The sequence below is a fragment of the Dermacentor silvarum genome, chromosome 8 (genome assembly GCF_013339745.2).
Source record: "Dermacentor silvarum isolate Dsil-2018 chromosome 8, BIME_Dsil_1.4, whole genome shotgun sequence".
NCBI classification, from domain to species: Eukaryota; Metazoa; Arthropoda; class Arachnida; order Ixodida; family Ixodidae; genus Dermacentor; species Dermacentor silvarum.
This window is the reverse complement of record NC_051161.1, coordinates 184,269,624-184,330,993: the sequence shown is the minus strand read 5'-3', so window position 1 is coordinate 184,330,993 and position 61,370 is coordinate 184,269,624. Positions and strand designations below refer to the sequence as shown.

At 47.3% G+C, this 61,370-nt stretch overlaps 1 protein-coding gene across 1 annotated transcript; it reads right to left on the bottom strand.

Annotated features, from left to right (window-relative positions):
• Positions 1-19,467: 19,467 nt before the first annotated feature.
• LOC125947782 (uncharacterized) lies at positions 19,468-44,882 on the bottom strand. Its single transcript, XM_049673064.1, has 6 exons — positions 44,344-44,882; positions 42,699-43,277; positions 41,937-42,135; positions 34,592-34,625; positions 21,075-21,458; positions 19,468-19,620 (listed from the first exon to the last, which is right to left on the bottom strand). Exons 1-6 carry the CDS (start codon positions 44,771-44,773, stop codon positions 19,468-19,470), a joined length of 1,779 nt encoding a protein of 592 aa, XP_049529021.1. The 5' UTR covers positions 44,774-44,882.
• Between the last annotated feature and the right edge of the window lie 16,488 nt (positions 44,883-61,370).

Here is a 61,370-nt window from a genome sequence, read left to right as displayed (position 1 = left end):
AAAACAAGGAAGGCCTACTTTGTAGATGCACTGTACTCAAACACAATTAGACAGAGTCTAAATTTGCATATATTTCTAAACAAGGATGCCTAAATTGTCGATAAAAAATTGACATAATTATAACGAAGCCGAATAAAGCAATAAAAATGACATGTTCCGTGCGAAAATATGATGAGCGTTAGCCTTGTGGGTCAACAATTTCTGTTTATTGAAAAAAAAGCTTCTAGTGGCCGTGTATTATCGTATTCCTGAAAGCCAGTAACCAGCGTATCTAAATTTACATTCGCGCCAAAATTATTGGCTCGAGTTCCATCACTGTATCCGAATGACGATACGAGATTCAAAAGTGAGATTAAATGGCGGGCCGCGGCGTGTACGGTAGTGTTCACCTATGCCTTCGCTAGAGTAAGTTGCCGCACTCTTTAAAGCACGAGCATGGTGATCAACCGATGTGCTTTCTACAACTTCATCCCTAAATGTGAGCCGGGGTTCTGCCACTCCCGGTGTTGTTAGCCTGATCCATCCCTATTTTCTTACTGTCGATTGTATGGTTTGTTTTCATACCAAATATTCACATAATAATCTGTGCGTGTTCGGCTAGTAATGAAATGTTTATTTCTCTCACAGTAAAATTAACAAGTAACCAGCAAGAAGGGATGCAGGGCGAAAACCTGCTTTCATGCAGCTTGAAGGCCACCCGGCGGCCGTTGATCACATGACAGTATCTTCACAATAATCGAGAACTCGAGCTCGCTTCGTATAGGCAAAAAGGCTAATGGGTCGAACAGAACCGGGCCGGCCGAAGTATGGTACTTTCGGGCTCGGGTCAGGCCCGGACTTGAAAAACCGGCCCGTGCAGTGCTCTACTTCAGATAGATTCCCATACCGTCACGTAGTAGCGACGTTGAAGTAAACAGCTGTAAAACTGTGTATGACGAAACTGATTCTTTATTGCGAACATGTGCCCACAAAAGCAAGCTACACTTGAAGCATAAGGAAAGCGGCGAATACAGTCGGCGATCGTCGAAATCTGATCAGCGGCGAAACGCGTCGGCTTTTATACATGAGTCATTGAAGGCCGCAGAATAATCCCTGGTACCCGCATGTCTTCCAGAAAGTTCTAGATAATTCGCATCGCTCATACAATCAGATTACATGAGCGTCGGTGACAAGAGACAACGGATAGAAGCATCGATAACGTTCGAGAGACTTCCGATAACATGCAGGCGCGTCCTGTGCCTAGCGATTACGTTTAACGTTTTTAGCCGGTGAAAAGCGGTCACCGGTGAAAGATAAACATGTGTACGTGTCAAATATGATTATGAGAGATTAAGTAAAGCTGCTTAAGACGTAACCTGCTTCCCTGTTCAAGCAAAAGGATCCAGTCAAGTTATTTTTTCCTCTTGCACTTAGAAAGCGGTTGTATATCCCCAGGGCGAACAGTGTCGCGACGGATTGGACTTTTTCTAAAGCATTATTATGCAAAAAAATTGTTTTATTGTTGGGCTTTACGTGCCAAAACCACGATCTGATTATGAGGCACGCCGGGGTGGGGAACTCCGGATTAATTTAGTCCACCTGGGGTTCTTTAACGTTCACCCAATGGCGCACTGATATGCACATCAGAAACCACATTCAACACACAGCATGCCTACACCAACATTGGTAAAACTTGTTTTTTACGCTGCTCTTTTACGTTAATACTTATGTGTTTTTAACTTTGTTGCAAGAAGTGAAGGGCATGCCCTGCATTTCTAACTACGGTACTAACATGTTATGACCAAGAGCCATCCTCTGACAGCATAAGACCTAAATATTTCATTGGTGAATTATTTTTTTATTTCAACTGGCCACTTAACAAGTACTTATATATGATTTTGTTACATTTTTCTAGTGAAGCTGCTACATAATTATTTATGTTTAGGGACATGCTATTAGTGACACACCATTTTTATACTCGCTTCAAGTCGGCCGCCAATAAAAACAATGACTCATTAGATGCCCTTGCACACAGTACACAATCATCCACAAAAATTGTATCCCGGTTCGATAATATCACACATATTGCTAATAAAAAACCTTGCACTCGGCCGCGCAACGCTTGAAACTGCGAAGCTGTGTGATCGTAGCCCAGCGTTTCCCGGAAGTGCACGCGAACTTTTCATCTTATCACTCATGTAGATGATAATTTCTTTTCGTGCGTCTCGGACTTACGGCCGACACTGCGCGTTGCACAGCGCAGCTTGCAACACCGACACCGCGTTCCAATGCCGACATCGCGTTCCAGGAGACCCGCTTCGTGAATGCGTCGCTCTCTCTCTCTCGCTCTCATAGCACGCAAAACCTCTTCACCTCGCAGAGCACGACCATACAAACGCGTCAGCTGTGGACGAATACGACGACGCTCGAACGCAATGCAGCCGTCGTGCAGCACGAACATGCGGCACGGGCCGTCGGTGCTGCCAGATTGCACTCCGGCGATGATGGCCTGCAAGGACTCGTCGCGATGTTGTTCAGCGCGCATGTCGCACATGTCAGTGAAAGCCAACACGCAGGTCTCCAGATCATGTGCAACAGGATCAGGAGGATCCACGGGATGACGAGAGAGGCAGTCAGCGTCCTTGTGCAGACGTCCAGACTTGTAGATGACAATAAAAGAAAATTCCTGGAGCCGCAAAGCCCAGCGACCAAGCCGTCCTGTCGGGTCCCGGAGGGAAGACAGCCAGCAGAGGGCATGGTGGTCTGTAATGACCGAAAACGTGCGGCCGTACAAATATGGCCGGAACATGGCGACAGCCCACACTAAAGCCAAGCACTCACGCTTCGGTGATGGAGTAATTCCTCTCAGAAGGTGACAGCAGGCGGCTGGCGTAAGGTATCACGCACTCAGGTACCATTCTGCTGCTGGGCGAGAACAGCACCGATGCCGTGGCTGCTGGCATCAGTGTGGACTTCGGTCGGTGCAGATGGGTCAAAGTGGGCAAGTATGGGAGGGGTGGTCAGAAAGCCGATGAGAGCGGCGAACGCGTGAGCCTGCTCCGGGCCCCATGAGAAAGGCGTGTTCTTCTTTAGAAGATCTGTCAAAGGGCGAGCAACGTCGGCGAAGTTTTTGACGAAACGGCGAAAGTAAGAACACAGGCCGACAAAGCAGCGCACGTCAGAAGCAGAACGAGGCACAGGGAAACTGCGAACGGCGCGAACTTTATCCGGATCTGGTTGTACACCGGTTGCGTTAACGAGATCCCAACACGGTAATCTGACGGCGCCCGAATTGACATTTCGTAGGTAGCTGATCGGAAGACCGCAAGAATTGCAGCGAGTCGCGCCTGAACGTGGGAGAAAAAAAGGTGTCGCAGTTTCACCTGAAAGGTGAAGACATAGCAAACTGGTTTCAGAGTAGATATTAGCTTTTCAGCACTTGGACATGCAGCAGCACCGGCAACACGCAGAAACGCCGTCGGCGTTTTGCCTGCGTTCGGCCGGCTGACTGTTTCTGATATAAATAGGCACTTGGTGCCGCAGCTAAAGACGCGCATCGGAAGAATTGCTCTACATATATGGTGATTGTAAAGGAGGAAAGAGACGACTTCTGCAGCCCTTAAGGGAGCACGGCGCACGCGCGTTTGTTCTCCGCCGTGCGTTCACTCCCCGTGAAAGCCCCTCGCCCTTTCACTCGCACATAAGCGTTCGGCGCGCGGCGACGATTTAATCTCCATTGACGCTACGGAACCTCACGGCGACGGCGACGCCGACGGCAGAACGCTTTTGGTCCATATAATTGCTATCGAAAAAACAATAACGTCGTCAAGATAACAAAGACAGGTGGTCCATTTGTAGCCTCGCAGAAGAGAGTCCATCATTCGTTCAAATGTCGCAGGAGCATTGCATAGGCCAAAGGGCATTACTTTGAACTGATATAAACCATCAGGTGTTATGAAGGCAGTCTTCTCACGGTCCATTTAATCAACAGAAATCTGCCAGTAGTGGGATCGAAGATCAATGGACGAGAAGTATGTAGCTCCGTGCAAGCAGTCCAAGGCGTCATCGATGCGTGGTAATGGGTAGACGTCCTTTCGCGTGATCTTGTTTAAATGGCGATAGTCGACGCAAAAACGCCAGGTACCATCCTTTTTCTTCACGAGGACGACTGGCAAAGCCCAAGGACTGGCTGATGGTTCGATGACCCCTTTGCGGAGCATTTTGTCCACTTCTGATTGCATTACTCTAAGTTCAGCATGTGATACACGATAGGGACGCCGACGAATAGGATTCATGTCTCCAGTGTTTATACGGTGGTGAACAACAGATGTTTGGCCGAAAGGGCGGTCACCAAAATCAAAGATGTCAGTGTACGATTCGAGCAGGAGACGGAGGTCCTTGGCCTGAGCAGAGGTGAGGTCAGTTGCAATCATTTTGGCGAAGTCATCCATGAAAGAATCAGAGCTGTGAGCTGCAATTGGTGCTAATAATCCACTCTCGGCATCCATACTCTCAATGTCAAATTCGGACGTACAAGAAACGCTGGCCAAGAACATGCCAGCCGGAAGCACTTGAGGGCACAGGCTGAAGTTCAGAAGCGGGAGAACGACGTCATTATTCGTAACCGTGATCAGCCTATGCGGAACCGCAACGTTTCGGTTCAAAAGCACGTCGACGATGGGGCGAAGCACATATTCACCGTCAGGAACCTGCGGCTGTGAGGTCAAAGCAACGTAAGTGACTGCCTCGGGTGACAGACGCACATCTTGCAGTGAGCACAGGCGCGGTGCTTGGAGCATCGGCGAGTTGAGGCAGTTCCAACTGAAGGACGCCGGCTGCGCAGTCGATGAGAACATAATGGTTGGATAAAAAGTCCAACCCTAGGATAACGTCGTGAGGGAAGTTGTCGATCACAGCTAAGAGAACAGAAGTAGGGCGTCCGGCTATACTTAAACGTACAGTACACATTCCGAGAACAACCAGCACGCCACCGTCGGGCACACGAAGCACTTGTGCAGCTTCTGGGGTGAGGACCTTCTTTAAACGTCTACGTAGGCTAGCACTCATCACAGATATGTGGGCTCCAGTGTCGACGAGTGCTTGGACAGGTACGCCGTCTACTTTGACGTCAATTATATTTCTCTTTGTGGGCACAGACAGAGGATTTACTACAGTAGTTGTCAATGCAGCACCACCTCCTAGGGCTGCAATTCTTAGTTTTCCGAAGGAACGCGATCGAACGCCACAAGGTTCGAAAGGCGACGTGGCTGCGGCGAACGGGAAGATGGGCGACGTGTTTGTGGTGAACGAGACTGGTGTCCGCGAGGCGATGGTGAGCGACTGTACCACGTGTTCTTGGCAGAGTTGTCGGCACTGTTAGACTCGGCGGAGGGCAGAACACGGCGGGAATTTCCATGAAAACGGTTCAGGTTGGTCGGCGTGCGAGGTGTTGAGGGCCACCGAGTTGCGACAGTATCGGGCGACATGACCAATACGACTACAGGTGAAACATATCGGCTGGTCGTACGCAGTTCTCCACTCAGTCTGGTTGCGATAACGCGGAGAGAAGCATCGCGGTGGATCAAACAGAGTAGAAGGGCGTTCGTTGGCTCTGGGGTTGGCGACAGCACAGACAGAATGTAAACCAATGCTTTCAAGTTCCTGGCGAACGATGGCTTGAACGAGAGGAACTGAAGGAGGGGTAGCGTCAGGGCGACGCGAACAGAAAGCTGCGGGTGCCATCGCTTCCAGTTCACGTCGAACGATTCGCACCACGTCCTCTGATGGCGACGCATGCTGCTGTGAGGGTTGATCTTCACAAGTCGACGTTGCGGCAGTATTGGGGAGTCTGGCGAATGGTTGCAGGACGCGGCGGCTTTTGGCCTGCTCGAATTGTCGGCACTCTTTCAGGATAGCATCAACTGAAGAACAGCCTTTGCACATCAGCAGATTAAAGGCGTCGTCAGCGATTCCCTTCAGCACGTGCCCGACCTTCTCAGCTTCAGTCATGTCGTGATCGCCTTTACGACAAATCGCCAGCATGTCCTGGATATACGAAACATAGGAGATTGGGCGCGGGAGGCGAGTTCCTGCTTTGCGGCAATCTTACGGCCGGCTGGTTGGCCCAAACAACTCTTTTATGCATTGGTGCCAGCTGGTCAGACTCCCAACATCCCCGTAACACATTGGTGAGAGGTTCGGGGTACCAAGGCTGGAAGCGGAGCTCCGCAGTGGAAGTCGCATCACCGTCCCCACCATGACTGACGGTGAGCACGCGGGATCAACGTCGTTGCCGCCTCCAACGTCAACGGCACCGTCACCAGCTACGTCGTCGTCCCTACGGAACTTTCGGACCGATGGCGCCGACGTTGAAGAGTGACCGGCCATGTACGAACGCGTGAGTGGAGTCAACAGATGGGACCCTACGCCTATGCTAGCTAACGTGTTGTACCTAAGAGGCACGGCAAAGGTTTACGAAACCACGAAGAGGAGCTGACCAGCTGGCACCAATGCAAGCTAAAAGAGTGTTTCGTAAAATTGCCGCAAAGCAGGAACGATATACGAAACATAGGACTCTGTGGGGATTGGGCGTGGGAGGCTAGTTCCTGATTTGCGGCAATCTTACGGCTGGCTGGTTGGCCAAACAACTCTTTTATCTTCTCTTTGCATTGGTGCCAGCTGGTCAGCTCCTGTTCGTGGTTTTCGTACCAGACCTTTGCCGTGCCTCTTAGGTACAACACGTTAGCTAGCATAGGCGTAGGGTCCCATCTGTTGACTCCACTCACGCGTTCGTACATGGCCGGGCACTCTTCAACGTCGGCGCCATTGGTCCCACAGAAAGTTCCGGGATCCTTGGCTTGTACAACCACAACCGATGGGGACGACGACGTAGCTGGTGACGGTGCCGTTGACGTTGGAGGCGGCAACGACGTTGATCCCGCGTGCTCACCGTCAGTCATGGTGGGGACGGTGATGCGACGTCCACTGCGGAGCTCCGTTTCCAGCCTTGGTACCCCGCACCTCTCACCAATGTGTTACGGGGATGTTGGGAGGACTAGTCCTGGATGCATTTACAATATATGCACAAGTAGGGTGAGTGTGGTCAAGATAGCTGACCAGCAACAACACGCAGCAGCCAGTGTCTCTCGATCTTCTTCTTTTCTTTCCTCCTATCCTTCCGTAACAATATGATTCGCATAAATGCATGTTCTGGCAGCGTGGCTGTATAGCCTAGTGGTTACGACGCTCGCTTTGGGACCGGAGGTACGCGGGCTCGAAACCCACCTCGGCAAGAAAGTTTATTTGTTTTCTTTCTTGGTAGTTTCTTGATACGCACCACAAATTACGGCTGTTAAAAAAAGAAGAAATTCGGCAGAGACATTTCAAACTGCTTACGTGTGGGTATGCGAAAGCGATATATTCCCTTTGGTGCAGTGTTGTACGGAACGGCGTTCCAGGAACTAGTTCCTTTTGGGAGGAACGGAGGAATGCCACCATTCCTTTAAGGGCCGGTGGAACTGTAACGGTAACTCGTTATTTTTACGAAGGAACGGCAGAGGGAACGGCGTTCCTTCTGTAAACGTTCCACGGCACTAAACAGGCGCACCGACGCACGCACGTATGCAGCACATCATGCAGGGCGCAAAGAACTACCGCTTGTCTGTCACGTGACTATTGTGCATTTTCTTTCGCGAGTTCTGCATTATATTTTTTATCACTAGGCTTCAAGATTGTCACGTGACGCTCCCTTCTGTAGTTTCTTTCCGCCATGGCGGCCTGTCGGACACTAACATCGAGATGTAACTCTTGCCGAGTTCAAACAAGGGTCTTTACTAAATTGAGAATATCTATTCTGGACATTTCTTTTTCTACTCATACTGCAATATTGAATCAGCAATTAATTAAACGCCTAAGTATTGTTCCTTTCGATGCGGTTTCTTGTGCAACCATTTAATTATATCCTCCTGAGACCCCTTGTACAATACATTGCACATTGCCTTCCACTTTTTTTCGAAATTCACTCAGAAGTGATTACGCAAAATATTCACTCTGGGTTTGAAGTACGGTGCATGTGTAACTACTGTAATGAAGTGGTTTACTCATATTCTTGTCATCCGCTTTCGAGAAATTTGACAATAAATTGGTCTAGACCTCTGTGTCGTCCCACACGGCCGAAAGACGTCGAGGCGTATTTCGAAGTCACCGAGATTTCGGGAAAATACCGGACGCGGCAGCAATATGGCAATGTACTACACGTAGTTCCATCTTCATCTCAGCGTTTAAACAATGAAATGCAGTTTTTACCGCAGCTAACATGAGGAGATGATGGAGAGATTCACGTACACGGAGACGGAGCTTTTGGCATCTATCAGATACCGGCTCAGCCGGGTCTGGAGAACGTGCTCCATAAGCTTGCCCACACAGGACGTAAGGGATATGGGACCGAGATTAGCGGGTCGAAGTGGTTTGCCTGATTTGGGAATGAAAACTACCTTAGCGTCCTTTACTTGGGGTTGGGAGGGCGCCGCGCACCCAGCATTCATTGAAGTAGTCGGTTAGGGCTGTGATGGAGGGGGAATCGAGGTTGCGTAGTGCCTTGTTGTGCACTCCGTCGGGACCGGGAGCTGAGGACGTATTCAGGCGCTGAAGTTCTGCCCTGACTTTGGCCTCTCTGATGGTTTTGTCGAGGAGGATCGTTGGGGGAGCCTGTATAGTGGGTGGTCTCCGGGGGGATATGCGGGGAAGTGTAGACCACGAAGCGTCTGGAGGAGTTCCTGCGGGGAGGCTTCGGATGCGTGTATGAGCTTCGTCATGATCTGTTTCTGGTGTGTCTTGGACTGAGTCGAATCAATGAGATGCGGAATAGGTTCCATGTCTGGGGCAGGCTCATGTTGTGCTCCAGCCTGTTACAGAGGGATCCCCAATTTTAGCGAGAGAGAGTCGCAGCATGCGTCTCAGTCTCCTTGTTGAGCTGGGTCAGCCGGCGTCTGAATGTTGTATTCCAGCGCTGACGCTGCCACCTCCGCTCGAGTCCCGCCTTGGCTTTCCAGAGCTGCAGGAGATGGGAATCCATCGCGTCCGCAGGGCAGTCCTCTGGGAGGGGGCGAGTCGCGGCGCGGATGTCGCACTAGAGCTGGTCGGACCAAGTAGCTATGTCTGAGATGTTGTGTAGAGTGCGGGCTGCTCGGAAAGTGCGGAACGAGTCCCACTTCGTGATGGCAGCACCACGAGCGGGTCTGCGTGCTGGGCCTGCTGTAGGAGAATCTCAATAATGTAGTGATCACTACCCAGATTCTCCCGGGTGTTACACCACCAGCTTGAGGTAGGCGGTGGGTAAATGTGAGGTAGGGAAGTAGTGTCTGCGCAGACACTGTTTGCGGTGCGAGTAGGGGTGGTGGGATTTGTGAGAAGGGAGAAGCCGGCCTGCTGAGCTGCGGGCCATACCCGGCGCCCGTTGGGGGTGCCCGTTTGGTAGCCCCAGGCCGTGTGCGGGGCGTTGAAATCCCCTAGAATTAGGAGGGGGCTCTTGTGAGCGACGCGCTTGGCGAGCGTGAAGAGTCGGTCGAAGTAGTTGCCGCAGGCACTTCGGGTGGCTGTATTGACCCTTTTCGCGGCGATCCCGTGGGCGCTGCCATGTTTGATCACGTGGTGACGCGTCCATTGCTTGCCTCAACTGCCTCCGTTGCCTCCTTGTTTACAATGGAAATGTATGACGCCGGCGCGACCTAGAAAACCTCTGTTTTCAAAGATATCGTAGACGGTGACCAGGTGGACGACACGAAGCTTTGATCACAGCTTCAGAGAACATGCAAAAGCGCTTTCGGAGCTGATTAAGCTATGTCCAAACGGCGCAAGCAGCGTATATGGTGCTTGTTCTAAAAGCGGGGCTAAATATGTATTCCAAGCTATCCAAACATTCCGCTCATAAATTCAGTCAGGATTAGTGTGTTTTGCTCTTTGTTCTTTATTCGGCAAATATTTTGAAGCAATGGCTTGTCAGTTTCTGACTCAGTGAAGTTCGTTGGTGCGGCCACTATCTGATTATTTTCTGCCTAATCGCTCGCGGGTGTGCTCAGTTCCGATAGATTTGTTCTTGCTGCGCACAAGGCTTGAAACGTAGCTGTTTTGTACATTGTAATACCTTGAAGCAAATATATATGGCAGCTAGTAACTTGCTTACTCTTATGGACCGTCACGAAACATTCAGCTTCGACCATTCGTGCGCCATCAGTGTAGTCCGTCATTTATTGTCCGTATACAGTGCGCATATATTCAAGTGTGCGCCCATTCACTTATTCTTGATACGTCGGCGATAGAGTGGGCGTCAGTTTTCCTGCCATTTGGGTCAGATGTGTATAGAAAACGTGCGCGAAACTTACTATGACAGGAAGCGGCGCTACTCCCATTGTCATTGTTTAACGAGTGGTACTCTTGCCGACGTTCTGGGGATGAAGCCCTTTCTTTGAAGGTTAGCGATACAAGGCTGGCGGATAAGCAAATTTCTGTATCCTCGAGGAAAGCCGCACATCCCGAAGTGCCGGTAACACGTTCCGACAGTTGCAGAAGTGGTTCGCTAACTTGGCCACACAGATTCATTCCATTCCTTAACATGCCAGTCCACAATGTCTTAGCGAAAACTCAGTTGCATTTCCGACAGCTGATCGCACAGAAGCAAGGTAGAAGCGGTAATGGTTTCGTATTCGTGCGCGGTCGTTGAGGAGACGTATGGCACGCCGTCGTGAGCGCCATCTCGTTTCTGTAAAACAAACTGCTCGGCGAAAAGGGTCAATATGTTAAGGATGAAGAGGGTATCGCGAGTGCACTGCGGCACAAGTTCGATGAAGAGATGATCTATTTCGGGGACGTCTAGCGGGTGGGAGGTGGTAGTGAGCGCACGGCGTACGAGGAATGCGACCCGAGGGGACGTAGGAGAAATGGGGATGATGGGCACGTAGCTTGGTAGGGTGAGAGGATTGGAGGGCTCTTGCAGCGCGAGCACGTCGGGGCCGTCTGCCCGAGCTAGGAACTGGTGAACCAGCCCCCGCTTGGAGCCAAAGCATCGACAGTTCCAGTGCCAGATGGTGAGGCTAGTGCGAGGTCTAGCCATTGCTGAGGGTGTAGTTTGCAGCGGAGGGGTGGAGAGGGTGTGGAGCTTGGCCTTCTTTTTAGGCCGCGCGGCAGCACAGGCTGTCCAGTGGAGGGCCTCTTGCTCCTTAAATCGCTCGTCAATTTGGTGAGCAAATTCGTCTAGACGGCTAGTGAGGTTGGCGAATTGTTGGGTGAAGGCTTGGATGGCCGTCTGTACCGCGGCCTGAATTTTGGCCTCCACGAGTTGTTCGAATTGGGAGGGTAGGGCTGGGGTTGCCGCGGCCGATGTTGGTGTGGCCGAGGAGGTAGTGGGAGTTGCGGCCCTCTTCTTGGCCGGCGGTTCGCGAGTAGGAGGAGAAGGTGGTAGGGGAGGGAGTTTATGAGCGGCCGAGATCATTGTCGCCGGGGTAGGGGTGTGGACCTGCAGGAAGGCATGCAGCTGCGACTGAAGGCGTTGGTTGGTGGTGTGGAGGGAGGCGAGCTGTGCGCGGACATGCACCATTTCCTTATAGAGGGGGTTCGCGGAGTCCTGGAGACTACGCCTGCCCAGCTCACCTCACTGGTGTGGCGGCCGGGTTCCTGTGCAGGTGGTTTTGGGGGGACTGGAAGTGGGGGTTGCCTGAGTCCGGTCCAGGAGTGGGATCAGGCCATGGGCTTGGTACGGTTGGAGGGCTGTTTCAGTGCGGCAGGATGCAGCACCGGGAGGGACTCCAGGGTGAGCTGCAGGGCCTGAGGCTTGCGGGTCATGGAGCAGCTGCTATGTTGGGGTGGAGCTTGATTGGTGAGAGCCTGGTTGGCGGTTGCCTCGGGGGCCCGCCTGGCATCCCAGTACCTCTTCTTGACGAGGTATGGGGTGCGGTAGCGGGCCTTGCAGGTTCCGTCCGCCATCAGGTGTGCTTTGCTGCAGATCTTGCAGAGCGGCGTGCAGGCGTGGTCCTTGGGGGGGGGGGGGGTCTACTTGGTCACAGCCGGAGCAGCGGCGTTGCTTGGGAGCCGGGCACACATCCGCGCGGTGGCCGAGTGCGCCGCGGTTAGGGCAGTGCTCGATATTCTTTTTGAGGAGGGAGCACCTATAGAGTACGGAGGAGAGGTAGATGTGCTTGGGCACCCAGTCTTGTTCGAAAAGGATGATGATGGACTCCGTGGAGCCCATGCGTATAAAGTCGAGGATGGGAGGGTTCTGCTCGCGATTGAGACGATCCTGAATGTCTTCGTAAGAGTGGGCGAGAGGGACCCCGTGAACCACACCGCGGGCGCAGTCTTCCGGGCCGCTTCGTAGGAGTAGTCGTAGGCAGTGTCTTTGATGAGTACGGACTTGATGGCGAGGTAGTGGTGTCGGCGTTGCGGGTCTGGAGTGTTGATGAGGACGACGTGTTGGAGGGTGTTGATGATTACGGTGCCTGGCTTGGCCTCTTGGTGTCCGAGGCGGGCTGCTTGCAGAATGGCATCGCGAAGCGCAACGCTGTTCACGGTCCGAAGGTTGAGGCCGCCACGGGGACGGAGGATGATTTTATGATCGTCGATGGGTAGCTTGGGGTGGCGTAGGGCAGAGAGTTGGGGCGGCCGGGGCCGGTGCCTCGCCAGAGCTTGAGGCGTAGACGGCTGCATACATTTCTCGGCAGCGGCGAAATTCGGAGTAGTGGTGGGGCGGGAGTTGCGAGTCGAGCTAGGATGAGTTTATCCGGCCGTAGGGGACAAAGTCGGGTCTCCTCCGCGCCCCGGAGGCCCGGTTTCGATTCCCGCCCAGATCAAAATTTACCTATTTTTTATTTCAAAGGGATTAGTTTACTTTGTTTACATGAACCTGCCTGATAAATTTGTCATCAATTCGAGCATTTTTACGACGCGTTTTTACTCTTTGCCGTCGGCCATTTTTGGTAGCGTCGCCGACTACAACTACGGGTTTTCGCGTAATGGGGCATATAATGCTTTCGCATTAAAAAATAGAAAAGTAATGGGCCCCAACACGGAGCCTTGCGGCACACCAGACGTAGCAGCAACATCATCTGAGCAACTCCCATTCAAAACAGCTCTTCGACGTACTTACTTAACAACACGGAGTTACAGCCTGTATAGTCATAAAAGCATTCACGTGTTCATAGTACGGATAATCTTACCTGGTATATCGAGATTAGTAACAATGCGGATCGAACGTTGGGTTATTGGCTCCTGTACACTTATAATGCCACCATCCTCTCTCATGTTACTACTATAGAGAACACTAATAGGAACAAAATTTGAGTATACATCCAATGTGTGAAATTCCATTGTATTTATTACCTCATTAGAACTCAAAATTACTCCACTCGTTTTATATGTTCAACTTATGATCGAATAGCTACTCTAACCCCAAATAAAGCTAAACTTGAATTTGTAACCCGTAAACTGATACAGTCGAACCCGGATATATCGAATCTGAAGGACATCACAAAAAGTTCGATGTATAGGTAATTCGATATATAAAATAATAGGCCCTCAGGTAAACGGTGGCTTACCGATTAGTGCATCCGAGAGCCGCTAATTTACTGCACGCAACTCTGGGGAAAAAAGCAAGCACTTTATTTACACGCAAAAAAATTGCTGGTTCACTTTCAACTTCATTGAAAAGTCCAAGCTGATTCTTTTCTTTAAACTTGTAGCGGCCATCGCTTGCGGAAAATAAACTCATGAATAGGCACTCAACCCACACGACGGCGCCTTGAAAATCGGATAGAAGGAATGTTGACGTCCGAGGTAGCATGAGGGCTAGCCGAACAGGCTGACATGGCTCAACTGACTGCACTATCTCTTCTCGACCTCCAGGTGCCAGAATACCTCAAAGTGTACAAAGACGTGCACTATGAGGTCTTCTGCGTGGCGCCGCGTTCGATATATCGAATGTGCTGGTGAAAGAGCGTTCTTTATACGCGTGCACCAGCCCGATACATTTGCATGGAATTTTCAAGGGTATTTTACAGCTGTTCGATATACAGAATAATTAGTTATAAGTTGGCTTGATATATCCGCGTACGACTGTATCTCCGTCACCACATATATGGCATCGTATTGATCAGCTGTACAAAATACGTATCAGATTTAGTCACATTAATTTCCTTCAGCTCTTTCTGGCCTTGCACAGCCCTTGAATGGTATCGCCCCCCCCCCCCCAAATAAATCCTAAAGAGTACTAATAAACGAAAGTTTCATGCAACATCAACTAGCGTACGTTGTGTAATCTGAATTTGTTAATTACTTACTACGTTCCTTTTAAATTCTTTGTAATATCAGGTAATATGGCATAATTGTAACGCTGCCTTCCTGGTGCGCACTGAAGTTTCTTCCACGTACCACCAGGTAAAATTATGTGATTAAAAAGTTACTTTTTAATAGTTGCATTATTTGTTTAGCCTGCTCAACCCACTTCCTTCCGTAATGCCTTCGAGTGCTGACGGCGCAAATAAATATATTATTGAACTGTAAAATATATTACTTGGATGAGGGGTGGTCACCTCCGGCAATGTTTATACATCATCATCAGACTATATTTATCTCCATGGTAGGACGAAGGCCTCACCCAGCGATCTCCAATGATCCTTATCGAGCGATGTATAAACTATGTGCATTATTTAAAGCTACATAGTTTAACGCTACGTAGCTAAACTCAGTTTATCTTCTGGAATGACTAGTCAGCTGTTCTTCTTAGCCGCTTATTTTGTCGGTGCATTCTTGCGAATGGTCGATGTCCGAGGGTCCATCAAGGGTCCATGTATGGTGCCGTGCCAGGTTCCGAGAGGAGGAGATATCCAGGGAGATTAGAAAACTGTTTTATATACACTGTACATGGTATATTACAAGATAGGCTCCATGATCTTGGAGCCGTCTACGTGCTAACATCTTTGCATGTAGTAGCGTTTATATCTCCGAGCGTTCTACATGGTCGAGCGTGCTCTACATCGTCAAGCGTGCTCTCGACATGGTCAAGCGTCTCCCTCACAACACTCAAGTCCCCTGTTTTATCCCTTCCGTTTCCCTCTTTCACTCGACGAGGGAATACACTTTAGTTCTTTTAGCCAATGACAGTCTTTGATCAGGTGGCCATATCCCACACGTGATGTGTCGTCGTTTCCCGCCGGGCTCCGCCTCCAATCTTGCTAGGTCGCCCCCGAACACAGGCAGCGGTTGACACCTAGGGAACCGAACGTTGATGTCGTTCCCCCGGGATTGCCAGACACGGGCCCCTTTCAAGATTCGCCTCTCCATAGCGGTCAGTTCGCGGAACCAGGTAGGGCGGTGGCTATCTCGAAAGGCAGCAGTCGGCATAGCGTCGTCGTGGTTCGGGCGGCGCTGGTAATTCACGGGACCGCACCAAGGGGCGACGCTGCCGTTTAGCCACGCATGAGTAGCCCGGAGACCAACTGCTAATCCCTCAGTCCCAGGTGACAATTCTCGGCCGCGAGAAAGGGGCGCCAGGTTGGCGCGTCTGAGTCGGCGCCGGCCTCCTGTGTCCCGAAGGACCGCCAGACACAACAGCATGCAAGTCTCTCGTCTTATTTGCTCAAATGACAACCTAATTAACGAGCTCTTGAAACTCATATCGCTTTGGTAAATAAGTTGCTATGTGTTTTTGGACTCTCGCTAAAATAAAAAAAAACGTACATTACTTTATAAATGCAGTGGAAGAAATTGCCGCGAAAAGACAAAGCCGTGTAATACATTTTAACTTTTCATTACATGCCTATAGCCAGGAAGTTTATGCAACCAAATGATTGTGTATTATTACATTCTCAAATTCCTACGGCATTTGCCCTATGTGGAGAAGCCAGTTTAACTTTTAAATGATTCACAATTCGACTTTGTGATGTTCCGACCATATATTCGATAGAGAGAAATGTGCATGACCAATAGGAACATATGTTGGAGGCAAAAATTCTTATCAAATTTTGCAAAATAATCTGTGTTTACCAACTGAACAGCATATTTCTACCCTGGAACAGATAGGAAATTGAAATGAATCACATGCATCAAAGTTTGCAGTGCGAGTATTGTGAAGTACAGTTTCAGTTTTGTTTCTTTCAATTTATGATATATTGTAACGGTATTTCGAGGAGTAAAATATAAAAACTGGTTTATTAAGGGCGAACCTGTGCCCTGCAACTATGTACACGAAGAGTTTCAAAGGACGTTCCACACGAGCGTCTCTGCGCCGAACGCACTTCTTTCTCTTCCAGAGATGGTCCGAGCCCCTGTCTCGTGCGCGTGCACGAGCGGCACACATTGCGCCACCCCACGAAACCAAGCAGGCACGCGAGAGGTAGCAGACGCTCTTTTGACACAGTGGCTCGCTGGCTACCGTCGTAGAACACATGTTTAGGAGCAGACTTGCGGCATTACTCCCCCTCCCAATAAGCATCGTCCCGATGCCGGCAGGAGGGTAGCTAAGTTAGTCGGAGGCTTTTCGTTATCGGTCGTAATAGGGCTTCATGCGGACTATGTGGACGACGTCCGCAATGTTAGGGCGTTTAGTGCGCTCGTTTCCACTAGGGATTACTTCGTAAGTCAGGTCGCTTAGTCGACGGATAACCTCATAAGGGCCAAAGTACCGTCGTAGTAGCTTTTCTGAGAGTCCGCGACGTCGCACTGGTGTCCATACCCACACCTTGTCACCCGGCTGGTACTGAACTATTCGGCGGTGCCTGTTGTAAGAACGTGCATCCTTGCATTGTTGATGGCGTAATCGGCATCGTGCCAACTGGCGGGCTTCTTCGGCTCTTTGTAGGAACTCGTCAACGTCGCACGGGTTGCCGTCGTCATTATCTGCTGGCAGCATGGCATCCAGCGTTGTTGTGACGGTGCGCCCATAGACAAGTTCAAACGGAGTGACACGAGTGGACTCCTGTAGAGCCGTGTTGTAGGCGAATGTAGCGTAGGGCAGGATCTCGTCCCAAGTCTTACGTTCGATGTCAACATACATTGACAACATGTCAGCGATGGTGCGGTTCAGGCGTTCCGTCAACCCGTTTGTTTAGGGATGGTATGCAGGGCTTTTTCTATGACTGGTGTTAGTCATCGTCATCAAGCACTGCATAAAATCAGCTGTAAATGCTGCACCTCGATCTGTTATGACAACCATTGGGGCACCATGTCGAAGCACTATGTTGTGAACAAAAAACTTGGCAACTTCGACGGCCGTTCCCCGCTCAAGGCAGCCAGTTTCAGCATATCGTGTCAAATAGTCGGTCGCGATAACGATCCACCTCTTCCCTGATGACGATGTGGGAAATGGTCCAAGAAGATCCATCCCAACTTGTTGAAATGGAGTCTTAGGTGGGTCTATGGGTTGAAGAAGACCAGCTGGCTTTACGGGTGGTGTTTTGCGCCTTTGACATTCGCGACATGTCTTCACGTAGTGCTGTACTGACGCTAATAAATTCGGCCAATAATACTTTGCATGGATTCTGACGAATGTTCGGGTGACACCCAAGTGGCCTGATGATGGGTCATCATGGCAGGCTTCTAATATTTCAGGCCACATAACTGACGGTACGACGAGTAAGAACTTTTCATTGTTTTTTTGGAAGTTTCTCTTGTAGAGTGCGTTATCTCGGAGGCAGAATGAAGATAATCCTCTCTTAAACACTCGTGGAACTTGAACGTTATGCCCTTCGAGATACTTTATGAGTGGGAGCAAATATGCGTCGGCCCGTTGATGCTCGGCGATTTCAGCAGCTCGCATCACACAAAGGAATGGGAAATCGTCGTCTTCAGAAGGAGGAGAGCCGACCGGTGCGCGTGACAAGCAATCAGCGTCGTTATGCTTTCGCCCAGACTTGTACACAACGGTAATATCGTATTCTTGGAGTCTGAGGCTCCACCTCGCAAGTCGTCCGGATGGGTCTTTCAAGCTTGCCAGCCAGCACAGTGAATGGTGATCGCTAACTGCATGAAACGGCCTGCCGTAGAGGTATGGTCTAAACTTGCTGATGGCCCATATGACTGCCAAGCACTCCTTCTCCGTCGCAGAATAGTTTCTTTCAGCTTTTGAAAGAGTGCGGCTAGCGTACGCTATGACCTTCTCTTCTCCATTTTGCCACTGAACTAAAACTGCGCCAAGACCCAGATTGCTGGCATCTGTGTGGACTTCTGTGTCTGCGGTCTCGTCGAAGTGGGCGAGGATTGGCGGGGATTGCAAACGCTTCTTTAATTCTTCGAAAGCAGTGTCTTGTTCGGTATGCCATACGAAGGGTATGTCTTCTTTCGTGAGTCTTGTTAGAGGTTCCGAAATTTTTGAGAAATTTTCTACAAATCGCCTGTAGTAAGCGCATAAGCCCAAAAATCGACGCACCTCTTTCTTATCTCGTGGCTTTGGAAATCCTGCGACGGCTGCAGTCTTCTCGGGGTCCGGCCCAATACCTTGAGCGCTGATGACGTGACCCAAGAAACGAAGCTCTTCAAATCCAAACTGGCACTTTTCTGGTTTGATTGTCAAGCCGGCCGACTGGATAGCCTGGAGCACTGAACGTAGCCTCTCCACGTGCTGGTCGAACGTTGAAGAGAATACCACAACGTCCTCCAAGTAGACTAGGCATGACTGCCATTTGAGACCCGACAGGACACTGTCCATCATGCGCTGGAAGGTCGCTGGCGCGCAACAGAGGCCGAATGGGAGTGCTTTAAACTCATAAAGTCCGTCCGGAGAAACGAATGCTGTTTTTTCACGATCTCTTTCGTCCACTTCACTTTGCCAATATCCGCTTTTTAAATCCAACGAAGAAAAATACTTTCCATCACGCAGCCGGTCCAAGGTGTCATCGATACGTGGCAAGGGGTACACATAACGCTTGGTGACGCTGTTCAGTTTCCGGTAATCAACACAAAATCTCATTGTGTTGTCCTTTTTCCTGACAAGAACTACCGGGGATGTCCATGGGCTGTTGGACGGCTGAATGACATCATCCTGAAGCATCTCTTGCACCTGATTCTTTATGATCTCCCGTTCTTTCGGCAATACTCGGTATGGGTGTTGGTATACAGGTCTGGTTACTTCATCTGTTATTATACGGTGTTTAACAACCTGCGTTCTCCGTACTCTTGAGGAAGTAGAGAAACACTCTGCAAAAGCACCTATGAGGTATGGTTTTCGCCTCGGCTGGCGATAGGTGTGGGCTTATTGCAACTGCTGCTGTGGCCTTATTCGTAGTTTTCGCAGGAGGTGGCTCCGACTCCAGGGTACATAAGCTTGTCACTGTAGTAAAACTGTGCAGGAAGGCGATGGCAGTGTCCTTCGCGACATGCTGAAGTTCATTTCCGAAGTTTGTCAGCAATAGATCGGCAAGCCCATCGCGTAAGCGGATAATGCCCCTAGCAATGCAAATACCTTTCTTCAGCAATAGCTCGACATTGCCGTCCGGTATAGCCTCGGAGTCAACAGTATGCTTGATTTCTGACGCGAACCAGTACACTGCTTCGTGGTGGCACAGTTACGTCTGCGTCAAGAACTCGCAAGGCAGTGTAGTCCGGTTCCTTAGGCTCCTCCATGTCAATGGCCAGCTTCGTAGAGAAGGAAACGCTAGAATTCTGCAGGTCAATTATAGCACCGTTTGCGTGCAGAAAATCCATACCGAGTATAACGTCTCTCGAACAGTCCGGAAGTACTACGAATTCGGTAACGTAAGTTACACCTCGGATCAGAACTCTTGCAGTGCATATTCCTAAAGGATTAATGAGGTGACCCCCAGCTGTACGTACGTGCGGTCCGTTCCACGGCGTCAAAACTTTCTTTAGCTGTTTTGCAAGTGAATAGCTTACGACTGAATAATCAGCACCCGTGTCTACTAAAGCATTCGATTCATGTCCATCCACGGCAATAAGTAAGTCTGAAGAAATTTTCTGCGTACTTATCGTAGTCGTCGCTTTCTGCTTGTCGCTACTGCACTGCAACATTGACGGAGGATCTTCGCTTTGTCGAACGTCAGCGGCCTTGCCTCCCCAGGTCGCTGGCTTTAGTTTTCCGGGCGCGGGTTTTCTGAACGACGCCTTGGGGAACTTGAAAAGGGTCGTGGGCTTGGTGATCGGTAGCGGGCGGGCGCTGGTGACCGTGACTGGTGTTGGTAACGAGCAGCTGCAAGTTGACTTCGCGACAAGTAATCTTCAATATCGATGGGTCTTTCCCCATTGCGGGGGCAAGGTGCATTGACAGCGAATCCACGAAGGCCGACTCGCCGATATGGGCACCATCTGTACATGTGTCCGGCCTCTCCGCAATGGAAGCAGAGCGGCGTCCTGTCGGGTGTACGCCACACGTAGCTTTTCCGTGGTCTGTACTCGTGGATCTTTCTCCCTGGAAAGATGCACTGCGGGGAGCCGGTGGGCGTGCACTGAGGGCTGCGAATGATGCAGTCTGCACGGCAGGCTGACGCACAGCGTAAGCGTATGTTGGTACGCGGCGTTCCTGCAGTGGTTGCCCGAGTGAAACAGGCTGCACCTCCGGTTGCGGTTCTAACATGGCATGCCTAACTTCATCCCGAATGACGGCGGCCAGCAAAGAAACAGTCGACGCGACTTGCGGTTGCTGCAGCTTCCGAAGCTCTTCTTTAACGTTAGTTCGCACCAGCTCTCTCAACGCTTCGGTGTTATTGCCCATGCCTGCCGAAAGAACGTCCACAGGGGCGCTGCTGACATCACGGTTGTAGTGGAGGGCGCGCTGCTGCAGGGCCTTCTCTATCGTCCTCACCTCGGTGCGAAACTCCGCAACAGTACGTGGCGGGTAGCGAACCAACCCGGCAAATAGCTCCTCCTTCACGCCACGCATAAGATGGCGCACTTTCTTCTCCTCGGACATGTTTGCATCGGCACGTTTGAACAGACGAGACATGTCCTCGATGTACATGCCGACACTCTCGTTGGTGCGCTGGTTCCTGGCTTGCAGAGCATTCTCAGCCTTCTCTCGGCGATCGGCGCATGCAAACGCAGCAAGCAGATGTCGCCGAAACTCTTCCCACGACGTTAACACCGCTTCGTGATTCTCGTACCATGTCTTTGCTGAATCCCCCAACGCGAAGTACACGTGGCGACGTTTCCAGTGCCGGGTTCCAGCCGTTGACATCTGCGACCCTCTCGAAGTGCTCCAACCAATCCTCGACGTCTTCGTACGGGTCGCCGTGGAACATCTCGGGCATGCGCGGCGGGTACACGACGACCTCGGGTGATGTCGCCTGGCTAGTCATCGTCGTGGCGTCAGTGGAAGACATCGTCCGTGTGGCCGTAGCAGTGGGAAGCGGTCCGAATTCAGGCGGGTCTCCCCGAAGTCGGCGGCTGGCGCGCTGGTGCACTGGAGTCACCTCTCCAGATTCCAATCGCTGAGGATCGGGGCTCCGGTCTCTGGCACCCAGGGGACTTCCAAACATACCCAGCACCTCCACCAGAATGTAACGGTATTTCGAGGAGTAAAATATAAAAACTGGTTTATTAAGGGCGAACCTGTGCCCTGCAACTATGTACACGAAGAGTTTCAAAGAACGTTCCACACGAGCGTCTCTGCGCCGAACGCACTTCTTTCTCTTCCAGTGATGGTCCGAGCCCCTGTCTCGTGCGCGTGCACGAGCGGCACACATTGCGCCACCCCACGAAACCAAGCAGGCGCGCGAGAGGTAGCAGACGCTCTTTTGACACAGTGGCTTGCTGGCTACCATCGTAGAAGACATGTTTAGGAGCAGACTTGCGGCAATATGATAGTTGATGTGATGACTTCAATTTCCTGTTTTATGTTTAGGCTACACTGACACTGCACAAACTATATTTTTTGTCATAATACGGAATACAGGCCGCACAGTGCGGCTCATAAACACATCGGGATAATGAGGTGTAATTTCTGGATACATTTCTCGCTATGGGTAATATAGGAGCCCCTTTCTCACAATTATGTCTTGTTTGAGAGCGCGTTTGCTGAAAGTGGACTGATTGTCCGCGATTTCCGTATAGCTACCGAAGTGACTGTGACAGCCTTTCGCTGTTTAAAGCTTTAAGCCTTTCGATGCCAAGCGCACCTGAAATATACACAAACAACGCGCTTGTCCGGAACCAGAAAGGTCGCAAGCATCATGCGAAGGGAGGGATTACCCTTCTACGGGTTAGTTGCTCCCTTGAGCAAAAAAGAAAAACCGAGGAGTGACAAGTCATTTTTAACAACGGGCTGTCGCTCTTATCGTTATCACAAATGACGACTTACGCCAACGTACTGCGCTTTGTCGGGAAGCTGTTATGGTTCATTCTTTAGAAAGGGTATTTATTTTTTGCCGCAACGTAACTTACGTCATCGGGGAAGATTTTAAAATAGAAAGGTCATGTGTCAGGCGGTGGTACCTAGGTGACATGAACGCCCGAGAAAGATGGACTTGTACAGTCACTTTCTTTCGGAAGCGCTGATAACGTTGCAATTTAAATCACAATAGAACTTCGTACATGGTATTTTTCCTAACATTTTAACAGAAGGCTAATCAGTCCTGATATTATTAAACTTATTACTTTTTAGCAAAGACACTCTCCGATGACTTCAATATATATACAATAAAGGGCTCTGTAATTTCCACCGTGACCTTACGTAGGTACATTGCAGGCGCACTTCATGTAATAATCCCAGTCAGCCTACTCACACATACCGCATTACTAATCACATCTACCATGGCCTCGGCTTCATCCCAAGAAGCAATCGCCTACCTATTTTGATTACATGAAACTTGGTAGGCTTAAGACAAGCCAAAATTCGAATAGGTATGCGTAGTATAGAATTAGTATGGAACCTGCTGTGATATAGAACGTATGCGTTACACTCGAGTCTTTCCAGAATCGCACAGTAACATTCATTTACTTTGACTATTCATTCATCATCAGTGTTAATAAACAAAACGCATGCTGTGCCGATCTTTCCCCCCACCTCACCCCAAATTCAGTTGGGCGCAGGCTACCACCCTGCGTCTGCTACTAACAAATACGTACTCTTCGCCCGCCTCCACCTTATATTCCCTGAAGTTTACAGTACCCCAAACTGCCGGTGCTGTGGCACTCACCCGGCTACGCTTCCGCATATGCTGTGGGAGTGCCCAGCACAGTACACTCACATTCACACCACGACCCTCTCGTCGAGGTTGCGTGAGGCTCTGCGGAGCTCCGCCCTGGGCGGCACAGCACGCCCGTGAGGCGGCGGTGAGGCAAGTCTCGACGTCTCCTCATCGCTATGTTTGCGTCGTGAAGTAGCCTGAGCTTGCACAAGTTATACAATTCTACGCTCCATTATTCAATCATCAAGAGTTCGCGCTTGTCATCACGAATAAGCTAAAAAGCAACCTTGCCTTCAGAACGTATAGTCAGCGTCAAAAGTTTTCGTACCCGAGAAGGCGAAAAAATATTTATATTTCTACGCCTTAGTCACGCATCGTAGTATTCGGATTTAGAGCGTATACTGGTCTAGAGTAAACAAAACAAAAGTTTTGCATTTTTTTACTGGCTGCGGGCGTAGCAGCGTTGAAAATGAACTTTTGCGCAGAACCTCGGCCGCGTAAACCTTTGGCGGCGACTGTGCGATTGAACACCTGCATTTTCTTTATTCTGCACACAATTTTTTTAATGAATGGCCTTCCAGCCAACGTCATGCAGTGCTTACACCTGGTTAATTTTCACGACAGCCATCTCAGACATGACTTATTACGTAGAAGAACTGAACTATTATGTAGTACGTCATTATTATCACCAATCAGGTGTAATAAATATGTAAAAAAATAAAGGATAATAACATTGCCTATGAAATTTTACTAAAATCTCAGGACTACTTCAAAACTTCGAATGTTCGTCTTGTGTACGTCCCTATACTTTTTAGGAAACTGAAAGGGAGAAATTCAAGGGTGAAATTGACATCTCTTGTGGCACCATGGCAGAAAAGGGAAGGTGTGGCTTAGTGGGCCCATATGAAAGGATCAGCTGCAATTGTGCTACTCACGCACAAGGAACGACACGTTTGTATTTTATTTACAGGCAGTAAAGTGATAAATGGTTGTCAGTGGACGCTGGCGTGATCATGACAATACCACCGTACCGATATGGGCCATAAACGATTCTAATTGGGGAACATTTCTGCAAACCCTCACGGTCCTTTCTCATGTTTCTTCAATTGTTCAAACACGTTAAATTTAGGGTAGGAGAATATTCTTACAGAATTACCGAAGAATTGTACCAGTAATTATATCATGGTGCTGCGATCTGATTCAGCAGTAGAGTTAGTTAAGAACAGAACAGCTTAATGCCGTAGCAACTTTGGTGATTCTAGCCGAAAACAATGTCTTCTTGCAACACTTTGTGGGCATAACTCAAAAAGGGCATGGTCTGTGATTGAAATCGTCCTCTATTTTTACACGACAAACTACATTAGCACGTCCCGGTGTCTTTTCGCATAATTTCCAATACTCCTCAGCGCACGTTGTGGTAAAAGGATATGAAGACCTTTAGTATTTCTGGAATTTCGTGAAGGTATAAGGGAATGGCTCAAATGATAAGACACGTGCGCTGCATATTGAGGATAGAATGTTCATGTTTCGAGGTATCGGTTTGTACTAAGCAAAAAAGCTTGTGAAATAATTCGGACAGCCTTCATTTGCACCGAAGATCCGGTACGGAAAAATTCTGCTTTGATATAATGCGAATATACTCAGTCAAATAGCTTCTGTATTCCTTTGTAAGAATACTACGTCTGGGGCTGCAGCCAAGTTTTGTACTTCTGTGTCTTTTAATTGCGCACACTGGACACAATTTTTTTTTGTGTGGTACGTTTCAAGCTGCAAAATAATCGCACAAACACGCCTCTTCCATAACATAACTGAAGACGCCAAAAATATTTCTTAGTAATGTCTTCATAAATGTTTGCCTTAAGAAAGAAATTAACTTTCAAAACACGTAACCTGGGTTTATTGGCTCAAATACATTACACCTAATGTGCAAAAGAAGTTTGGAAGCACGTTCGCATGTTCACGAAAGCAGCCAGCAATTTTTTTAGGAAGACGTTGGTACAGTAGAAAGAAACGAAACAAGAACCGTAACTAAATGACCTGCACTTGGGAATATGCCATCTGGCGGGAAACCGCCAAAGTAAGCAGCCACAAAGGGATAAAAAAATAGCGGTGCCACTGGCTTCGAACATGCGAACTCACAATTGTGGTATCAGTGATCCTAATCTGTGGTCACGCAGAACGCTCGGCTATCGGTTCGACGTGCTGCCGGAGGCAAAAACTAGGTTTATATACGTACCACAATAAATTCTGCGACCTTGTTATGAAAAATGCGATTTTGAAACGACTTTTTTGCCATTTCAAGAGCTGCTGCTGCAACTAGCTGAAAGCAGAGTCATTGAAGTTGATAAATCCCCGGTAATACGTCGATTGATGCAATAGGCGCATTGCAAATTGCTTTTTACTGGCCAAAAAAGCCTCCAAAATTTGGCCATTTCCATAGACTCCCATACTTCGAACTTCGCCCGCAATTTGGAACGGGTTTTCTGTCGTAAGTAATGGTACCGCTTGCATGAGATGACGGGCTAAGCTTCTGGAGCCTATTTCCACGGTAATGTTTTGAAAGATGGCTTCTATGATTAGTTATTTGGGAAAAACGACGCTCTCCCATAGAAAATGCGCATGTTTTCAGAGGCGGCCGCTAGAGGCGCTGTTCGACGATGTCCCAGATTCCTGGTTCAGTGAACCAGAAGTCCGCACAGTATTCCTCGGCTTAAAGAACAGTCGCAGCTGCGACGCCGATGGCATGCAAATAAAACCAGTGAAATATGTTATCGATCTGATCAGTCCAGCACTAACACAATATTCAATCTCTGTATTTCGACAGGGGTTTTTCCTTCGAAATTGCAAACGGCACGCGTAATAGCTCTCTACAAAAAATTTGGTTGATCCCTCTTATATAGGAATCGGTATAGAACACGAAAGTGAAACGTGTCTTCACAGAAGTAGTGTAATGTTTATTGCACATTGATATATAATGTCTATTGGTGTTTTGTGGCTAAAGCGCCCTTAGGCGTTGATGCACCCACGCTGACGCCTGGTGGCACGTCTCCTCCATCACGACTACCAACGTCGATGACCATGAGCAACCGTCGTGCATATGGAAGCTGCACTACGCTGCACACGCTAGCACAACGCGAAAGACGAAGCACATAACTGACACACTAATACAACGCGCAAGACAAAGCACGTAACTGAATCGTCACCGAGTCAAATCAGCACGTACAGCGCGTCGTAATTGCAGCCTCCGCGATCAACTTCAGAAACATTTTCAGAGCTAATTGCGGAGGCCACGCTCCGCTGTGCTGAGTACGGTGAACGCCACCTAGGTGGCGTTGGTAGTGCTTCTTGATGCCAGCGTCCCTTCGAATGCTGGCATCGAGGCGTCGTAGTGCTGAGACCACCGAAGCGTTCACTGTCGGTGCGCGTTAGTGTCGTAATGCAGTACTTCTCTTTTCTGCTCGTAGGCGGCGGCACCGCCCCGAGCAAGAGCGCGGGTACACGGAGGAGTGTTAGATATATAAGGCGCGTCTGTGTGGCTCTCTGCAAATGCGTTTGTGGCGCAATGGGTTAAACGCTCGGCGATCTATCGTCGCGGACCGAGAGGTCGTGGGTTCGATTTCCAAATTTTGCATGTTTGTGGAACTTTTTCTTCTGGTTTCTTTCTTTGTATTATGTTCGTGTACATTGTAAGAACGTCATTCCGTATTTCCGTATGACGTATTTCCGTGACGGAAATACGTCAGTGAAGTCTTGGTGGACCCCGGCATAAAACACTTTCGTGTTAAAAGGGGAACAAGCATAACGTTGCAAATTATCGACCGATATCTATTCTCCCAGTATTTTCTAAAGGTTTCGAAAAAATATTTTTAGTCGCTTATCCTGTTTTTGCACCAAATATGTCCTGACAAAATCGCAGTATGGCTTCCAAAAACATAAGTCTACAGAACTCGCCCTACTGGATGAAAAAGAATATATTCTACAACAGTTTGAAAAAAAAATAAAGTGGTCGGCATTTTTGTGGATTTCACACAAGCATTTGACTACATTCACCACGGTATTTTATTTGAAAAATTAAACCATTATGGCATTCGCGGGCTCCCACTCATGTTACTTAAAAGCTATCTGGCGCGTAGATGTCAATTTGTTTCTATAAATGATTTAGTATCAGATAAGAAAAATATAATTTCAGGGGTGCCACAAGGGAGCATTCTTGGCCCTTTATTGTTCACTTTATATATTTATGACATAGTCCATATCTCCCAAGAAGTTAAGTTTGTTATCTATGCAGATGACACGAGTATATTTGTCACCTCAGCATCAGATGTTATTCTTTCTAATAAAGATAATGACGTCTTGCAGAAGTTAGACAACTGGACAAGTAACAATAAGTTAAAATTAAATGCAACTAAAACAAAAGCCGTAGTTTTTCATTCGAAAGGTAAACAGGTGACTTTGGAGAAAAACATTGTATTTAGAGGCTCAGATATAGAAATAGTGAAGTCAGTGATAGTACTTGGGGTACATTTCTCCAGTTCTTTGCAAGGGGATGACCACGTCAATAATATTCAAATAAAATTAAGCCGTATAACTGGAATATTAAGCCGTATCCGCTACCTCATCCCCAACTCGGTGAAGTTATTGATATACAAATCGCTGTTTAGTTCTTATCTTAACTATTGCTATTTGGTTTGGGGAACAACTACAGAAACAAACTTAACAACATTACTCAGAATACAGAAGAAAATACTGAGGCTGATAGACAACGCTAAAGTTCTAGCACCTAGGGACCCACTATTTAAAAAATATAAGATAATCAAAGCGAGTGACCTATATCAATACATACTATTACGAGAGTACTGTCTTAGCTGCAAACGCTCAAGCTTTTTGTTTATGGAGATGGCGAATCTTTGCTTAAAGGAAAAGGCTTATGAAACAAGAAATACAGAAATGTGGAACGTTCCTAAATTTCGTGCTAATTATGGTTTTCAGATGCTTCGATGTACTCTTCCGCGAATTCTAAATGATTACATTATCAAAGGCATAGATGTGTCTCATTTAAGTGTCGCAGAATTAGCGGCTCTTTTTGTTGTATAAACTATGTAGCAATTTATTTAAGTGCAGAAGACTGCAGCAGGTTTCTTTGTGGTATAAGCTATGTATTAACCACGTTTTCAGTTTTCCTTTATGACATGATCTTTACGTAAAACAATGTGACAGTTTAAAAAAAAGTGTATATTGTGATGTCCTTCAGCTGCTGCCATTGTTTCACAAAGGGGGCGGAGGATCCCTCAAGCCGTCATTTGAACGGCTTTTCCCTCCGCCTCCTGTTACACTGTACTGTGACGAAGCAAATAAAACAATCAAGTAAGCGCGAAGCTTCACGCACTTCGTGTCTCGGCGCCGTCTTCTCAGCGGAGGTAATCTGACGAAAGCTTAGCCCTGCTGAAGTCATATTACCTTGATTAATTCGCTCATAAGCTAGCAATGGCATTTGCAGCCCGAGTACTAAGCATAACTGCAGTAACAATAAAAGAAAACTTCCGTGCTTGCGGCTGCCTGACCGCTTTCGAGCGCTTTCCGGTGCTCGGTTAGGAGCCGCTGGCGCCACCTGGTAGCGTTAACATCAAGTGCTTCACACGTAGCCTGCCACTCTTTCCACTACTCAAGTATTCTAGTACACTAGGCCAATAGTACGGTGGCCAGAAGGGGGAGGTGAGAGCAACGGCGGCGGCGGAGTGTTGCAAGCAATCATGACAGCAGCGGCGGCGCTGCAGTCGACAGCAAGATCACTCCCCGGGCGCGGAAGCACGGCGGTTGGTGCCGCGGGTTTCGAAGCGGGCGTTTCTGTTCGCAATTAGCGGTCGCATATTTGACATAACTAGCGTTTAAGCTAATGCATATCGTGCCTTGTTAGTAGAGGAGACAATAAATGAATAGCAGATGAGCGGTTAAGTGTTAAAATGCATTAGCATCGGGCACGTCACGGCCGGCACAAATATGTTTCGCTCGTCTCAGTCGCACGCGTTCTAAGTGCTTTCCCGACTTGTCGGGAGTGAAAAAAAGAATGATTTCAGCTAATGCGAAGATTATGCTAGTGGTGTGGGTAAAAAAAGCTGCACCGATTTCGAGGCTCGCAGTGAAGAGCTGCTTAGGTCATATTACTGCGACGCACTGCATCCTGCTCGTCAAATTGGTTAATACCAATATATGATGCTTTAGAAATCATTCCACATACGAGTTAAGTAAACAAACTTATTTTAGTCGCTGATGAACTAGAACGGCGGGGACATGAAGAATACTCAAAAGGACGACATACGGCACTTGATTATATGATCCATTATACAGGGTGTCCCAACTATGATGCAACAAGATTTAAAAATATGCAAATGCCCCGTAGCTGTACAGAACCAAGTCAATGTTGTTTGCCGTCCCTTGTAGATACTCAGATTATCTTTGCATACCGCCTAATTACATAATTAGTCTTCATTAATTAATCAACTTCTGAAATAATATAATTAGATGAAATGTGTCAATGTGAAAATGGTAGATCAACTTGAAAAACTACAGATACAGCTTTCTGAAGCTCAATACGTGCTACATAAAAGTGTTTTTCCAAGCGTGAAAGAAGCCCGCGAATACACGCAAAATTGCCGCGCGACTGGCCGCTCGAGGCACTTTGCGTGTATTCGCTGGCTTCTTTCACGCTCGGAAAAACACTTATGTAGCACGTATTGAGCAAAAGAAAGTTGTATCGGTAGTTTATTAAGTTGTTCTACAATTTTCACATTGACACTTTTCATCTAATTGTAATATTGGAAAGTTGATAAATTAAGACTAATTATGTAATTAAGCGGAATGCAAAAAAATAATCGGAGTATCTACAAGCGACGGCAAACAACATTGCCTTGGTTCTGTCCAGCTACGGGGCATTATGTTATTTTTAAATCTTGTTGCATGATAGTTGGGACACCCTGTAGATGATTCAACTGGGGTTCGAAATGCCGCTCGCAGATCTTCCAAGTCCTGTTTAAGGCCTTATATGCACGGAGCCCGGGCCGCTTCCACGTTTTAAGTGCCTCATCGTCATCAGGCACCGAGAAAAGGGATGTTTTTTTTCTGCTTTTCTAGCAGAAATATAGCCTGTTGTGCAGCCCGGCGCAAAAGAGTCCGTCTGTCGTTTCATGCGACTTGCCATGGCTTCTTACGACATGGCAACGTGTACAACTATTGTCACTACAAGGAGGTACAACTGCACAGCGTGAATACAAACAGAAATGAGCCGTGGAGCTAAAAGAACCGAACAGAACCATGCAAACCGAGCGCACTCGCTAGCTCCGGCAGCAGTCAAACTACAGCGGAGGCATCTTAGTGTCGACGCGCGCGCCACCACTCGGCATCATGAATCACTGCAACACGCGCCGCGCTCTCCGACGGCTGCGTTGCTCCCACCTCCCCCTTCTAGCCACCGTACCAATAGGTTACCCGTAAAAGAGCGAGGGATTCTGGGATGCGCCGTCTCCTAGCTGTTTCCGGTTCGAGTCGGGGCAGCCACCGCCACCGCTTCACCGTTGAAGCCTATTGATGCGCTTGCAGTCCGGCTTTGTCACACACAAAGATTACCCAAGGTCGATCCACATAGGGTCGCGAAGCTTCGGGCGAAAATAGGTTCAGAACCAATTGTCACCGACAACAGCAAGGGTGATTATGGGAGCAGCGATTGAAGCGCGACTATGTTTGGAGGGAATAAACACTGGGAAAGAAAAAAAGCGTTTTTTAACTAAGCGAGACGCTGTTAGATTCATTCAACGAAAATAAAATTCCTAATTAATTTATATACGCATGGCAAGAAAAGAAGATAAAAGTCTATTTTACTTGATCATTATCAATAAATACCTTTTTTTTCAGCACCCACCGTGAGAGCGCCAATCGATAGCGGCGGGCGTTGACGACGCTATCACTTGCAATGCAATGCAGCTCTTGGAGTGCGTGAAAAAAAATTAAATTATGGGGTTTTACGTGCCAAAACTATGAGGCACGCCGTAGTGGGGGACTCCGGAAACTTGGACCACCTGGGGTTCTTTAACGTGCACCTAAATCGAAGTACACGCGTGTTTTCGCATTTCGCCCCCATCGAAGTGCGGCCGCCGTACGTGGCCAGGATTCGATCCCACGACCTCGTGCTCAGCAGTCCAACACCATAGCCACTGAGCAACCACGGCGGGTCGAGTGCGTTGAAAGGTGCGCTCGTAAAGTTCACCTGTTACAATACGGTCCCTCACATATTGTGTTGTTATGCATGTGGACGTTTGTCTGAATTATGCGACACGGGTAGTTTTATTGCTTCTTCCCCGGTGCAGTCAAAAGTAGTGAGTTGCGACCGTCAGATACTTGTTTACTTTAGTTGTTTTCGTGCGACAGCGCTGGCCGACGGGCTTGGTGTCTGACGAAAGGAGGAGCACTCTACGCAATCTACGCCCGAAGCGTTCGTCGGCCTCCAAAGAAAGTATGTTCTGTGCAGTGATGCGATTTCGACACGTGTACGGCTGACCTTTCCCTGCACCGCTTTCCGCGCTGAAAGCTCGGAACGCCCATCAGGTCGAATGGCGGGGCATTTGAATATACAGCTCTTATGGCAGGCCTCCGAAAACAAGTTTCGCGCTATGAGAAGAAAATGACGTCACTTCTGTTTTTAACAGATATGACGTCCAATTATTTTTTCGTTCCGCCGGAAGTGTTCCCTCCTGACACAGATGGTGCTAAGCCCCATAACCGCCGATAAGCCGCCATATTTTGAACGTATGGGCTTCTATGGAAGCTTCGCTACCAGGCGCATTTACCTTGGATTAGCCGGTTGCCGGCGCCTAGCAATACCATCGTCGGCTGTTCAGCCGTTGGCTGCTCAAATGCAAGCGTTAAAGGTAAACGCATGTAACTACTGCCTTGCAGCATCCCTTGCTGAGTCAGCTGAGCACAACAAGGCAGATATCATCAGTGATCAAAATGAAAATGAACGTATACAGTGCCACTTATCAGGCGGCGATGAGCTGTGTAATGGCCGACACAGAATGATTCCTCAAGATATTTCTTTCTCTAACGTTGACTCAAACAACCACAACTATTTCAGTACTCGCATGCACATATAGTGGTATTATGAAACATTGTTTTAAGGCGCAAATTTAAACGGGAAACAGCGAGATAAACCGCCGTGGTTGCTTAATGGCTATGGTGTCGGGCTCTATGGTGTCGGGCTATGGTGTCGGCCGCCATCGCGGGATCGAATCCCGGCGATTGCGGCCGCATTTCGATGGGAGAGAAATGCGAAAACACCCATGTACTTAGATTTAGGTGCACGTTTAAGAACCCCAGGTAGTCAAAATTGTTACGCAGTCTCCCACCACGGTGTGCCTCATAATCAAATCGTGGTTTTGGCACGTAAACCCCCATAAGCTAATTTACCAGCGAGATACATAATACTCGTAACCAACTAGCCCACATTGGTTCCTTGAAAGCAGATAGAGGTAATGTGCAGGCGTAATATTTATTTATTTATTATATTTATTTACAATACTACCAGTCTCTTGCGAGATCATACCAGGCGGGGCACAGGATCAGAATAAATAAAATCGCCATACATAAAACAAGTACTCCGCGTAGGCATTAGTAATACTGGCCCGGTAACACAGATAACATGCTAAGAGATTATTTCTTAGGGGGAAAAAAGTAACAGTAGTTAATGTGACTGAGATGCTAACAGTGCCTTTTCTAATAGGAATACAAAACTGTCTAATGACTCAGGGTTAGTAATTTCTTTGTCTAATTTATTCCATTTCCTAATTACAAGTGGAAAATATGAATATATAAAACAGTTTGAGTTGGCTGAGATTTCGTCCAGCGTTCGGGAGTGCTTATGTCGGGTTGGTCTGGTGGTGGGTAAAGAAATGAACTTATATATATCAATTTTAATGTTGCCATTCAGACATTCGAACAAAAACTAGTTGCTAGTAGCACTCTGTTTTTAATACTTAGTACACCGGCTTTATTTATCATTTATGTTGGCGAATCAGTTCGTGTGTATTTGTTGAATACAAACCTGATTGGCCTTACGTTGAACAGCTTCTAGTTGTGATAAAAGTTTCTTATTGTGAGGAAACCAAGCAATTGTGGCATATTCCAGAATTGGCTGAACCAGCGTAGTATAGGCATGCAGTATCGTTTTAGGTGGCGTTGAGCAGAGTCGGCGTCTAATAAAAAAGAGCTTTTTTTAATGCAGATGTCGATGTTGCCCACGTGAGTTTCAAATCTCCCATGCAAAAATTTCTAGTAACTTCTAATAAACTTTTTAGACAAATGTTACTAGAACCTGCCAACGGTCTATCAAATTTTTGATGGCGTTTTTAAACTTCATAGATACTTCATACCAACATTCTATCGACTATTGGCCACCGATATTCATTTGAAACCTTTTTTACAAACTTTTTTTAAACAATAAATGAACTTGCTTTCGACTTTAAAGCAGAATTTACTGACCACTTGCATACATTTTAGAAACATTCTTCCAACTTTCTGTTCCTTAACCTAGAAACATCCCACCAACTTTCTGTTCCTTAACCTAGAAACATCCTACCAACTTCCTGCTCCTTAACCTAGAAACATCCTACCAACTTTCTGTTCCGTAGCCTAGGAACATCCTACCAACTTTGTTCCATAACCTAGGAACATCCTACCAACTTTGTTCCATAACCTAGAAACATCCTACCAACTTTCTGTTCCTTGACCTAGAAACAGCCTACCAACTTTCTGTCCCTTGACCTAGAAACATCCTACGAACTTTCTGTTCCTTGACCTTGAAACATTCTACCAACTTTCTGTTCCTCGACTTAGCAACTGTATCCCAACTTTCTGTTGCCCACCCTAGAAACATTCTAGCAACTATTTTGTGTTTCAAACATGCTTGCGACATTTAACCAAAATTTTCCGGCATATTTTCGAAATATTTTGGTGCTGTTCTGATGTAACCTTGGACAAAACACACCAATCTTCAAAAAGAAACTGACATTTATTTTTGACCTTCCGATACATTAAAACCCGCGAGCGAGCAAAGAGGACAGCGTGTTTTTATTTCACCGGTCATTGGATCACAGTGTCTTGCCCTGTAGCCTAAGGGAAGAGAAAATTCAAAAATAGTTTAGCCTCATGTATTTGTCAGTGTATCTGGACGAGACAACACACAGGAGTCACTCACAAGATTTTAACTTCAAATGACCAACGAAAGTAAACATTTCAGTTGCCTGTGTTGTCAAACTTACTTAGATTAGTGTTGACACGCCTTGGATCTAAAGCCTCTTTTTGGGCGGCGTCCTTGTGAGCATTGGAACGCCACCCAAAAAGAGACTTATTTTCCAGCTCTTCTGCTGTGAGCAACAGCTTAAGCGGTCCCCGGGCTAAACTGGATCCTGAATTCTTTGCATCCCGTCGCAGTCGTGTCAGCGTACCATCATCGAGGAGAACACCTTCACCAAGGTCCACCTGCAAACAGAAAGCAAACATTAGTTCTGATTTTTATGCTTCCTAACTAAAACATTAGTTTTTTCTCTGCTATAAAGAAGAGTAAAAAAGAAGGACACCGACCACTGAAAGAATACCAAGAAAAGACGTTTCGGCTCCCCTGACGGGAGCCTTAACCTAACCTTCGCCGGGAGTACGGCCAACCAGTCATCACCGAGATTTGTCAGTACGTTTCAGTGACAAGCACAGCTTCTGCATTCAAAAATCATCTTAACTTCAACCTGACCTGCAAGTCCCGAGGACTTATTCCACACTCGCTACATCTCAACGGGCCTGTGTGCTCAAGTTTTGGTTTCAGTGTGGTTGCCAAGGCGGAAAAACTTCTTTTAGAAGCCAGGATCTTAGACTGCAGACAGTCCATGAGGAACCTAAACAATGAAGCTTTCTCTTCGCGCAGTCACCTTGAACATCGGGTCCCAGACGAGTTCGCAAGCATTCAATACACGCTAATTTCAAGGCCAGGCTACAATCCCTTCGTACGCACGAGACTCGAGAAAGAAAACTTGCTAGACTGTCGCCACCCGTTGATGCCTTGCACTGTGGGGTCTCACATGTTCTCTTGGGACAAAGGAACGACACATTGTAGTGCAAACAATCAAAAGGGCATTTATTGCACCTTTCATACACTAATGCACACTAGCCGAATTACAACCAATTGAACATTCACACGGGCGCGCGACAAATCAAGGAAGTCCGACTCACCGCGACCCGATAGCGAGCGAATACGTTCGCCCCATGCTATGACACCATCGCCTAGTCATTCACGTGTACAGTCACGCGAACGGTGGCGCGCTCGAACGATCCGTGTTCGTCCATACCGGTGTCCCGCTCTAAGCCTCGCGCGACGGTCGCGCGAAGCGGGCCGGCGCACGCGCGAAGCGTCCGTGCGTGTTGGTCGCCGATCCCCAGCCAAAGAGAGAGCGCCTCCGACCTTTTTCCCGCAAGTGACCCCGCCGTTCGGTGGCGCCAGCATCGCGACACTACGCAGCATCGCGACACTAGCGCCATCTCTCGCAACACGCCGCAACCACCGCCGGGCTTAGCCACGCAGAGAAGCCGGACTACAGGAGACATGCGGGGAAAACAACATCATGGGACGCGTGAGAATCGCGCATCCCCACATCCCCCCAACCTTAAATCACTACACATACGCCGGCGAAACATGTCACAAGGCCTATCAACGCGCGCGTCGCGAACAAAAGTTAGTACATGCGACAGTGGCGCCGCCGAGTAAATGTCCACGCGTTATCCGCAACGTGCGAGCCGATATTGACTCTGGGGTTCACCGCTGGCGTCCGTTGGTCACAGCACCACGTCTGCAGATTCGATGGCACGACTCCAGCCCAGGACTCCAGAAACGGCGACGCAGAAGTCGGCACGAGCAAGCGTCGCTCGCTCCCTGCTGACGAGAGCCGCAGTAGCCGTTGGTGACTGCCGGCTCTTTTCCCAGCCGCCGAGGGTTGCGAGCCGGACATTGGCGGCCGCCGAAGTCGCTGCGCCGAATTGACCACAGGCATCTCCAAAGCCTGGGGTAGCTCGATTGTAGTCCGGGGCAGCAGCGCTGAAGATGTGCAGGTGACAGCAAACCAGGGGTGACTCCGCTCACGCTGCGTACACTCAACGCACTCGACAAACACTAAAGTAGTGCAAGGGAGAGGAATTCGGCATACGCATCGCCCACGTGGTACGATGTTCAATTCGGCTAGCAAAAATTTCGGGTGGCATTTCAGATGCCAAGTTCACGTGAACAAAGCTTGTTTTTTTTGAGTCGAACGAGTAATTTCAATTCGTGCGAGGCGAACTAATGAGGGAAGAAAGGTGCGACATCTCAACACCACGGTCCCCCAGGTCGTGTCCCTCAACGTGCGACAGGCGGCTTTGTTAAGCCTTAGGCCTAATGCGTCGCTACTTTTGACAACAACCGGCATCCAAAAAAAAAAAAAACACACAAAATGGGCACAAGAACAGGCAGCCGCGAGGAGACGTTAGCTCTGTGAGGTGGTCCTACCCCGCTCGGTGCACACAGCATCCGAGTTGACGGCTCCCACCGTCCCAGACGGTGTCGGAGCGCCCGGTGCCAGGCCGCAATACCAGTCAGCCCGTAGCGGCACCCGTGGCCCGCGGCCACCCGGCTCCCTGAGCCTCGACTTCCGAAGTCAAAGATATAGAAGAAGCTATTTACATAAGAAATTCGGACCACCCACGAGGCTTCCGTACTCACTCGCTTCAGGCTTGCCAATTCTCCGCGGGCGCTAGGCCTCGCTCTCCCAGGATGCAGACCACGTGGCTCTCGTACCGACGAGTGTACTTCAAAACACTCGCGAAAAGGCTTAGCATGTTGAAAAGTTCAAACACGCTGCAGCAACCGTCGCCTCGCTCAAGAAAGCACACCGCCGACACTAGCGATCAAAATCCACGCTAGGACTACGCTTCGGTTGAAACATCTCGAACCGAGCAAAGCTGTTAAAATTATCGTCCGATGCCCCAAGAGGTCCACGTTGGGCAGCCAGATGTGGGGTCTCACATGTGCTCTTGGGACAAAGGAACGACACATAGTAGTGCAAACAATGAAAAGGGCATTTATTGCACCTTTCATACACTAATGCACACTAGCCGAATTACAACCAATTGAACATTCACACGGGCGCGCGACAAATCAAGGAAGTCCGAATCACCGCGACCCGATAGCGAGCGAATACGTTCGCCCCATGCTATGACACCATCGCCTAGTCGTTCACGTGTACAGTCACGCGAACGGTGGCGCGCTCGAACGATCCGTGTTCGTCCATACCGGTGTCCCGCTCTAAGCCTCGCGCGACGGTCGCGCGAAGCGGGCCGGCGCACGCGCGAAGCGTCCGTGCGTGTTGGTCGCCGATCCCCAGCCAAAGACAGAGCGCCTCCGACCTTTTTCCCGCAAGTGACCCCGCCGTTCGGTGGCGCCAGCATCGCGACACTACGCAGCATCGCGACACTAGCGCCATCTCTCGCAACGCGCCGCAACCACCGCCGGGCTTAGCCACGCAGAGAAGCCGGACTACAGGAGACATGCGGGGAAAACAACATCATGGGACGCGTGAGAATCGCGCATCCCCACAGCACAGAAACCTTGTCGCGTCCACCGTGCACAACCTCTCGTCGCACAAGCATAACTTGGCAGAACTCGCTGTCCGGAGCCTGGGCGTGAACTTCAACCTCGGACCGCAGAAGGATGCAAAAAGGTTGGTCTTTGCTGTAGAAAATGCTGTCAGCCAAATAGAACCTTCAAAGTGGGAGGAGGCACGAACCCGCACTATAGGCATTGTCTCGCGGCTTCGCGCACACCCTTCCGCCTCCCCGATTTCAACGGAAGAAAAGAAGGCTATCAAAGACCTTAGCTAAAACCAAAACCTCGTCATCGTCCTAGCTGACAAGGGCAACGCCACGGTGCTACTCAACAGGACTGACTACCGTGACAAGATGTCACTGCTTGCGGACGAGGCGACGTACAGTCGTCAGAAGAAGGATCCTATGCTCAAGGTACAGAGGGAGCTCCAGAAGCTTCTTACGGATGTGTTTCGTTTTGTAGACCAAAGGCACAAAGGTTTGTACTTCTGTCTTCTGTGCACTAACGGTTCGGCGCCGGCGCTCTACGGTTTGCCAGAAATACATAAACCTAACGTCCCGATGCGACCAATTGTTGACTTTACTTGCTCTCCACTTCATAAATTGCCCAAATACCTTCATAAGGTTCTTCGAGTGAGTCAGTATGCAATAGAAATTTGACGGCTTCATTCAGCAATGCTGCATCTAGCCTATCTACTTCGCGCACAACTTGCAACAATTGCTGCTCCATTTCACTCTTTAGAAGTGAGCAGTGTTGCAGATTTTGACTAATTTATCTCACCTCAGCAGCGAAATTCAGGCATTATCTAAGCTTTGCGACCAACTCATCTTTCGTCATAATTAGTCATTTTTCATTTGAGGCACTCCCACTCTTAGATCCACACATTCGTTAAAATCAGAACTCCTGCTCCTCGCTTCAGCCCGTTTGCTCATACGTCTTCTGTTTGCCCAACCATGCACTTCTGCAGCAGATCTCGCCTTGCTCATTATAGTAACAACATCAGGGGCATTTCACCATGCTAGTGGCTTGGATGAGCATGAGGTCGTAGGTGTATGCCAGATAGAGTGTCAGGCTGAAAGTATCTTACAGCCTTCAAAATAATGGTGTTGAACTTGGCTAGGCGATCATTCAGGCCTATACAAGTTCTCTGCAACAGCACATTGCACTGCACTGGTAAGTGCCAACTGCATTTCATCCACATACCTGTGCACTTTCATGTGCAGCATCTACTTACAATCATGACATCACAAATGTTCTAGGCTCGCGCAGACTAGCTTGTTCACATGGCACACTCAGGTGGTTAGCAATAGCCATGCCTGCAGTATGTGTGTATGCACAGTACTTCTACGGGCGGATTAGCCTTAAAAGTTACCGATTGGCATGTCATTGAGCACATGCCATTTTTATACGAGAATGCGTACGTACAAAACAAGCCTGTGAGTTGGGTTGTTGAAGCCCAATTTCACAAGTGCTTCGGACACAATGGCTTTTGGCATAGGCAGTTCAATAATAAGGAGAAACATTGAAACAAGACGGAACATCATCTTTATCTCTGCGTATATAAAATAAGCCATCTGTACCATGCGATTGTGAAACCATAGGGAACGCAAAGTGTGTGGCGATGCCACCAACTTTAATTTCTGTTAGCCACATGCACTTAGCTGTTGATCACTACAGAAGGGTTACAGTCTTGCAAGCAAACGCTACGTGTAGTTTTACAGGAACTAAACTTGTACAATGTGGAAGAGTTTGTATTTTACTCAGTTTTAACTATGGCACGCAGGCAACTAAAAATCACCTTGCTTGAAGCAAATGGCAACTCCTCCAAACCAATAAACTCTTAGTTACAGGACCAATGCGTAAACCAATGTTACAAATTAAGCTGCTACTATCAAGCATGCCGTAGCGGAGGGCTCTTGATTAATATAGTGATGTGATTGGCCGAGGAGATTTTGGAGCAGCTTCTTGGAGAATCTCAATGCTTATTCCAAGTGGAAAAATTGCCTTTGAGAGAAGCAAGTGAGCTTACAGTAGGAGGAAGCCCAATTTAACGGGAAACAAGCAAAATTTCACCAAGAATCATTTAGCTCAACATAAAGTTGTGGTGCTAAGACATAGGAATCCCATGCATGATGACGAAGTAATGACGACGGCAGTGTGATGTCAATGGCATCATGGCAATGGAATGACAACTGTATTAAGACGGTGGTGTGACGAAAATTAGATGAAGCTGGGATGACGATAATACAACCACTACAGCATCACGATGATAGTATGACCACAAACAACTCTAATCTCTGCTTTAGCTTTCCAGTGATAAAATGACGGGTACTATAGAAGTGCACATGGAGATGGGAATTTTGGGAACTCGACTACAGAAGAGCTTTAGGAGTGTGCAATGCTCGCTTGCTAAGCTACCCCAGCAAAAAACAGCAAAATGGCAGCAGTGCAAGGAATAGAAACAAGCTCAGTAGCATGTGTGACGAGTTGTCTCCGTTTAGCAAAATTTTCAGCTGTCATGTACCCACTTGACGACACCACAGGAAAGTCGCATCGCAAAAAGGCTTTGCTGTATCAGCAGAACGCTTTTCCATAAAGCGTTATTAAGAAAGTTGTGTGCTATCACCTCCTAAGCGCAAGTTCAGCAATGGCCGGAGACAGCACATTCTAGGCACGTAGTAGCCAGACTCTTGTACCCATGTTTTACTTCCTCCATGTGCACATATGATGAGTGCATGTGATAAATGATGTGGCTTGTTATAGATGAGTCTGTTTTTTAAAGTAGCAGAAAACACCTTTTGGAGCAGCTTTGGAGCACATTATCGAAACTTTAGCAGGATTCGCATTTTGGAGCAGCAATCACATCACTGTTAATATTGACCACCTAGTTGACGTACGCAATATAGGCACATTTAATGTACACAATATAGGCAAATGGGAGTTTCGGCATTTTGCCTCTTCTAAGAAAGCAGTCGCCACAACCAGGCATTCTGGCAAGTGGAAAGCATTTTCTTTCTGTGAGTGCTACTGCCATGTAAGGGACCCTGGGCCTCCGTAAAAGCTGCTGCGACAGCGTTTTGCCCAGGTGTCCCTCCAGTTCCTTTTGTTTCCGGTAAATAAAATTGATTGATTGTTATATCAAGCAGCCTAGAATGTATATATATATATATATATATATATATATACATATTTGTTATTTCCTAGTGCTCAATGTAGTCGCAACGCTAGAACAGTCAAAGCTTTAGCAAAAAAGGTGAAATAAAAGATGTAGTAGCTGCTCCATGCAGCAGGCTTTTCTAATAAATGAAAAGCAAGGTTTTGTGTAGTGTCTTCTAACAAATGAAAAGAGTTCTCCATAAAATAAAACAATGCAATCTTAATTTCCACGGGTCAGTTATCCCCACAAGACAATCTGCCCTGAGAAATCACATTAGCTTCTTACTTTTGGTGCTGACACGACTGCGACAGGCTCACAATCCTCACCATCGCCAGCTTTATCCAGAATGTGCTTCCGGCGTTTGACCATCCTTGCGGAGTCTGCAAAAAAAAAAAGAACTAAGAACAAGTGAATTGTACCTTGGTTGAAAGTGCACATGTTGATCTAACTATGCTGGCCCATTCTTAACGCAATTGAATTGCTGGTGATACTGTTCCTAGTGATTACTGCTGCAATGCCCCTTTCTGCCTCCACAATTTCTGACACTGACTTTTTAATAATTGTAGCATAGCCACGGCACGCAGGCCGGAGCAGTTACGAGGCACAGCCAGCTCGAACATACAAAGCGTTTATTTGGGGGCGTAGGCTTGCTTTTGTCCCCGAATTGGGAGAGGATGTGGAAGCGAGGAGAAGAAAATGACACGTACTGCGCATGCGCAGAACTCGGTATGACGCAGACACAACACTGCCCTCTCCTCAAAAATGGAACCGCTGCACTGGCGTGCGCTGCCTTGTTGACCCACGCAGGACTTGCTGCGAATCTTCGGCCGGACCTGCGGTAGTTAGGAGAGGAGGGTTGCGAGGTTCAGTGTTGCTTTCCGGAGTTTGTGCAGTAGCTTAAGTACTATCCGGGGCGGCCGCTTCCAAGGGAGTGGTTCCATTGGCGGCCGCGCTTGGACCTGGCGTCTGTTTGGTACCTGGACCACCAGCGGCCGTATCGTTGACTGGATACCTTGGTGATGAATCCGAGCGGCGGCGTACTTGGTCGACGTGCCGTTTGACGATGGCATTGGGAGTCTCTACGGTTACCATCCGTGCTCCTGTCGCCGATTTGACCCGACCAGGGATCCACTTCTCCCCCTGTCCGTAATTGCGGACGTACACAATGCTGTCTGGCGGCAGTGTGCAGTCGTCGCTCTCATCATTTGGACCTGTAATATTCACAGGGAAGCAGGTGTCTAGACGCGATCTTATTTGATACCCGAGGAGCATTTCTGAAGGCGATTTACCAGTCTTAAGAGGCGTTCTTCTATAGTTGAACAGTAGCCGTACCAATTTCCGTCAAGATCGCCTCCCGTTATTTTCCGAATGCCCTCCTTTATCGTTCGCACCCCTCTTTCAGCAGCTCCGTTTGACTGTGGATGAAAGGGTGCCGTGCACAGATGCGTAATGTTGTTTTTGGCTGCAAATGTGGCAAATTCCTTACTCGTGAACTGTGTGCCATTGTCTTAGACAATTGTACGTGGCACACCAAAGCGGGCAAATAGACTCCTCAGAGTCCTTATTGTACTTTCCACATTTGCATGCTTCATAGGAAACGCTTCGATCCATTTGGAGTGCGCGTCCACTACCACTAGCACCATCTTCCCGGCTACCGGTCCTGCGAAATCAATATGTATCCGCGATCAGTTTTCTTGCGTCTTCGGCCAGTTTACGGGAGGTGCAGCCGGTGGCATAGGCAAACTTGCTATGCAAATTTCACAATTAGCCGCACGCTGCTCTATGTCGCGGTCAAGCCCTGGCCACCAAAATAGTGAGCGTGCCACAGCTTTCATAGCTGATGATCCTTGGTGGGTTTCGTGAAGCAGTTGCAGGAAACGCTCTCGGGCATCACTTGGTATGACGACGCGATTATCCCAGTATACGAGGTCGTGGGCCAAGGACAATTCTAGCCTACGTTCATAATAAGGTGCCAAATCTGGCTGTACGTTTGTCTTGCTTGGTGGCCAACCACGCAACACGTAATGTTGCACCTTACGCAATGTCGAGTCTACGGCTGTTAAGTCCTTTAGTTCACGCGTTGAGACCACACCTTCATCTAGGCTTTCTAGTGCGAGGACATATTCCGGGGGCTCACCTTCCCCTCCATCTCCGGTCGCCTGCTGTGGTAGTCTGCTGAGAGCATCCGAGTTGAGCAGTTGTTTCCCGGGAACGTACTGAAGTTTGTATTTGTAGCCTCCGAGGTACAGCGCCCAGCGTTGAATTCGCGCAGCCACCATGGTCGGTGTCTGGCGGTCAGGTCTCAGCAGGCCCACGAGTGGTTGATGATCCGTGACCAACGTAAATTCACGACCTAGAAGATAGTCCCAAAATTTTGTTACACCGAAGATCAGTGCCAACGCTTCACGTTCTAACTGGGAGTAGTTCCGCTCTGCTTGGGTCAGTGTCCTTGAGCGAAAATCGATAGGTCTGTCTACGTTGTTGATACAGTGAAACAGAACTGCCCCGACCCCGAGCGATGATGCATCGCACTCTAGTTTGAGTTCCTTTGTGGGGTCAAAATGCACAAGAATTTGGGCATTTTTCATACGTTCTTTTGCTTCGTCGAAAGCAGCCTCTTGCGGTGCTTTCCATTGCCACCACGCGTTCTTTTCCAATAGCTGATACAGTGGTGCTAGGTGCGTTGACATGTTTGGCAAAATTTTTGCATAGAACGTCAACATTCCGATAAATTACCGCAGTTCTGTCACATTCCGCGGATAAGGTGTGCGCATGATAGCTTCCACGTTCTTTTCTATTGGATGGAGGCCCTCGCTGTCAATGCGATGTCCGAGATACATGACTGCCGATTGCCTAAATTTGCATTTGTCATATCGTAACTTAACGCCATGCTCTCGAAAACGCTCTAAGACAGTTTTCAATCGCTCTCCGTTATCGCACTCCTTCTCCGACACGATTACGTCATCAAGGTAGGCTTGAACACCGGGTAAATCACTGATAATCGCGTCGATTTTTTCTCTGGAAAATCGACGGTGCCGACGATATTCCGAATGGAAGACGATTATAGCAAAATAACCCTTTATGCATATTGATTACGCAAAGTTTGCGAGCGGCTTCATCTAGAGGCACCTGGCTATAAGCGTCTCGCAAGTCAAGGGTACTGAAGCATACACCGCCGCTTAAAGCTGCGAACATATCCTCGATTACGGGAATTGGATACTGTTCGACTGCGCATGCAGGGTTCAATGTAACTTTAAAATCGCCACAAATGCGTACAGAGCCATCTTTCTTTAGCACCGGCACTATGGGCGTTGACCAATCCGAGTGACTGACTGGCGATAAAACACCTAGGGAAACAAGTCGGTCCAGCTCTAAAGATACCTTATCGCGTAGAGCATAAGGAAGGGATCTCGCCTTACAAAACTTCGGTATTGCTCCATCTTTGAGGTGCAGGCTTGCGGGAGGACCCTTCATTAGGCCGAGCTCTGTAGTGAAAATGTCTTGGTAGTCCGTGAAAATGGCCTTAACCTTGCAAGGGTCCATTTCGCTTGTCTTTGTGGCTCCGCAGACCGGAGTCACATGTAGCACCGGAGCGCCAGCTTTGTCTAGTAGTGTCAGCAGGTCCCTTCCGCATAAGCTTGGGCCTTCGCAGTCGAGCACTGTGAGGGAACAGTCCACGAGCACGTCTTTGAAGCCCACACGTAGTGTCAGGTCGCCCAACACCGGTAACGGCCCTGCGTAGCAAGACAACTTGACGCGTGACGGCTTTAGGGTAGGCCAATGGTTCCGATGCCTCATGTACAGCTCCCGAGAAATGACACACACTGGCGACCCGGTGTCGACTTCCATGGCGACTTACACCCCGCCCCATATAAATGAGCGGCGGATTGGTGGCTCGAGAAAATTTTTTCGCTCCGACACCAAATTCCAAAGGTTGACTTCGTCACTGCTATCGTCCCTTGGGGTGTTTTCCGTTATAGCCAATGTATTAGCGTACTTTGCTCTGGCAGGTAACTTCCCCCGGTTAGAGCGGCTTTGACATTTCTTAGCAATGTGTCCCCGCCGGCCACAACGATAGCAACGCGCATTTGCCGATCCGCAACCGACATCATCGTGTTTTGAGCTGCCACACCTTCCGCATTCCAGATTCTCTTCGGCATTTCTGTTTCCTCTTGACGGTGTTATTTGAGCCGCCTGCAATTTCAATAGAGCTTTTGGCTCGGACGACATTTTCATAGCGTCATTCTCGGCAGCTTCAGCTGAAATTACCAGCGCTTCGGCCTCAGCTAGCGTTAGGTCGGCCTTTGCTAGTAGTTTCTTCTGCAGAGCCGTTTACCGAACACCGCACACAATACGATCCCTGAGCATCCGATCCAGGGCGTTGCCAAAATTACAGTTATCGGCTATGCGACGTATTTCCACCAGAAACTTCGTGACAGGTTCCCCTTCCATCTGGCAGCGGTTAAAAAACTTGAAGCTCTCCGTTATTTCATGTCGCTTCGGATCATAGTACTCATTTAGGACCTCGACAACTTGCTCGAAGCTCAAAGCGTTTGGAGCTCGCGGTGCGAATTTCCCGGCTAGTACTTGCACGGTTTGCGTGCTCAATGCTGCCACGAGCAGTGCTCTCTTTCTGGCCGAATCGGTGATCTCATTAGCTTCAAAGTAGGCATCTGCCTTAATGAGATACGGCTTCCACTTATCTGTGTCTTCGTTGAATGCAGGGAGCATCTGGTGAGCCATGCTTGTAATCGGCGAGGCTGCCTTCGCGGCTGTAGAATCCGGGTCTCCTTTCACCGAGTGGGTGGTATCCCATCCTCGTCGCCACTGTAGCATAGCCACGGCACGCAGGCCGGAGCAGTTACGAGGCACAGCCAGCTCGAACATACAAAGCGTTTATTTGGGGGCGTAGGCTTGCTTTTATCCCCGAAGTGGGAGAGGATGTGGAAGCGAGGAGAAGAAAATGACACGTACTGCGCATGCGCAGAACTCGGTATGACGCAGACACAACAATAATAATAGACTTTATTTTTGTAGACTGAGCAGCATTGTGAGCATTGTGCCATTTAATTGGAAATTTTGAGTTGTCTAGCACTGCAGGTAATAATAACAAAAACTCAAATTCAAAAATACAAAAGTTTACAGCTCCATTATACATGTCGCTTTTTACAGAATTCTACATTGCCAGATGAGTGGAAAGTGGTTAAGGTGATTCCACTACCGAAATCTGGCAATGCCCATTATCCTCACAACTGGAAGCCAAAGTCTTTAACCAGGATAGTCTGCAAACTTCTCGAACACATTTAATGAAACATGCTACATTTTTTAGTTTATTCCTTCCTCCTTGGTCGGATTTATCTGCAGCATTTGCAGTGAGTAGCAATTTCGTTTTGATTCTATGGAAGGCATGCAATGTCACAAACATTGTTGTCGAGAATGAAAAGCGACTCCACTGCAGCTCACTCACTAGTATCAAATCTGCTGGATACATCGCGATGAACGATTAGTTCGCAGCCACCTTATACTGGTGACAACATAACTGTGGTCTCTATGGTTGGGAATTGCATGTCTGCTCAGGTGAAGACATGCGTACTTGTGGGTGACTGCGACACTATATTTGTACACAAAGTTAACAAGGTTTAGCATAATTAATACAAGCAACAATTTGCCCCAAGGTAGTTCTGTTATAATTGCAAAAGAAGCGTGGCAATCTTTGATTGTGAGTGTCAAAAAATAACCTGTGCACTTCTAGCAAGCAGCATCACGTTACAATTTCATCTTTACTTTGCTAAATAATGGACATCTTTTTATAGCATCCATTATTCTCAAAAATTGCTAGTTGGAAATACCACAAGTCTAGCTCTTCAAATGGATTACAGACAACAGTGGACATGTTCTCGAAAGATCAGGTAGATATCAGCTAGAATTTACAGCACGGAGCCTTCAACCCAGAGTGATCTTTGTTATGCTCTTGATAGTGGCCACTTACAAACACTTCAGAGAAGTCTCCAGCGCCTTTACAGCAATGTTACCCCAACATTTCATCAGACGTGTGCACTTACCAAGACAGTCCTGTGTTTGCTCCGCTTTCGTTTTTCGCAGCTAACTTTCGAGGCGCTCAACAGGGGCCTGTAGTTGCTCCACCTTGTCAGCCTGGTCATCCTGAAAATATAGCATGTATAAAACCAGTGGCATGAAATAAAAACTGCATTTGTTGGCTTCAGGCACTTTGTAAAATGTTTTTACCATGAACCAGAATTTAGAATCCATCAGCATGTCAGATTTTAAATAACAGCTTGCTTAGAACTTGGCTTTGGATTCTCGCATCACCACAATCGCACAATAAAGAAGTGTTCCAGTGAATACATGATTTCTTTGCATTGGATAAGCTATAATCTGTTCTAGAGCCATTCAAACAGCACCACAAGCAGAAGCGCCAGAGGGAGCAATGATTGTTCAGCAAAGCCAAAACTACCGCAGCCCCTCAGCTGTCCACACTACAAAGCATATGTGTCACATAGTATGTGACGCTCTTCAATGGCAAAAATCTGATTGTAAAATTTCTCCACTCTGTGATTGATAAAACCCGCGTCATGTTAACAAGTATATTCATTGTATATTCATACAATCTTATTTGAATATTTATTCTCGCTCGCACCATGCAGAGAATTCGTTGCACAGGCATAAGCAAAATGCCTTGCTAAGCAAGTGCAGCAAGTATCAACTTCATGCAGTAAGAGCCACTTGCAAAAAAAACAAAAACAAAATTATAGTATAAAACAAAAAGTAATTCGTGTGTTCTCACAGTATTTGTGGCTCAAATTGGGCAAATGTTGCAGTCATAGATTTACTATTGGCAGCTAAAATACCAGTCATTTAAAGTTTTGAATTTCATGCTTAACCCAACACCAGGACATTAGCGTGACGCCATAAATTTCGAAGCATCTTTTTGTATTTGGACCATGCTGGCTTAGTACAAATCTGTAAAGCCTGCCATGTTTAATCTTTATCTTTTTTAGAGTACAATGGTGGCTATTTTTACTGACAAAAACTAAATAGGCCATCAAAATCTATGACTTGAAGAAAAGCTGGTGCAGGAACTTCAAGGTGACGCGGCCACCAGTGTTTCCTTTTATAACAATTTTTGGCCCACTGTTCTCGCAGTAGGAGTGGCGTTTTTTGGCATTCTAGAAAGGTAATTTACTAATGCAAGTGATATATTTTCTTTAGTCTCCTTAAAAGACAGAATGCAGCTGCAATTAGACAACACAAAGGGCCAAGCAGGGCAATTGCATGGTGAGAAACTTGAAAGCTTGACATTGAAAAGAAAGGTTACAGGCAGTGACGCCTCATTTTAAGATCACATTTTCCACAAGATTAGGTGGAATGCAATAGATCATTGGTATGGTCCTAACCCACAACCACCACATGTCCAATGCTCTGTGCAAGCTGCTGTTTGATCTGTGACTGTTTGTTGTTCACAATATTCCAACCATGGCTGTGATGCTGCAACTGCTACTCCTTGATAGCAACAGATGACAGGTGGGGTCTGTTGCACATACGTTACAGGAATAACGGGATAACAATAACGGGATTTCAAGTTTTCAAGAAAATTTACGCTGTCTTCGCTCTCACTCGATGTGATGGTGCCACGTGCTGATGCACGGTTGTTTCTTTTTCTTTCCATAGAGACAAGGCTCCCTGCAACCAAATAGTGAATCAACTTACCACACTAAATGACCCAGCAAGTTCAAGAAGCATTTTTCAGAAGCGCATGGTTTAGTTTAAAATGTCTACTAGTAATAATGTGGAGACGAGCAATTGCCTGACATTTGTTAGTACAGATAAACTGTATACTGCTTCGACTATGTACGGTTACAAACAAGTTTTATTCAAAAGTGCATTAAAAAAAGAAATAGAAACGCTTCTTTAAGAGCAACTTACCACCGATAAGCGGTTGCTGCAAGCGCAGAAACTTCCCCTAGCGTCGACCATTGCAACAAGTGCAACAGGAGATCGGACAGTCACCACAGATTTCTTTCCTGCATTTCTTTGTAGTACACGCTGCCACCGCTCGCACAGTCCGTTTACTTTCTGGGACACCTGTACATCCACAGCTGCATTGAATTGGAGGTGCCTAATGAGCCACTTTACATGCTCTCCAGTTTCTGTCCTACAAACATGCCAGTGAGCGTGTCTGTTCTCTATGGAATGCCCCGAAGAAACAAAGGTTTTCGAAGTAACATATGATGAAAATTCACAAATTTCACTGCGATGACTGTCCACCTTCAAGCACATAAGCCTGTCAGTGTATCATGTAGTTTCTATAATATGTTCGGGAAGGCAAGAAAATATATGGAGAAATGTGGAAAAATGAGAGGCAGTGTCAAGTGACGAAAACTAAGTGGTCTCACATGTTCATGGCACGTGTGTTCACTGTGCTGCGAAGAAAACTATGTGGTTTTGTGCAATTGTGGTGCGTGTCACCTGTTGCCGTTCAGTGCTGCTGGGTATGACAAACCAGCTGGTTCTCACTGGCTTACAAAACAAAGTGCAGATACACATTGCATGGTTATTAGAAATGAATGTGGTACCACCGTCAACATTACACATAACAGTCCAATGATGGGATCTCATAATGCTACTGCATTGAAGTTGCTTAAGAAAGACTTTTTTCGAAGTTGAAAGATACTGCTTAATAACTTCTAAAATGAATGCAACACGCTGCGATTTACACTACCAGATTCCTGGAAGTACTAAGAAATTAATGTTCAGATATGAACGGTTTAAATACGAGCGGCACATATTCAAAATACGACAATAAGCATGGTCTAGCAATTTGCTTTGGGAACAACGACTGCGCGTAATTTCTGGGGTCCATAGGCCATATCGGTTAGCTCACAAAAAACTGACAGGTGGACATCAAGGCATGCATAACTACTCCAACAGACAATATTGTCCTTACAGCTTAACAACTGCCGTAGCTGCATTTCAAGCTAAATCATACATAGACTGCATGTAATTTACACCGCAAACCGAATGGTCCTTGAATGGTCATTTCACAACAATGCCAACAGCTTTGGTGAAGAGTAACTAAATCGTTGTGGCAGCGCGGTCCAGATGACAACTATTTCGTACCCTACTACCGTCTGTTACAACTGGCACCATGTGGCCGCCCTATGCAGACATCTGCCTCAGGCTAGAGGAGGCGCGTTCTCTCTCGAAAATATAATTCAATGTAAGCCCAAGGCATGAGGTGTCAATAAAAAGACTGATGTCAATAAAGTGTTATTATTATTATTATTATTATTATTATTATTATTATTATTATTATTATTATTATTATTATTATTATTATTATTATTACTATTACCGTAAAAGTCCGAGCAAGCGCCTCTACCCGTGCAAGAGCCTCCCCCCACCCTAACTGCCCTGCTAATTTCAAATTTCCGCGCCGTTCCGGGAAAGCGACCCTCCCCCCTCGCTCCGCACCAACACTGGCCTGCCATATCCAGTCCACGAAAATAATGGCAAATTCGGCAAATCGCTCCGGTGCGCATCGGGGTGCCCCGATGAGCCATTTCATCGAATCATGGTCACACGCGGGCGCCCCAGTGGGCACACGTGCGCATCGGGGCGAACTGCGGCTGGCGGTGTCAGCGGTTGACGGACCGCCGGCCGACGGCGAGGTCTACCTCTCACACGGCACAGAGGATTTTCCTGTGGCACAGCGACGTGACCACTCGGCGACAGAGGAGTGGTCGCGGCTACGCTCTGGCGTCGCCGGCAGCTTCACCGCTGCTAATCACTCACCACCAATATCGTCGCTAGGCCTTTTCCAGTTCACTTCGAATCTGCAGCAGACGGCGCTTCAGAACGAACCACAGACGCTTCCAAGCAACAATGTTTTGTTACCGTCGTTGCCGCTTATACCCTCTCCTCGCAATAATTTCACACGATGAAGAAAACATGCTGATATTTGCGGCGCCACCAGCTGAGATGCGAGCATGGCCGAGCCGCGGTTCGCTGTCCGCCGTCGGTAGCCATGCACTGAAGCTGAGCTTGACTTGTATCGGAACTCTCATTAGTGCTAAACATTTCACCGTGGACATGGTTTTTAATAAAGTGAACATTAGGCGTCACTTTACTCTAGCGGACATAATTTTGCCTGAAATAGAAGCTGCATAAACAATGTTCGTTTCGCTGGTCGCGGCGGCGCGTCGGTGCAGCGTCGATGCGCTCTTTCTGTAGTTCTTTCGGTGGTTTTGAGAGTGATAAACACCACTAACAAACCTTTGGCTTAATAAAGTTCATGTTAAATAAAATTTTGATGCCATTCCCACTGCACCTCTTTTTTTTGGCGGAAATTTTTTTGCCGTTGACACCTTGAATTTTGGTGTCGTTCCGGAATAGCGCCCCCCCCCCCTAACTTTGCCGGTAATTTCGACTTGCTTGAGGGGGGGGGGGGGGCGCTTCTTAACTTGTTCACCCCCGTGGCCGCAACAATTAAGGTATGCTTTAAAGTTAGCTGCAAAAGGGACATGCTGCCTGCCACCCCTTACGAAAATGAACCATGAGTTTCTGATTAGGACCTTATGCATTTCTAATGTGCCATCAGACAGGCATCAGAAATGCATCGTCTAATGTTGTTTAGCATCACAAGTACATCAGAGATTCAAATGGCAATGCATATTAGGATTTCTGATGAGAGGAGTACACAGCTTTTTTTTTTTTTGTCGTTGCTAATGTCAAAGCACATGACATAAAATTGTGTATGACAGCAACTTTTATTTTTTATTTTTTTTCTTATTTTTTTATTTTATGCAGCGAAGCTGTCCTTGGTTAGGATCTGGAAAAAAATGTCTCCGAAATGTAGACAAAAGACAAGTGGGCCGATCCTGGAGGTAGTGCAAAAAAGGGTCCAGGCCAATGGCGCATACCTGTGTGGGCTCGGGGACCTGTAACGCGCCCTTGCATTACCTTTGTCACACGTGGGACCCAGACAGACAAAAACAATGCGCCGGAGTGATGAACGCTGTTGCCCAAACTCTAGTCTATGACGATGCGTGTCGAAACGTCAGTGATAAAACGCAATAGTCTTACCAACCAGTAGCTGTGTCTCATTCTCTCGTTACATAGCCATTTCCCTAGCGACGTCATCAGTTGCCCCTTGGACTTGGTATGGTTAAGACCCGTGTCGCTCACTCCGAAGAGGAAGAGCGCGCCTTCGAGGATCACCGGCGCACTCAACAGCGCGAATGGATACGAAAGCGACGAGAAGTCGATACGCGTAGCGGCCTAACGTGCTGAGGCCGATGGTGCAAGGTGGTGCGAATCTAATCGCCTAAACTCGTTTTCACTCGCACATACAGAATACGGTGCGCGGCGATGCAACGAAGTTATGTGTTGTGTCTTTCCAACCATTTAACATAACCTCCAAATTAAAACAATTTTAAGTATAATGAAGCAAAGCCAACAGCCTCGCTGATCTTCGATCTGCACATAGTGGAAGGGCTCCGATTTCTTTTGGGGGGGGGGGGGCGGAGGGGGCTAATAATACAGATTATTGGTCTAGCATATCGAGCACAATTTACAGGCAAATTGCAGTGTTACATAGCTTGGCAAAAATGTTGATTTAAAATCAATTCTGGGGTTTATGCGAAAACCACGATCGAGGCACACTGCAGAGATCGTTTCGCCAATTTCTGAGCCTACAGCTGATGTTAACAACAGCAAGAAGTTATCTAAAACGAAGTGCTGGCGCAGGCAGTCAAAATCATTCAACTCACGCCCCAGCTACGGCTTTCAAAGGATAACATAACCAGATCTCTAAGGCCATGCTTTTACTGGCGGCAGACGGCGGAAGCAATCCACAATTGAAAATACGTCATAGAATTTCTTTCTACGATAAACTATAGCGTAAAATGTGGTCTGTTATGTGGTTTGCTTTGCCTCGCAGCATATATAGGTAGCGGGGCGTAACACGGCACAAAACATGAGTTTACTGGTTATTATTGTTGGCATCACGTAGGCCACAACAACCTCACAAGTATGCAGGTGGCGCTGTCGTTTTTCCTCAGTCTTCAAGATGGCGGTCGTCTGTGCGAGCTGCAACTATGGTGTTCTAGAATAGGGGTAGTGGGCTCAGATGACGGCTCCGCTTGAGGCCCTTTATGTCGCCTCCGAGAGATGGCGCTACAAACATTGTCACCTGAAACGTTTTGCAGTCCTGCGCCTAATCTATGCGGGTTCTGCGGGTTATTTCACCGCATAGCGTAAATCTAAATAAGTTGTTGCTATCTGTATTACCGGAAAGGCGTCAATTCGCATTTTGTGCTATATATTAAAAAAAAACTTGACCATTGTGACTGCGACGGCTCGGGAGGCGTTATCGATGACCTCGCGAGTACATGAATGTGGGTGCTGGTTCGCCACCAAAGTGGGCAGCCTGCGGTAGTTTGTAGCAGTTACTGTGATGATAATGTGAGCGCGATGATTCGATTTATCTACATGTTGTACCAGTAGTCGCCGTGTAATCTTCCACTGCGGTCCACTAAGGCCAGCGTCGAGCTTGCGCCGCTCACATTAGCAGTGGACCTTTGCCCAAGCTGACCGCACTTGGTCAAGTTGCGGACAGTTTTCTTGCGTCATTGCGACGTGTGGGTACAGATAGCCGGAAAGAAAAATACGGCACATATATTTATTAAAAATTATTTTCCTTAAAGTATCAAACAAGCTTATTTGTAATTGTATAGAATTTTTCCAGCAAGTATTTCAGCGAGCAGGCGACATTGTTCTGAGCGCATAAAATTGCTTTTATTTTCGAAAACACTTTCAAGTTCGTACATTTTATTAGAAACAGCATTAAAACAAAAACGATGTACAATATTTTTGCAGCAGTGAAAAATAAGCAAAATCAGCACAACCGAAGAATACTCAAGGAACTGCACAGATTCCAAAAATACCACAAATCTCACTGTTAGTGCATGCAGGAAATATTTCTTTTTACAATAACAATGTTTACAAAATAAAACAAACCATTTTTTTCTCACAGAGCACACACCAGATACAAAGCACTTTAAGAGCATGCCTAAGAATATGGAGTAAGGCGAAATGAAAAATATATACAAAATTCCCATTAAGGTCATAGTGAACCTGACTCCTTAAGAGTTCAAGTACGGTGTTGGTTCTTTCATGCCCTTTTTCATAAGGTGCACCACCGCGACATATGGGCTTCATTCGCGTTGACATGTAACGTTTTTATTCTTTTTTAGATCTGCCTGCCCCCTCTTCAAACAAAACAAACATAACTTTAATTGAAAAAAAAACAGAGAAAGTGTGTTAAACATGTACTGCACAGCTTTCTCATACAGTTTTACTTATTTTCCGATGCTTAGCTGCTTCCCTTCTGCTTCGTTGCTCTGAGTTGATGCCTTTCACGAAAAAAATGGAGCCGTGTAGTTAAATAGAAGCTGATAACTTTTCTTGTAACTTCAGCTGCGCGCTCATTGCAACCAATGTTGCTCATGCACCTTGCCCTGACGAGGGTGAGTATATCCATAATACTGTCGGCATGCAGTTCTTGCTTGCTAAAACATTCTGTAAATAGGTTTCCAAGCATTTCCACAAAATGGAAAAGCGCACTGGAGGAATAAAGAAGACCTCCATTATCCTTCTGTCGTGTATACATAGCAACGTCGGAGCTTTCTGTAACGGATGACAACGTCAAAGATTGCATACATGGGTCACAGTTCATCATCATCATCATCATCATAATTTATTCGCCCTTAAGGGCCCCTGATGGGGCATTACATAAGGGGGGGGGCAACAAAAGGTAACCTCGGGTCACATAAAAACAAAAACAAAAAAGACATTAATACAGGTTGCAAAAACAGGTAAACACAGTAAACACATGAAAATTAGAAAGCCAAAAAAAGGGCTTACTAGTGGGTATGTGGACAACACTGGTGTAATAATAACTGTTTAAGTTTTACAGAATTAGTTTCATTGACGATACCATCAGGAAGTACATTCCCATCCGATATGACAGTCGGCAGAAATGATTTATTGAAAGCGTTAGTTGAACCATGAATGCGTTGAACACTGTGACAATTAAAAAGACGTCGTGATGATCACATGGGCGGCAAAATTAGGCTCTCACGTAAATGACGAAAATTATAATACAGCTTATGAAAAAGGCAAAGACTTGCTATCTTACGACGGGATGCTAGGGAGGTTAGATCAATCGAAGCTTTGATGTTAGTAACGCTCAACCGAGAATCATATTTGGACGTTATAAAACGAGCAGCTCGATTTTGTATTGCCTCTAACGCCTGGATTAGGTACCCTTGATGGGGGTTCCAGATAGGGGATGCGTATTCAAGTTTGGTACGGATGAAAGTTTCGTATGCGATTAGTCTAACCGTGGGCGAAGCAAAAGTGAGTGGAGGAGGAGGAGGAAAAAAGAAGGAAAGGCAGGGAAGTTAACCAGAAGCACGTCCGGTTTGCTACCCTACACGGGGGAAGGGGTTTAAAGGGATGAAAAGAAAGGAGAGAGAGGAAAGAAAGCACTCGCAGTATAAACACATGCGGTTGTCCAACACTTCACAATCGGTCACTGAGGCCAGTCGACTTCATGAACTGTAACAATGCCCGCGTCGCTTTGTAAGCCTGCGACGCGTGGGGCTACGGTCCAAGAATCTTTGTCTCTGAAAAAGGTCTGCTGTCTAATCGGTCTAACACACTCCGGAGAAGGTCACGTTCGATCTCATAAAGATGACAAAAACACAACACGTGTTCCACCGTCTCCTCACAGTTGCACGAGTCACAGATTGGCGTGTCGGACATGCTCAGAAGGAATGAGTATGCTTTCGTAAAAGCCCCCCCCCCCCCTAACCAGAGGCGGCAAAGTAAAGTTGCATCACGGCGGGGGAAGTTCGATGGAATTTGTAGCCTCATTGTAGGATCCAGCCGTTGGAGATGACAGTTCGTAAAAATCGGGCTGCTCCATGACGTTTCTCTCTCGGTTTGAGCGAGCAAACGAAGACCCCTCGCAGCGTCTGTCCTCGATAAGGGTATAGGAACAGTACATTCTGTTCAGTACATTCAGTACATTCTGCATGATCAAAACATACATCAAAAGTGAGTGATCGTCTGATGAAACCTAGTGATTTAGAGACGCTTGTAGAAACCGACGTGATGTGCTTTGACCAGCTTAGATTACTTGTTATTTATATGCCTAGATACCTATAAGATTCCACTTGTGATAGCGCGGTAGTGTTTAGCGTGTATGAGAAGTGTAGGTTAGATCTTTTACGAGACACGTGCAGGAATTTACATTTTGATACATTTAACTGCATGAGCAAACTCGAACACCAATTTTGGATTAAGGTTAAATTATCCTGCAGTAATGACTGATCGTTAATAGTAGAGATACGTCGGTACAGAACGCAATCGTCCGCAAACAGACGAATGGATGATGAAATTTCAGCAGGAAGGTCATTGATAAAGATCAGGAACAGAAGCGGGCCAAGAACAGAGCCCTGAGGGACACCGGAGATAACGTTAGTAGAGGCGGAAGGATGACTTTCAATGACGGTGTACTGCGAACGATCAGTTAAAAAGCAGTGAATCCATGAAAATATCAGCGGGTTCAATGAAAGACAAGAAAGTTTAGTCATGAGGCGCTGCTGGGGAACACGGTCAAAAGCCTTAGAAAAATCAAGGTAAATGATGTCAGTTTGAAAGGATGAGTCTATAGGTTTAAGTGCAGGTCAGTCGTGAATTCAAAAAGTTGAGATTCGCACGAAAAGCCAGACCGAAATCCGTGTTGGTTTTTGAAGAAAAAGGAATTATTATCCAGGTGCTTTGCCACGTGGGAATAAATTATATGTTCAATAAGTTTGCATGCAATGCATGTTAACGAGATAGGACGATAACTCGATGGATCGGAGCAGCTTCCTGCCTTGAAAACCGATGCAACTCTGCTTACCTTCCACTCGGACGGGATTTGGCCACTGGAAATAGACTGCGTGAAAATGATCTGTAGTACGCGACTGGATATTACTTTTGTGCCTTTAAGGATTTTAGCTGATATTTTGTTAGGCCCAGGGGCTCTGGATATCTTCAAATTGTCAATTATTTTACAGATTCCTTCTGCCGACATACCAACTGGTGGCATTTGAGGGAAATTTGAGCTGAGTGATATAGGAATATTAGCGGCGGGTTCCTAGGTGAAAACGGACGTGAAGTACGCATTCAAAACGTCAGAACGAAGCTCCTTCGGAACGACAGAACCATCCTGATAAGATAAAGAGATGTTATGCGAGCCACTACGATTGGGAGTTAACAAAGTTCAAATTTTTGGGGTTATTTGGGAGGATGTCAAGTAAGCCCTTGTTGTAGAAGTGCCGTTTCGTGCTCCTCAGCAACTTCGTATAATTACGCAGACACTATAAGTACTTTTCCCATTTTAGTGCTGAATTGGAGCTCTTGGCTTCCTTGAACAACCGCTTTTTCTTGTTACATAATTTTCTTAATGAGTTTGTAAACCACGGTTTCCCGGCATCGCCATGAATGCAAACGAGGGGTACATAGAATTCTATTAAAGAGATAATTTTTTCTTTATACAAAAACCAGTTTTCGTCAATAGACCCATAGGAGCAGATTGTTCAAAGTGTTGGAGAAATTTGGCCATTTCCTCATTAATTTTGGAAAAATCTGCTTTGCTGTAGTCGCGAATGTACTTTACTGAACGTTGGCGCGAAGGAATTGAAATTGCGAGGTTGAACATCACTAACGTATGATCGCCAAGACCGTCGGTGGATGACAATGACTGAATTAGCTCAGGATTTGACACAAGGACAAGGTCAAGGTTGTTACTATCACAAGTTGGTATTCCGACAGTTTGAGCGAGGTTGAAAGAAAAAATAAAATCCAAAAAATCTTTGGAGTGACGTGAATATGCAGTTAGGTTGTCCGAATCAATGTCTGGAAAGTTAAAATCACCGCAAACCATGAGGTTAGCGCCGGGAAACTGGCTTTTGATATCAAGTAGAATGGTACTTAGGTCGTCAATGAAGGAGCGATCAGAATCGGATGGCCGGTAGCAGGCAGTGATGATAGTGGCGCGATGAGCCAATGAAATGTTTACACAAAGAATTTCGCTTTTACTATTGATTGCAACAGAAGAAACCAGGGTGCCCTTAACAAGAACCATCACGCCGCCTCCCCGGCGACCACATCTGTCACGCCGAAAAAAAGCGAAACACTGCTGTTCGTGCAAAAGTTCGTCATTCTGTATATTAGGTGTGAGCCAAGTTTCAGTAAAGATGGCAATATCAGTTCTGTTGTCATCAAATATAGCTTCGACAGCGTCTTTCTTTGGGAAGTAGCTTCGGATATTGGTTAGTAAAACTGATACAGATTTATTTCCTGGGGTAGAGCTTGCGCGGTTGGGAGTTCCAAAAGGGTGGTGCACCAAAGACTTAGGTGCATGCAGTGAGCGCTATGAATTTAGCTCGACTACAGAATCAGTTCCAGCATCGTACACAAACTGTTTGTTGTTCATAATAAGCTTATCAAAACGGATTTTGAAAATGCTTACTATACGAAAAAAGTTTCTTCCTTGCCAAGCGCACACGTGCAGAATAATCTTCACGGACTGAAAACGACCAATTTTTTAGCTTTGAACTGGCAGACAGAATTTGCCCTTTGTCTTTGAATCTCATGAAACTGACAATTATCGGGCGGTTCTTTCCAAGCTGGTAGCGGCCAAGTCTGTGGGCACGTTCAATATCATGACTATTAATGGTGATATCGAGCTCCTGGAAGCAGAATGAAGTGATACGTGATTCAGATTGGGACCACGTTTCATCTTGCTTATCGGTGATCCCAAAAAACAGCGAGTTAGTGCGTCGAAGACGAATCTCGGCATCGTCGCATTTGTTCGAGAGCAGTTTAATGTCCGAGGAAAGTTTAGCCATTTCGGGATCGGCTACACAGCTTGTGCAACTTAACTGATTTGTTTCCGCGATTTTTTTAGGGCGTGGACTCACGAGGAAAGGCTAGAAATTGAGTCCTCCACCTTCGACTGAGCGGCGCGAATCAGCGCTAGTTCACTTAACACAGTATTCTGAGAGCATTCAATGCGGGATTGGCCATAGCGATGGATTCAAGAGACGGCTGAGGATTACTATTCCCCATCGGGTCCTGGGTTCAATTCGACATCCCCAGCCAACACTAACAGAAGGCAAACGACATCGGCGTTGATACACTGGTAACAAAATATGAACATTGATTTTCGAAAGCAATCAATGGCGTCAGTGGGGCACGACACCGCTAGCAGAAAAGCGTTATCAGAGCGAATGCAATTAGTATTAGGCAAGTAACCAACCTGCATGAAAAAGGGCATTCTCGTGACCAGCATAGTTGCGGTGGCGTGCCCCGAGTGATTGCAGCATGGGGGTAGTATTTGTAGACCATCCGAAGTGGCTGCGCAGAGCGTAGCACTTGGTTGCCAGATGTGGAAACGGTCCGACGTTAGAGGCAGCGCGTAAGGCCCGGCGTTACTTGTGTTGACTGTGTTGTCGGTTTGTCGCCAAACGTGCCAGTGATGGTCCAGGTCGCAACAGCTGCCTTGACAGCACAACGGCGTTGACGTGACGATCAAAAACAGTGCGACCTGCATGAAAAAGGGCATTCTCGTGACTAGCATAGTTGCGGTGGCGTGCCCCCAGTTTGTTTTCATTATGCACTTCCGTGCAGCATAACCAGCTGCATAGTAAATGAGGCGTGAATCATTTCTCTCTACATGCTGGTCATGATCGCCAGGTGAGGACAAAGCTGCCTCTGCTGCAGGCAAATTTTCTGCATCAATGAGGCTGTCAACCCGATCCCAAACGGTAGTCTTACGAGGACGAGTGCTGCCACTTCCTTAAATTTCTAGCAGAGCACTCAAAGCATATGGATCAGAATTTCTATACCTTACAGTTTTTACCAAACTGTAGAAAGACATACAATTCATGGTAATTAGGAATTGAGTGGGCGTAGGGTTGTCGTTACAGCCAGAGGATAGGCGAACAATACTGAACAAGTTTTCTAGGGGGTCTTGACTAAGTCGAGATGTCATTAGGTACTTGTAGCCTAACTTATTAACGTACGACAGAAGTTCAAGTGTGCTTGACAGGGTGACCCGCAAACCGATGCCGTTTTCACCGACGCTTATGTTATCTGATTGTATGAGCGACGCGAATTGTCTAGAACTTTCTGGAAGACACGCGGGCATCAGGGATTAATCTGGAACCTTCGATGACTCAGGTATAAAAGCCAACACGTTTCGCCGCTGATCAGATTTTCGACGATCGCCGACTATGTTCGCCGCCATCGTTGTGCTTTGAGTGTCGCTTGCTTTTGTGGGCACAGGTTCGCCCAATAAACAACCAGTTTCGTCATACACAGTTTTACGACTGTTTACTTCAGCGTCACAGCTACGTGACAATATTTAGGCATTAGCCAGTCTGCACTATGTGCATTTCACCACATGTGAAAGGAGTACAATACACTGCCTCGGACACACACTGGGCAAATTTAGTGGTATCTTAGTGGACAAATTTAGTGGTAACCAAGCAAGCCTCGCTTGCCTGCTCGCCTTTCACAATTCACTTACGGACCGTCGTTCATATCCTGTCTACATTATTTCTTTCTGGTTATATATGTGCATAGCAGTCCACAAGCGAATTGAGAAAGACACCCAGGCAAGGGAGGCTTGCTTAGTTAAAGGTACCAGCAAACTTGTCTTGTATCTGTTAGGGGTTGTGTGGTCTGTTCCTTTGATTATGTGTATATTTGGTCAGATTTACATGGGGCAGACTGGCCGGTGCCCCAACATGTGCCTGGGAGAGCACCAACATAGATGTGACATAGGACAACATAGGCATGACATAGTGGACTTGAAATGCATGAGAACTATGCCGGTAGCTCATGCAAATATTCTATAACGGCTGGCACTTAAATTTCTCGGGGTTGCATTGGGTTGCCCGTACACCAGCACTCCTATGCTTGTTTCCATGCCAAGTGATCAGATAGAAGATTTTCCAATTCCCGCTAGCAATCCAGAGACACTGCTGCTCTTTGTCGAGTGGAAACGAATACAGCCAAAGTAGTTCACAACACATACACCCACAGCTGATCCATGTTGCATGTTTGTACAGCCAAGAAAAATTTGGGCATACTATAGTTACTGCTACACCCAAGGGCTACACAGCGGTTCCTCAACGACTTTATGTGAACCGACATCGCGTAAACTTTTCGCACAACTAACATCTCCAAATGGTTTCGCAGCGAGTGATACACTGTGTATTCCTGTGGTTCATTGCCAAATGTTGTTAATTTTCTGTCCTTTCACCATGCAAGGTACACAGGCACTCACTTCAAGACGGCGACCCTC

Bases quoted from the DNA above. Each gene is read 5' to 3' on its own strand.
- LOC125947782 (XM_049673064.1), bottom strand. From the start codon at position 44,773: ATGGAAGTCGACACCGGGTCGCCAGTGTGTGTCATTTCTCGGGAGCTG. The intron at 43,278-44,343 runs GTAAGGCGAGAT...ACTATCTTCTAG, and splicing joins TGGAGCAATACCGAAGTTTT to GTCGTGAATTTACGTTGGTC. The intron at 34,626-41,936 runs GTATCCAGTCAA...TTCTGTTTGCAG, and splicing joins CGCTCGGATTCATCACCAAG to GTGGACCTTGGTGAAGGTGT.